At 34.6% G+C, this 72,089-nt stretch overlaps 4 protein-coding genes across 4 annotated transcripts; 2 read left to right on the top strand and 2 right to left on the bottom strand.

Annotated features, from left to right (window-relative positions):
* Positions 1–27,965: 27,965 nt before the first annotated feature.
* Positions 27,966–30,594, top strand: LOC109791255 (uncharacterized protein At4g22758). The gene is made up of 2 exons (XM_020350526.3): positions 27,966–28,567; positions 30,203–30,594. The coding sequence occupies exons 1-2, from the start codon at positions 28,342–28,344 to the stop codon at positions 30,388–30,390; spliced, it is 414 nt and encodes a 137-aa protein (XP_020206115.1). The 5' UTR covers positions 27,966–28,341; the 3' UTR covers positions 30,391–30,594.
* A 10,255-nt stretch (positions 30,595–40,849) lies between these two features.
* Positions 40,850–49,994, top strand: LOC109791256 (DNA glycosylase/AP lyase ROS1). The gene is made up of 20 exons (XM_083067292.1): positions 40,850–40,967; positions 43,929–44,183; positions 44,853–44,954; positions 45,139–45,753; positions 46,276–46,366; positions 46,440–46,899; positions 47,006–47,085; positions 47,206–47,290; positions 47,539–47,630; positions 47,722–47,790; positions 47,896–47,932; positions 48,014–48,096; positions 48,368–48,757; positions 48,917–48,953; positions 49,043–49,100; positions 49,204–49,286; positions 49,374–49,439; positions 49,538–49,652; positions 49,736–49,774; positions 49,854–49,994. Exons 1-20 carry the CDS (start codon positions 40,850–40,852, stop codon positions 49,982–49,984), a joined length of 3,006 nt encoding a protein of 1,001 aa, XP_082923418.1. The 3' UTR covers positions 49,985–49,994.
* A 5,944-nt stretch (positions 49,995–55,938) lies between these two features.
* On the bottom strand, positions 55,939–59,824 carry LOC109794243 (B3 domain-containing transcription factor VRN1). The gene is made up of 7 exons (XM_020353709.3): positions 59,473–59,824; positions 58,357–58,855; positions 58,095–58,243; positions 57,740–57,977; positions 57,031–57,257; positions 56,201–56,452; positions 55,939–56,091 (listed from the first exon to the last, which is right to left on the bottom strand). Exons 1-7 carry the CDS (start codon positions 59,551–59,553, stop codon positions 56,074–56,076), a joined length of 1,464 nt encoding a protein of 487 aa, XP_020209298.1. The 5' UTR covers positions 59,554–59,824; the 3' UTR covers positions 55,939–56,073.
* A 2,966-nt stretch (positions 59,825–62,790) lies between these two features.
* Positions 62,791–64,174, bottom strand: LOC145949215 (heparanase-like protein 2). The gene is made up of 5 exons (XM_083067290.1): positions 64,024–64,174; positions 63,610–63,799; positions 63,388–63,513; positions 63,076–63,175; positions 62,791–62,955 (listed from the first exon to the last, which is right to left on the bottom strand). Exons 1-5 carry the CDS (start codon positions 64,172–64,174, stop codon positions 62,791–62,793), a joined length of 732 nt encoding a protein of 243 aa, XP_082923416.1.
* Between the last annotated feature and the right edge of the window lie 7,915 nt (positions 64,175–72,089).

Raw genomic sequence — 72,089 nt, 5'->3', positions numbered from 1 at the left:
CTCATCCCACACCATGCCAGGGGCACGCCCTCCCTGTAGCATCACTTACCCAGGGGTCGTCTCATCCCTGGTCATTAGTGTGAGGAACTACAATCACATCACAATCCACACAAATCTTAAAATTAACCCTATGTCAAGGCCACGCCACATTTGACATAAGTGGTACGTGTTAATTGCCTCACTCATCCCACACCATGTCATGGGCACGCCCTCCCAGTAGCATCACTTACCCAGGACCGTCTCATCCCTGGTCATTAGTGTGAGGAACCACAATCATATCACACCAACATCTAATTTCATGTCAACATACTCACATCATGTTATCAATTCAACATTAAAACAGTAGATATAATGTATATATTTGTACGAAGGCAGCACACAACATTCCATGTCTAGATCATCAATTTTACCAAATAATGTAACAATAATATTAATAAGTTAATATAAAACCAGATTGAATCATCAATTTAGTAGAATCTTAACTTAAACAGTTAAACCCCCAATTTTTTCAAAACCTAACTCATAGGCACTTTTCTACAATTTGGTTCTTTCTCCCAAATCATCATTCTTACAAATTAAATATATATTTCTAATCCTCAATACATGTAAAATCTAGTGGGATCATCAATTCCTCAAACAAAAATAATTATAAAATTACTCATAATCTTAAGGGACTCTTCCTCTACCCAATTCCCTCGTGTAACTCTACATACAAATAATCCCATTTTTCCCCGTACCTTGATAAGTAGTAGCTGAAACTAAAACAGAGATCTCCTTGGTCTCCTCCTCTGAGTGCCCCTCGGTCTTCAGAGAGTGTAGAAGGAAAAGAAGAAAATGTAGAAGAAAGAAGTCAGAACTGAAAGGTTTGCTTTTTGGGAGTGCTAGAGCGCTCTATTTATAGGCATTAGGCGTCGCCAGAACGGTCCGTTTCAAATCCGGAATGGCCCGTTCCAATTTGGGAATTCCCCGTTCCCATCTAAGATTTGTAGGCAATTTTAGTATTTTGGAACGACCCGTTCCAGTTTGAGAATGACCCGTTCTAGACTACTAAATCACCCTCGTTTTAGTAGTTTGGAACGGCCCATTCCAATTTGGGAATGGCCCGTTATGGGCTACTAAATCACCCCTATTAGGCTTTGGGCCATCGTACATCTGTGAAAATTGGGCTACTACAGTCAGGGGCATTTAATTTTCTCGAAGAGTACAAACGTTCTAGGGTCTCATCAGAGAAAGAAAATTGGAGCATTGGAAAACATTATTTCTCGACTACCTCGAAACAAATGTTTTCCAGGGGGCATTTGTTAGTACCAAAAAAGAATTCAGAGATATTCGAAATACAGGGGTGCTCGAAATCTTAGGTGATCGGAAAATGACAAAGAAAGTCTTTGAAGAGGATACATACGAAGACTGAGGAGAATCAAGAGATACGCGAAGCCATTTGTCGTGAAACTCTCAAAATCCTTGAACCTTGAAGTTGCTGCTCATGAAAAGGCCTCACAGCTTCGCAACCTCTCAAAAGTACAAGAAGAATCAGGAAACACTCAGGTATACTTTTCGTAGGTCACTCGAAATCCCAGGAATCCAGACATACACGAGCATACTTCGCAACCTCTCAGAATGAAGAACTTAAAGAAGACACGATGAAGAGCGGTCGAAGTGAATTGAGGGATAAGTGGCAAGATTGCAGAACGGTTTGGGGAAGTTACAAGCGGTTCTAGGAGTTATCAAAAGACGTGCCCAAAAATGAGCCATGATGTGGAGGTTTAGAGTGGTTACGCATTTTGGGGCACGTCAGAAAAAATTATCTTTCCCAAATCTCTATAAATTGACGAGCCATGCTCGTAGCAAAGGGTCAAAAATCACACACCCACAACACCTTACAAGCACTCCTCACCTGCGCATAAGGCTGACGTGTATACGAGATAGCTGGGTACGATTTCTCGACCACCTTTCTTTTTCCTTTTTAGCGTTGCATAGCATAGTGTAGTGTAGCATAGTCTAGTGTAGCGTAGTCTTTTGAATCTATTTCGTTATCCTTACGAATTTAATTTGTTATCATCTAATGAAGGATATGATTTCTGCAGTCAATATACATGTCATTTGTTCGATTCACGTTAACACTTACGTGCATGAGATTGATTGTATGATTAGCATAGATATTTTGTTATGCTAAAACAACACCCTAATCAACTAACTCTATTTGTTGCTTGTACGATTTTATCACTAAAAGTCTTTGAATCTGTCATGTCACAAACACACCTAAATTGAAATCGTGCTAGTTAGAATAAAAAGAACCTACAAACGAAATCCTCCACAAACAGGCTTATCACTAACTAAACATATTTTAACTATTTTAGGAAATCATGATTCCTAGGATTTTTAATTTTTAGAAATCATGATTCTTAAGTACGAAAATTATTTTCCTTATTAGACACCCCCTAAATGTCATATTACTAATTGTCACATCCCTTAAGTATGAATAAGTATTAAAATTTAATGATTAATAGATGTTAATTTGATGAGAAAACTAAAAATTCGTATTTTTTAAATTAGAGGACTAAAATTATTGATTGACAAAAATAAAATAACCAAAAATACAATTTATTCTAGTTCTCTTGTGAGATTATTATTTAATAATATCAATATAGTTTATAATATTATTATTTTATTAGTTATCTATACTCATGTACTAGTTACCATATGATTCATGTTGAGACGCACACTACATCTCCTCTAAGCATCTAATTTTGTCATTTTTTGGCTAGTTTCAGAGTTCATGTTCACTTTGTCTTAGTCTAGCCATTGAATTATCTTAACATTTATTTTCGCTTAATATATTATTTGCATATTGATTCAAGTTGGAAAAAAATATATAAAGGCTACTTGAATAATAATTGTAATTTAGATAATTTAGTTATGTTTGAATGACTAAAATAATTTTAAATGATGAAATACTTTAATTTCAAATGTTAGGTTATGTTTAAATACTTTAATTTCATATTTTCTATACTTTTTCATTACATTTGAATTTTTTTATACTATTTTAATAATATATTTTTATTTAAATTTTTAGATAAAATAATTTTTATTTTTATTTTTAAAAAATAAACATCTACCTATTTGTTTAAAGAAAACTAATTATATCGAGTCAAATCAACCCATTATTGATTGGTTTGATTTTGTTCGGATCATAAAATATCTTTAGATAAATCCAATCAAAATTGATTTATTCAAATATTAGTTTATCCCAAATAACTAAATCATAACACTCCTATTAAAATTAATTTATAATTATTATAACTTCATTATGTAGTATAAATCCAAATTTAAAATTAATATTTAATGAAGGGCACTCCAAGTAATAAAAAATATAAATAAATCATTATAAATTATTATTTATATAATTTTAAAGTAATTATTATTGTACCTGTTTGAAGGGCACACTAGTAATCTTCTCGTACTCTGAGGGCCGAACAAGAGCTCCAAACGAATATTCTGGTGAAAGAGAGGGTACCTGCAAAAGGCACTCCAATACTCAAGTCGGGACAAGCACAGATATCTATGATAATTAATGAACAGTGATGTTACCTCGTGACAAGAGCTATTTATACTGACATTAATGGGCCTTGACTTCCATGGGCCCTGCAACAAGATTACCGCATTAGGTAATACGTTCCTAATCGGCTTATCATTGTGATTAACCCTAAATTTTTTATTAGGGATAATTCTTGAGTCCATGGTGTACTGGGCTTGGGGCTTCGGCTTCTCGGTAGCCAAATGGGTGTCGGCTACTAGGTTCAGCTGCTCGGTGGCTGATCGGGTATCGGCCATCCGGTGGCCGAGTGCTCGTACCCGTACACTTGCCCCCAGCCTTGGAGAGGGGAGACTCTTCAAGGGTATAAAGTTGAAACTACGATCCACGGGTAAGTCGAAAGGTTTGCGCAATCTAAACCGTTGGATCTGGAAGATCTGACGGTTACGCTTTTCAAATTTTTGAATTTTCCCGCCCTTTTTCCTAGCTATAAATAGCAATGAGTGGTAGGGCCTCTCACGCGTATCACTTTCAGCCGAGGTATATTGTCCGAACGACCGTGAAGCCGAACCGAGTGTGCCGAGTGATTACATTTGCGTTTCAAACTTTGGTAAGTGTTTACTATCATGGCCGACACTCTCGAAAGCTCTTCGGCCAATAGCTCTCGGCCACCATCATCCGAGGGGTCGTCGTCCAGTGATTCCAGTCGTCCAAGCGTAGAAGTGTTGTCCCCAGTTCATGCCGAAAGACCTAATGGGAGCGCAACCTCTTCAGGGGAAACCTCTACTAGCGGAAGTCCTGAGGTTCGGCCCAAGTCAAGGTGCGTTTCGAATCGGCAGCGATATGGGCCATCCGAGGTACCTGATTATGAGTGGGTGAATGGGGAGGTGACATCTTATTACTCTCGCTACCGAGACACGACCATGATCACCAACCTTCTGGAGTACACCAACTGCCTAACCTTTGATTCCAAGGAGGAGCCTTATCCTATCGGCGTTCGGTCTTGCCGAAATAATGCCTTCCCGAACCCCTATATGGTTTTCCTGGACAACATTCGGCTAAAATGGAGTCGTTCTACATATATGACTGTCTTATTCGGGATCTTAAGGTAAAATTTTCGTTTGACGAGTTCACAATGGGTGTGTTGAGAGTTTTGAATGTTGCCCCGACTCAACTACATCCGAACAGCTGGGCTCAAATACAAGGCTTCAAACACTTATGTCGATGCCTTTGCATTAGGCCTTCGCCTCTTCTCTTTCTCTATTTCTACTCGTCTTGGCCATCCACCTTGGCGAAATTGTTGTCTTTAAGCCGAGTGGGGGATCGGCAACTACTGGATAGTTTTTCCTCGTCTTATAAGAACTTCAAGGCTAGATTTTTTCGAGTGACCATTCGACTGAACGGACGATGATTTTTCTTTGGCGAGGACGATAAGAGCTTATTTCCATTATACTGGACGCGCGCCCCTCGACCTTACGATGTTGTGCCGAAGAAGATGCTTTTGGACGAAGAGCGGAAAGATTTAAAATTTCTACTTCGTCTTCCTCGGCGTTTGCCGACCAGATCTTTGATCAACTTGGTTGAGTCCCCTCAGTGGGAGAACGACCTGATAGGTATTTTATCTGTCCAATTTTTATCGTGCACTAAATTCCTATTGATGTTCACTTGTTGTATTTTGCAGGAATCATGGTGTCAAGTGGTGCCGACGAATTCAACATCCGAAACTTGCTTATCGATCGGGTGAAGCAAGCCAAACAATCCGGAGCTGTTGGCAGCTCGACCATTGCTCGCACTCCCCGCCAAGTCCAAGACGACCGAGTGCCCCCCTCTCCGGAATGCAAGAACCGAAGGGGGAAGAAGGGGAAATGGGCCGATCAAGATGGCCAAAAAAGAAAGGGCAAGGAAGCACGCCCAGAACAAGCGAAAAAGTTGAAGCAGCCTGCCGAGCCATCGCCGACCCGGACTGTCATCGTGGTCCCCCCCACGCTGATGTCTCGTGCCTTTTTAGGCGATGATGTGTCCGCCAATACGTTGATTCGGCCGGATGCAATGTCGGACCACAGGAGGGAATTCCTGGACCGTTTGGATACCATGACCAAATGGAAGTACTTATGTGAGGTGCAAGCGCGCTCCTTGGCACTCGCACATCACTTGGCGATGGAGCCGATTGGCGAATTGATGCACCTGAAGCAAAGGGTTGAAGAGCCCGACAAGGCCACTACCGAAGCCCTCTCAACAACGCAGGACGTCACAGCCAAGAACTGAGAGCTTGCTGCCGAAATGGACGTCCTGTGGCGCGAAAATGACACTCTTTGATTGGATCTTCAAAAGGCGTCCAATGAGGAGCGTCGTTGGATGGAGGAGGCTAAAGCCGAGTTGAATCGGTTAAAGAGCAAGCAAAAGAGCGCATTGTCGCTCAACATGAAGCTGGATTCCGACATGTCGTTCGGCAAGCCAAGTATTTCGGCTAGTTCTGGGAGGACTTCGAATTTTACATGACCCAAGATTTTTATCAAGGGTCCTTCATGCCGTTCGGGGAGATGCCCGAGGGAGCGCACCCTGATAGCAATGAGCCGAGTGATGCCCCCCAGCCGGAGGAAGAGACCCAACTTGCATCCGAAGACGAGGCCAAAGACGACCAGGAGGAGCAAAATCCTGAGCAGGAGGTGAATGATGATGCTGAGGTTCACGAGGACCCTGTCGGGAATCCCGAGGATTAGGTTTCCGTTTGAAGGAATTTTAGTGTAGGTTAAAATAGTTTATTTTTCAATGGTTGCCAATAGGCTTTTTGTAATAGGGGCCGATAGAGCCGTTTCTTTCCGAAATAAAATATGACTTTTGTTGATCGGACTATTTTTGTTAAAATAAACTTGCCTATTTTGGTTGAATAATGTGTGATTGTCTTCATTGTTGAATAAGTAAAAGATCCGAGTGAAGCCTTGGCCGAAAGGGGTCAATCGGTACGGTGTACTTTTTGGATAAAAACCGAATGTATTCACTCGATAATGCGTCCTTTCTGAGTAATTGTCGAGTGGATTCGCTCGGTAATGTATGCTTTTTGTGTGATTGCCGAGTAGATTCACTTGGTAATACGTTCTTTTTAGTAGTTGCCGAGTGGATCCTCTCGGTTATGCATCCTTTTTGTGTAGTTACCGAGTGGATTCACTCGGTAATTCGTCCTTTTTGTGTAGTTACCGAGTGGATTCACTCAGTAATTCATCCTTTTTGTGTAATTACCGAGTGGATGCACTCGATAATGCATGTTTTTTGTGTGATTGCCAAGTGGGTAATACGTCCTTTTTAGTGGTTGCCGAGTGGATCCACTCGGTTATGCGTCCTTTTTGAGTAATTGCCACTGTTAAGGGAATATTGTTTGCACATCCTTGGTCAAGTGGGGTCACTCGGGAGGGAAGCCTTTTTGTACGATTTTTCGAAGGCACATCCTTGGCCAAGTGGGGTCACTCAGGAGGGAAGCCTTTTTGTACGATTTCCGAAGGCACATCCTTGGCTGAGTGGGGTCACTCGGGAGGGAAGCATTTTTGTACGATTTTAGAAGGCATGTCCTTAGCCGAGTGGGGTCACTCAAGAGGCAAGCCTTTTTGTACGAATTTTGAAGGCACATCCTTGGCCGAGTGGGGTCACTCGGGAGGGAAAACTTTTTGTACAACTTCTGAAAGTACATCCTTGGCCGAGTGGAATCACTCGGGAGGGAAAACTTTTTGTACAACTTCCGAAGGTACATCCTTGGTCGAGTAGGCTCACTCGAGAGGGAAACCTTTTTGTACGAATTCCAAAGGTACATCCTTGGCCGAGTGGACTCACTCGGGAGGGAAACCTTTTGTACGAATTCCGAAGGTACATCCTTGGCCAAGTGGACTCACTCGGGAGGGAAACCTTTTAGAGTTATAGTTCAAGTAAGAGTAAGAATGAACAGAGGGAATTGAACTGAATTTCATTGATGGGTGCCTCGTTAAAAGCCTTATCGGCCAAAACTCCTTTTCACTTTTTTATAAGGGGAAAAAAGACCGATCAAGGAAAAGAGTGCACCGTGCATGTACATTGATGATTACTTTGTCATTACAAAAATTTCTAACTAAAATAAGTCTTCAAGTGAGTCCAGTTCCAAGTTCGTGGAATAATTTTGCCTGAAAGCTCTGAGTCATTCTTTGCCTACATGCTTTTGCGATTACCTGAGCCTTATTGCGCACTTCTTCCACCGTATCAATTTCGGCTCGGATAGAGTATCATTTGCGTTCTCATCGAAATGAGTGCGCCAAAATGAAGGTTCTCCAACTTCTACGGGGATCATGGCATCGGTATCATATGTTAACCGGAAGGGCGTTTCTCTTGTGGTCGATTGGGACGTGCACCTGTAGGCCCACAATACTTCCAACAACTCTTCGGCCCAAGCTCCCTTCACATCACCCAAACATTTTTTCAATTCCGTGAGAATGACCTTATTAGCCGCATCGGCTTGTCCGTTGGATTGTGGGTGCTCAACAGATGTGAACCGGTGCCGAATCCCCATATCGGTCATGAACTTGTTGAGTTTTTGGTCCGTAAATTGGAGTCCATTATCAGTGATGATAGCATATGGTATTCTGAAGCCTATTATAATGTTCTTCCAGAGGAATTTCTAAACATTACCCGCTATGATGGTGGCAAGCGGCTCGGCTTCTATCCATTTCGTGAAGTAGTCCCCCGCTACCAACAAGAACTTGCATTGGCCTTTGGCGAGAGGGAATGGGTCGAGCAAGTCCATACCCCATAAGGCGAGAGGCCATGGTGAACTGATGTTGTGTAGCTCCTCTGCCGAGGCATGGATTAGGTTGCCATGCTTTTGACATTGAACACACCGCTTGACGAACTGTGCACAATCACTCTTAAGGGTCGGCCAATAATACCCTGCTCTTAATACCTTTGCTGCTAGAGTTCTGCCACCCGAATGTGAACCGCAAATGCCTTGGTGTATTTCTCTCAACACGTAATCGGCTTGGACCGCGTCTAAGCATTTGAGCAACGGGGTTGAGAAGCCCCTCCTGTATAACTCTCCGTCGACGACCGAGTATCTGGCAGCTTGAGTTCAAAGTTTTTTTGCAGACAAAGGTTCGGCGGGTTCCTTTCCCCATAAGATGAAATCGAGTAGTTCTGTTATCCAAGTTGCATTGGGTGCTACCGAATGTGTCTCTTCCACCGTCATGCTTTCGGCTGAGGTTATGCTCAGAGTGGATAACTCAAGGTGCAAGGTAGTTCTGAGCTGGCCTGGTTTGCGACCACTGCTTGCCAATCGGGCCAACTGATCGGCTCTTTCGTTATTCTCCCTCGGTGTATGCTTTATTTGGACTTCATTGAAGTTCGAACACATGTTATGGAACAAGTGATAGTAACGCAGTAGGTTTGGATCTTTGACTTGGAAATGATTATTAACCTGTTCTGATACGATCTTTGAGTCCGTCCAGCAAATCAACCTTCGGACCCCGACTTTGCTTGCTAATCGCAGTCCTGCTAACAGTGCCTCGTACTCGGCCTGATTGTTTGAGGCTCGAAATGCGAAGTGCATGGATTGTTCGAGGGTTACCCCCATGGGCTCTTCAAGAATGATGCCTGCCCCGCTACCCATGTTGTTGGAGGAACCATCAACATGCATTGCCCATTGATCACTCTCGAATTGACCCTTCGACTGTAACTCGTTGATGAACTCGACCAAGTATTGTGACTTAATCAGCCCTCTAGGCTCAAATGATATGTCAAATTTTGACAGTTCAATAGACCATGACATTATTCGTCCTGCCAATTCGGGCTTTCGCAAGACCTTAGCGATTGGGCAGTCTGTGCGTACTACGATCTTATGTCCCTAAAAGTATTGCTGAGGCCTACGAGCCGTGTGAACAAGTCCAAGTGCCACCTTTTCTAGTAGTTGATACCTACTTTCCAATTCTTGTAACATTCGGCTGATAAAGTAAATAGGCATTTGAGTTTCTTTCTCCTGTATCAAGACCGCGCTGATGGCCTCATGTGAAACACACATGTAAACAATGATGTCCGACTGAGGATCGGGCTTTGAAAGGATTGGAGGTGTTCCGAGCCGCTGTTTTAATGTTTGAAAAGCCGTTTCACAATCTTCCGGCCATGTAAACTTGTTTACTTTTTTTAGTAGACTCAAGATTGGTTTGGCTACTTCTGTAAGACATGGAAGAAATCTCGACAAGGCTGTGAGTCGGCCGGCCAGCCATTGTACCTCTTTCACATTTTGTGGGCTTCTCATTTCGACCGCTACTCGACACTTATCGGGGTTGGCTTCGATACCCCTGGCTGAAAGCATGAAGCCGAGAAACTTTCCGCCAACAATTCCAAATGTGCACTTTTTGGGATTGAGTCGCATGTCATAATGTCGAAGCTGCCGAAATACTTCAACCAAGTCCGTGATATGGTTCTGAAGGTCATTTGATTTGACGACCATGTTGTCCACATAGACTTCCATATTCTTGCCGATTTGATACTTGAATATCTTATTCATGAGTCGTTGATATGTAGCGCCGACATTCTTCAAACCAAACGGCATCACCCGATAACAATAGTTAGCCGAATCAGTGATGAAAGCAGTCTTCTCCTCATCCTGCGGATGCATTTGAATCTGATTATACCCTGAATAGGCGTCTAGAAAAGTTAACATATTGTGCCCGGAGGCACCATCTACTAGACGATCGATATTGGGCAATGGGTAGGCATCTTTTGGGCAAGCTTTGTTTAGGTTGGTGTAATCAGTGCACATCCGCCACTGTCGCCACCGGCCCGAACGGGCTTTCGGCATTCGCGAAGGATGGTTGGACTCGTTTATTTGTTAAAAATATGGATTGCTAGAATGACGTATTCTCAAACTGAGACCTTGTCAAACGAGCAATTTTATTAAATGATTCACCAATCCATATTAATCCCAAGCGGGACCCTCCATGGATTAGTGGTTTTCGCAAAAAGGAGGGGTTCGTGGAGTCGCCACCAATGTTTTACTCAAAACATTGGAAAAAGGGATAAGGCAATTGATTTTTTCAAATCAACTTTGGCCATTACAACCAGAGTTGGGTAAGGGAGTCGGTTACGCGTGGGGAAGGTGTTAGCACCCCACAGCGCCCCTTTCGGGTTCCCTATGACAGATTATTTTCTAAAATAACAGCGTAAAATTACTAAATTACCCCTATTTATTCTAAGCAATTATAAATTAACTATCTACATGATGACAGTTTAAATATGCACACAGAAAGCAGTAAAAGGAAGGATTTAAGAAGAAACCTCTTGAAGCGTGCTTTTATATATTGAATGAAACTGGGAAGCTTTTTGGCGTTCCCTCGCTCTACAAGTTTGCTCGTTCCTTCCTAAAAAAAAACTTTTAACTATGGAAATCCGGAGGATTTCCCTTCGACTAGGTTCGATCCTCAAGCAAAATGGCTCGGGGATCAAGAACTTTGTCGGATCAACTCTCCAAGTGATTTCTAGGGCAGAACACTGCTCAAAAACCCCAGAATACTCAAGGAGAGGGTTAAAACTATCTGAAAAAGTGTGGAATGACGTCCAATTGACGTCATATTTATAGGGAATAGGCGCAATACGGCCTACAGAAGCAATACGGCCGTATTGAAATTTTTGAACTTCAATACGGCCGTATTGAGTTCAATACGGCCGTATTGAAATTCAGAAATTTCAATACGGCCGTATTAAGTTCAATACGGCTGTATTGAAGCTTCAATACGGCCGTATTGATTTCAGTACGGCCGTATTGAAGTTTCAGAAACTTCAATACGCCGTATTGAGTTCACTGCGGCCGTATTGAAGCTTCAATACGGCCGTATTAAGTTCAGTACGGCCGTATTGGGCTTCATTCCCTCCACTTCCTTATTTTGAGCTATTCTAAGACCTCTAGACCTACAGAGAACCCTCCTAGGGCCTTCCAGGAGTCCTTCTGGCTGATCTTCCTTCAGTCTTCGAGAGTCTTCAAGCTTTATTTCCGACCCGGACAATTTTAGGGGTCTACAGCTGCCCCCCCTTTACTTGGTCGGACGGCCTTTTGGTGTACCGGCTGACAAGTAAAGGAGTTGACCCAATTGTCCGGGTGATGTGCCGACCTTCTGACTTGTAATGTCTTCCGGTGGAAAATTGTTGAGTAGCCTCTCCAGGTGGGTGCATACCTCGGCGCTTCTGACATCCTCGGTAGCTGAGTTTAACACCAACGTGCCTCTGACGACGCTGATGGCTGAGTATTGTCTCTCCAGACCTTGAGTATTGTCTCTCCAGACCTTGAGTACTGTCTCTCCAGACCTTGAGTACCGTCTCTCCAGACTTTGAGTACCGTCTCTCCAGACTCTGAGTATCGTCTCTCCAGACTTTGTTTGAGTACCGTCTCTCCAGACCTTGTTTGAGTATCGTCTCTCCAGACCTTGTTTGAGTACCGTCTCTCCAGACCTTGTTTGAGTACCGTCTCTCCAGACCTTGTTTGAGTACCGTCTCTCCAGACCTTGTTTGAGTATCGTCTCTCCAGACCTTGTTTGAGTACCGTCTCTCCAGACCTTGTTTGAGTACCGTCTCTCCAGACTTGTGCATACCTCGGTGCTCTCGACAACTGGGTAGCTGAGTATTGCCTTTTAGGCTTTGAGATGATTTTGTCTCCACAGTCCACGATGCTGCTTCGACGGTTTTTTCTGATTTTGTGCCACTGAGGGCTGGATAACGCAGGGATCCGTCTAGGGGATGTGCAGTCATTCATAGGTTCCTGTGCCTCAACTTGCATTGCATTGTTGGTACCCATGGGGAATTTCTGACTCCTTGGGGTGTAGACACAGATGCTCTTTCTCTCTGAGTTGAGCGATGCCTTATGTTTGGCTGACGTCCTTTGACGTTGGTGGAGTATCCCGGTTTATCCTTATTCGGGTATCTCTTTTTGATTTTCTGATTTTTGCTACCTCTGTGTAGGCTATTATCCGCTGGGGGATTTTGTCATTCATCTTGATTAGCCTCTTCTGTTAGGCGTATCATCTTGACGCTTGATGTTTGGCTAAGAGCCGGATTCCACTTGGGGAATTATTATTGATCTTTTTGATTTTCTCTTCTTGAAGAAGTGCCTCTAAGTAGGCGAATTATCTTGATGTTCAGTGTTTGGCTGAGTGCCGCATTCCGCTTGGGGAATATTTATTGAAATTTTTGATCTTTTCTTTTTGTAGGAATGCCTCTTGAGTAGGCGACTGGGGATTTGGGGATCTTACGTATCCCAGAGTATTTTTTAGGAAGCCTCTACAGGCTTAGCCTCGCTCAGCGCTTTGAGTCGGAGAGCTATCTTCCACTGAGGAAGTGTTAAGTCCTTTGACTTGTATATACTGTTTGGATGATCGCACTTCCATTGGGGATTGTGTCGATTTTGCTTTGATAGCTCTCGCTGGGGATTTTTCCGTGAGCTTGAGCTGAGGTTCCCTCTGGGGAGTATTATTTCTGCGAGCCTCTCCAGGCTCAATTATTCTTTGATGTGGAGTATTATTTTGGCGAGCCTCTCCAGGCTCAGTTATTCTGAATGAGTATTGTTTCGGCAAGCCTCTCCAGGCTCAGTTATTTCTGAGAGAGTATTATTCCAGTAAGCCTCTCCAGGCTCAGTTATTCTGATGAGAGTATTATTTCAGCAAGCCTCTCCAGGCTCTAGTTATGATGAAAGAGTATTATTTCGGCGAGCCTCTCCAGGCTCAATTATTCTGAAGGAGTATTATTTCGGCAAGCCCCTCCAGGCTCAATTATTCTGCGGGAGTATTATTTAGGCAAGCCTCTCCAGGCTCAATTATTTTGCGGGAGTATTATTTCGGCAAGCCTCTCCAGGCTCAATTATTTTGAGAGAGTATTATTTCGGCAAGCCTCTCCAGGCTCAGTTATTTTGAGAGAGTATTATTTCGGCGAGCCTCTCCAGGCTCAATTATTCTGAATGATTTGTTGGATTTTCTGTATTTTGCCCTTTTTTCGATTTTGGCTTTTTCTGTGTTTTTGCCTTTTTTGTTGATTTTGGCTTTTTCTGTATTTTTGTTGATTTTGCCTTTTTTGTTGGTTTTGGCTTTTTCTGTACAGAAATGTCTCAGTTATTCTGAGAGAGTATTATTTCGGCGAGCCTCTCCAGGCTCAATTATTCTGAGAGAGTATTATTTCGGCGAGCCTCTCCAGGCTCAGTTATTTTGAGAGTATTCTTTCGGCAAGCCTCTCCAGGCTCAATTATTCTGTATGATGCTGTTGATTTTCTGAATCTTTGTATTTTGCTTGCTGCTGTCATACACAAGCAATTTTCTATTTTTCTATTTTATGCAGTTGCCTCATGATAAGGTCTTTGAATGTGCAACTAATGTGTGTGTGATGCACAAATGCAATACAATTTTTTATTTTTGTTCATTTATTTAGAAAAGTGAGTGGCTCTCCCTATCCTCTTCTTCTTGGAGGACTTTCTGTCATTGACGCGAGGGAGTATTTTTGTGAGCCTTTATGCAGGAGATTATGGATTTTACAGGAACCCCTCCAATTTTCTTTTATTGACCGATTATTAATGGAATTTCGTACAATTTTTATGAAAAACCAATTCAGAGGCATAATCACATGGTCAAGAAAGAAAAGAAACAAATGGATATTTTTATTGATATTCACAAGTGTTTTTACAGAAAGATATACAGAAGGAAATTTCTGAAGAATGGCTGGCCAGGGTAGGCTATATACATTGGGCTTAACAATTATATCTGTAATTGTTGCTCTTTACGTTCCCCTAATTGCTTCGGCCTGAGCCAGGAGTGTAGATGCTGCAAGACGCTTGCTTCTAGAAGATAATCGCTTGAATCGCCTTTCGGTTTTCGATTCAAACGATCGTTGCTTGCTTTGCTTTTACATCTTATTCTTTTGCCCCTAACTTTTGCCTAGGACGTATCCTAGCGGGGATAATTTTGCCGTTGTTTTGCCTAGTACCCTTGTACTGGCGGGCTTTTTATTTTGCCCTAACTTTTGCCTAGGACGCCTTTTTTGGGTTTTCATCCTAGCAGGCCTATGCAAGCAACGTCTTCAAGCATAGTACTTCTTTACCACGTCAATGTTGACTGGGTATCGAAGTTCTTCTCCGTCCATGTTTGTGAGAATCAATGCTTCTCCTGAGAAGGCTCGTTTTACCACGTATGGTCCTCCGTGATTTGGGGCACACTTTCCGATTTTGCCCTTTTTGAGTTGGTAGTAATTTCTTCATTACCAACTCTCCCTCATGGTAGACTCGAGGGTGGACTTCCTTGTCAAAAGCCTTTTTGATCTTCCTCTGATAGGCTTGACCATGGCATATGGCGTTCAGCCGTTTCTTTTTGATAGGGTTCAACTGGTCATATTGGCTTTGAACCCATTCTGCCTCGGAAAGTTTTATTTCCATGATTACCCTTAAATAGAGTATCTCGACTTCGATGGGTAGAACTGCCTCCACCCCATAAACGAGTGAGAATGGAGTAGCTCCTGTAAATGGACGTACTGAAGTCCTATAGTCATGAGGAGCGAAGGGTAACATCTCGTGTCAGTCTTTAAATGAGACAACCATCTTTTGCACTATTTTTTGATGTTCTTATTGGTTGCCTCGACTGCCCCATTCATCTTTGGCCGATATGGGGAAGAGTTGTGGTGTTGGATCTTGAATTCTTGGCACAGTTCTTCCACCATTTTGTTGTTCAGATTAGATCCATTATCAGTGATGATTTATTTCTCCATGCTTCCGCTAGATTATTCTAAAATCTTTTGGGACAAGAGAGAAAAGAAGGGAAAGATATTTTTGTTTTGAAGTTTGTGTTTTAGAAGGGATTATTTATTTTTTGAAAAATGGATTTTGTAAGAATGTTTGGCCAAGGTAGGCTTATGTGTTTAGGCTTGCTTGATTAAACACTTATGAAGTTAAGAAAATCTTTGTTTATTGACGTTGTGATTTTGACAACTTGGATAGCTGCTCTTGAACCTTTCTTTTTGAATTCGGTTCATGGTACCATCATGGATTTCTTTTGTTTTTTGATTGTCCTTATTTTTGCCTAAAACACCCTTTTGTGGCGTTTTAGCGGACTTTTGTTTTTGTTCATTTTTGCAACCCTAACTTTTGCCTAGGTCACCCTTTTGTGGGATTCCTAGCGGGTCTTTTGCTCTTATTTTTGCGCAGACCCCTTTTTGGGTTTCCTGCCGAGCTTCTTTTATTTTGAAGGATTTATTTTTATCCATGATGGCACTTGTCAAGGCCAAGGGAAGGTGCTCCAAGTTGTCACACACTTCCACATAAAAATGATGTGGGTTTATTATTATTAAGATGATTTTAACCTCATTCATGTTTATTCAAACAGGGTTAAAGATAATGTGGTTTAGAATTTTATTATAAGCAAGAAAAGAAGCAATGAAGAATGATTTTATTATAATCATAGCGGAAGCATGTGTCCTTATTTCATCACTGATATGGGTCCCAATATTGACCTCTTTTATCTCTCGGCCATGCCCCAAATTTATAGTCTCGAGCTTCTTGATCTAGCAATCTTTGCAGATCCGGAGAAATGGTTTCCTCATCACTGTCCAACTCAACCCATTCATCCTCAACTTTTGGATCCCGGTCAGAGCGAACAATTACAGACATAATTATTTTATTGGTTCTGTTTAGGTTTAGAATTATTAATGTTAATGAGGAAAGAGAGAAAAGAACAAAAGAGAGAATAATGTGTGAAATGCCTCTTTATTGATATGTATTAAAACTGTACAAAAACCCTTATTTACATGAAAAGGTTCTCATGATCTCGGGTACTGATCATGAGTCCCTAAAAGAGAAATATGAAGGGGCCCTATCGTGGCTTGTTCTTCTCTCTACTCCTGCTTTGGCAGAGGATTCTTGCTCACGTCGGGCGCTGTCGAATCGAAGGTGACCCACCCGGCATCAATAAGGTCTTGGACCCTGTATTTGAGAGCAAGGCATTTCTCTGTTGAATGCCCTGGTGCCCCCGAATGGTATAAACATTTGTCTTGTGGCTTGTACCAATCGGGGTAAGGTGGGTCGATCTTCCTTGGTGGAACATGAGCTAGAAGTTTGGCTTCTACTAGCTTCGGCAGGAGATCGCTATAAGTGGTCGGAAGTTTATCAAACTTCTTCACAGGGGTGAATTGCGATCTTCCCGACTTCGAAGTGGAAGTAGCCGAGGGTATGGTTATAGCATTGACTTCTCCCTCTTTCTTCTTCCCGAAGACCTTCTTAGCTTCATATGATTGGGAAGGCTTAGCCAGCTTCCCACTTTTAAGTCCTTGTTCCACTCTCTCCCCAATGGTGATGATGTCCGAGAAGAGTGTCGTTGTGTTCCCTATCATTTTATCGTAATAGGGACCAGTCAACGAGTTGATGAATAAGGACACCATCTCCTTATCTGACAGCGGGGGCTCTATCTGTGCCGCCAACTCCCTCCATCGTTGGGCGTACGCCTTGAAAGATTCATCATTTTTCTTACTCAAGGCTTGAAGATCTGACCTATCAGGTGTTAGGTCGATGTTGTATTTGTAGCGCTTGAGAAAGGCGTCGGCCAACTGCCTCCATGTACATACTTGATTTCCATCTAGCTGCATATACCAGTTGAGCGCGGTATCAGCCAAGCTCTCTTGGAAGCAGTGGATCAAGAGCTTTTCGTTTGTGGCATATGCAGCCATCTTTCGGCAGTACATGGTGAGATGACTCTTGGGGCAAGTCGATCCCACGTATCTCAGGAAATCTGGCACTTTAAATTTGGGAGGGAATTGAATATCCCTCACTAAACACATGTCGGCGGCATCTTTAATATCGAAGTCATGCCCCTCCATAGCCCTCAACCGATCCTCTAGGGCGTGGAATTGTTCTTTTGAAACCTCGGGCTCTTTGATCATAATTCCAGCCCCAAGAGGTATGGCATGTGGAGGATCTTCTTCATGCTCCTCCTCCTCTCCCTCATGATGGGACCCATGGTCACTGTGATGAGATCCATGAATGTTATGGTGACGCATGAGTTCCAACATTTGCGCCATCTGCTCTTTGAGCTGTGAAAGCTCGGTCGTGAGCTTCTTGTTTTGTTCCTCTAGCGCTTCCATTTTCTTGATTTTCTTTGCGCGTGTGAGGACAGAGAGATGACCAGCCACTTTCTAAAATGAATGTTTATTCTAATTAGCTTATTTATGATATGAATACACTCTTGATGTGAGCTTGATAATCTTTCATCTTTGAGGCGCTGCCTTTTTAAGATGAAAGTTTATCACCCTCCCTAGGCTATTATCTCTCCACAACGGAGAATCTCAATAGTCACGGGTCTCTTTTATTCACATCGAGAGGGTATTAGTGAACCTATAAATGATGATGAGGATGCATGAGGTTTTATTGATAATGATGCCTATGCTCCTTACTTTTATTATATTTTCACACATTGGTTTTTCCTCTCATGTCATGACATTTTCATGCATGGGGATTATTCTTAGACCTTATCACGAGGTTATTTATTAATGCACAAACAATTGCACATAAGCATTTACACAAACAATTCACTCATCCACGAACAGTCACGAGCGAATCACGAGGTAGGGGTCTCCTGCAGAAAAGTGCATATTCAAGGAGGATCTAACTGTTCTCACTTGGTCAAAGGCCCCCAAGGTGCCCCCATTATAGGGACCCAATTCCTCTCGTCGTAAGTCGATGGAAAGTTCCAACGCACTGTCGGACTCGAGTTCATGGTTATCACCTTGAGTGATGTTTTTCCGACAACGGTCTCGTAGGCTCCTATAGACCCATTCAACCGGCCGTACTAACATCCACTCCCTATGGATTACCACTCATGCCCCCGGGTATAGAGGGAACTGTTGTGTGCAAAGGTTTGTGTGCAATTTATTTCAAACAATTGCGGAAATTTAAACAAACAACAGTTATTTAAAGCCAAATATATAAAGCATGTTATCATACAAGCAAGGGGTAATGAAGTAATTTTAACTATTATTTGTTAAAAATAATCTGTCACTAAATGGGACTGACTCTCGAAGCGTCCCCAGTGGAGTCGCCATCTGTCGCCACCCGGCCCGAACGGGCTTTCGGCATTCGCGAAGGATGGTTGGACTCGTTTATTTGTTAAAAATATGGATTGCTAGAATGACGTATTCTCAAACTGAGACCTTGTCAAACGAGCAATTTTATTAAATGATTCACCAATCCATATTAATCCCAAGCGGGACCCTCCATGGATTAGTGGTTTTCGCAAAAAGGAGGGGTTCGTGGAGTCGCCACCAATGTTTTACTCAAAACATTGGAAAAAGGGATAAGGCAATTGATTTTTTCAAATCAACTTTGGCCATTACAACCAGAGTTGGGTAAGGGAGTCGGTTACGCGTGGGGAAGGTGTTAGCACCCCACAGCGCCCCTTTCGGGTTCCCTATGACAGATTATTTTCTAAAATAACAGCGTAAAATTACTAAATTACCCCTATTTATTCTAAGCAATTATAAATTAACTATCTACATGATGACAGTTTAAATATGCACACAGAAAGCAGTAAAAGGAAGGATTTAAGAAGAAACCTCTTGAAGCGTGCTTTTATATATTGAATGAAACTGGGAAGCTTTTTGGCGTTCCCTCGCTCTACAAGTTTGCTCGTTCCTTCCTAAAAAAAAACTTTTAACTATGGAAATCCGGAGGATTTCCCTTCGACTAGGTTCGATCCTCAAGCAAAATGGCTCGGGGGTCAAGAACTTTGTCGGATCAACTCTCCAAGTGATTTCTAGGGCAGAACACTGCTCAAAAACCCCAGAATACTCAAGGAGAGGGTTAAAACTATCTGAAAAAGTGTGGAATGACGTCCAATTGACGTCATATTTATAGGGAATAGGCGCAATACGGCCTACAGAAGCAATACGGCCGTATTGAAATTTTTGAACTTCAATACGGCCGTATTGAGTTCAATACGGCCGTATTGAAATTCAGAAATTTCAATACGGCCGTATTAAGTTCAATACGGCTGTATTGAAGCTTCAATACGGCCGTATTGATTTCAGTACGGCCGTATTGAAGTTTCAGAAACTTCAATACGCCGTATTGAGTTCACTGCGGCCGTATTGAAGCTTCAATACGGCCGTATTAAGTTCAGTACGGCCGTATTGGGCTTCATTCCCTCCACTTCCTTATTTTGAGCTATTCTAAGACCTCTAGACCTACAGAGAACCCTCCTAGGGCCTTCCAGGAGTCCTTCTGGCTGATCTTCCTTCAGTCTTCGAGAGTCTTCAAGCTTTATTTCCGACCCGGACAATTTTAGGGGTCTACAGCCACTTCCCGTTTGCTTTCTTGACCATAACCACGTTTGCGAGCCATGTTGTGTATTGTATTTCCCGAATGAATCTTGCCTCCAGCAACTTGGCAACTTCTTTCTCCACGGCCAGTTTTCTTTCGGTTCCCATCTTCCTCTTTCGTTGAGCTACTGGTCTAGCCTCTCGGCATACTGACAACTTGTGACACATAACGTTGGGATCTATGCATGGCATATCCGAAGGTACCCATGCAAAAAGGTCCTTGTTCTTCTCAATGACTTTGCCTAGTACTTGGCGATCCGATTCCGACAATCCAATCCCCATGTATGTAACTTGACACGCTTTCGAGCCGATTTGGAATGCAACTTTCTCCTCTATTGACTCCATTCGTTCATCCTCATTCATTCTTGGATCCAAGTCCCATGCTAAAGCCGGTTCAGAGGAGGGAGGGGTTATTGCATGAATTCTTCTCGACTTTGCTTTTTTCTCCTCAATAGGTGGTATCCGCAAACTTGCGAAATAACATTCTCGGGCTGCCTTTTGGTCGGCATGAATTGTGAGGATGTTTCCTCTATCGGATGGGAATTTCATGGCGAGATGTGGTTTTGAGACGATGGCCCCTAAGGCGTTCAGCGAGGGCCGACCAAGTAGAATATTGTATGACGTGTTGGCTTGCACTACAATGTATTTTACTTGGATATCCCGATATTCTTTTTCATCGAAGCAAAATCGAGTGAACAATTTAATGAAACCCTTGGTATTGACCATTTCCCCGACAAAGCCGACCAGTGGTTTGTTGTAAGGAATCAGTTCTTCCTTCGAAATGCCAATTTGCTTGAATATGTTCCAATATAGGATATCAGCCGAACTACCTTGATCCACCAATGTTTTTTTCACAATGCAATTATGTATCTCCACACTGATGACCATGGGGTCGTCTTGGATTGGGTCTATGCCTTGAAAATCTTCGTCGGTGAATGTGATGGTAGGCAACCGCCAAATTGATCGCTTCTCAATAGCATTGACCGACCTAACAACCCGTAGATGTCTATTCTGAGTCGAGGAAGTTGATCCTCCCACTGCAAAGCCTCCGACAAATGTATTAATAACACGTCTATGTGACGTTTGAGACTAGTACGTGGGCCGATGCCGAGACGAGTTTGGCCGATCAATGAATTTTTGGAGTTGTCCTTGCTTGATGAGGTCTTCGATCCGATCCCTTAGGGCCGCGCACTCCTCAGTGGAATGTCCCCGATTGTGATGATACCTACAAGATTTGTTTGTATCAGCTCGGGGGGAGTTGACGCTCTTTTGGGAACCGCTAACACCTCCGATGCCAGAGCTTGTTCAAGTACAGCGGCTCGGCTTGCATTGAGGGGAGTGTAGTGAGAATATTTTGGTCCCGTGTGGGTCGCTCTCGAAGAGTTAACTCCTTGTTTCGTCCTCTGAATGGTTGTTTTGCTGACTTTTCGCCCTTGCTTACTGGTTCGGCTCGGGCTTGATTGCGGTAATGGGTCAGTTCTTCCATTTGCATATATTTGTCGGCCCTTCTCCTTAAATCATCCATGTCAATAGGGGTTTTTTTTGCAAATACTGTTAACAAAAGGGCCTGGCTTCAAAGCTATGGTAAGGTGGTGAAGTGCCACTACTGGGTTGAGATTCCTTATTTCAAGGGTTGCCTTGTTGAACCGTTCCATAAAGGCACGGAGTGACTCCTTCTTATCTTGCCAAATGCTGACCAGTGACAATGAAGTTAATTGGTGTTGCCGACTGGTAGCGAACTGGATAGTGAACAGTGATGACAAAGTGCTAAAGGAGTCAATCGAATTGGGTGAAAGCTGAGTGAACCAGCTTAAAACTCGTCCTTTCAGGGATGTCGGAAAAATTCGACATAAGGCAGCATCATCCGTGGTACTTAATGTCACCTGAGTAAGGAAGACATCAATATGTTCATCGGGGTCCGTAGTGCCGTCGTACTTGTCTATTGGAAGAGATTTCCAATGGTCTAACAAAGGTGACTGCATGATAGATGAGGTAAAGGGATGCCAATGAACGCTGATCGGTTGGACGCTTGTCGATCGTCCAACAGTCAGGATTTTTTATGGGGCAACGGGCGAAGCACGAGGCGCCGAAGTGTGGATCTCCAAGGATTGAGACGATTCTTGGGTTTGTTCGTGGGTCTGCTGAGTGGGTTTCCACGATGGGTCTTGACTTTTCAGGGCGGCATTTTCCGCTTTCAATGCCAAAAGTTCTCTAGCATCTTTTTCTCTTTGTTGCCTCATGGCGGCCATCTCCTCTTTCAGCTGACGAATGGTTTCCGAAAGGTTGGCTTCCTCCACCCCTTCCACATGCTCCTCTTCTCCATTAGATTTGTTTCTTTTGTGGGCCCCAAATGTACCTGTCTGAAGGGCACACTAGTAATCTTCTCGTACTTTGAGGGCCGAACGAGAGCTCCGAACAAATATTCTGGTGAAAGCGAGGGTACCTGCAAAAGGTACTCCAACGCTCAAGTTAGGACAAGCAAAAATATCTATGATAATTAATGAACAATGACGTTATCTCGTGACAAAAGCTATTTATACTGACATTAATGGGCCCTGACTTCCATGGGCCCTGCAACAAGATTACCGCATTAGGTAATACGTTCCTAATTGACTTATCGTTGTGATTAACCCTTAATTGTTGATTAGGAATAATTCTTGAGTCCATGGTGTACTGGGCTTGGGGCTTCAGCTTCTCGGTAGCCGAATGGGTGTCGACTACTAGGTTCGGCTGCTCGGTGGCCGATCGGGTATGGGCCATCCGATGGCCGAGTGCTCATACCAATCATCATCGTAATGATATTTTTCTTTTAAAAATATTTATCTACTAATAAATTTAATTATCTAAAAAGAAACATCTTTCTAATGTAAAATACTACTTTATTTTAATCTAGGATAATCCATTTTTGTTTGATTTGTTTTCTTTTTAAAAAATTACAATAACAATAATAAATTCAACATTTAAACTTTATATATATATATATATATATATATATATATATATAAACTAAACGCTTAAAGTTAAAATTTTGTATTTATTTTTTTACCGATCCTAGAAATTACAAATTAAACATTTAAACACATATAAAAAAAAATAAAATCAAACAGTTAAAAGCTAAAATCTTGTACACATTATTTTCATCTATTTTTGGCCGATTCTAATTTCACAATATAAAAATTAAAAAAATAAAATTCATAGTAAAACAAAAAAAGTAAAATAATTGTTAAGTTACAAAAGGGAAAGGATAACAGTAACAAATTCAAGAGAGGGAGAGAAATTACAATTTTATATTGAGAGGGTTCTTTCCCCAACTAAGTCATTTTTATCTCATTCTACTCACAGAAACTCTAACTCAACTTCATTTTTTATATACATACATACATATATATATATATATATATATATATATATATATTACTTTTGTTCTAATAAATCTAAATTGATTACAAGGTCTTAAAGATCTACAGTTGATTATAGAGATCATGATATCAATTTTAGCTTTCACCTTTCCCTTTTCTTGACACGTTTTTTAAAAAATTACTACAATTGAAATTTCAAGTATTTTTTGTGTTATATAACCGAGGAACAATCTCAACTAAATATAGCAAAATAGAGCAAGTCAATTAAAGAGAATGAAGAGAAAAATAGAAAGCAAGTCAATGACACTATCATTTACGTAGAAAAGAGAAAAATATAGCAATAGTGTAGTATTATTAGCATGAGAAAAAAAATGGAAAAGACATGAACATAGAAAAAAAAAAAAAGAGATAAAAAACTCACTTGAAAATTCTTGAAACACTTAAAAAGTCACTTCAAACAATTCTCCAAAATCTGATGTATTTGGGTGTGATTGTTTTATGAATTTGGTATTCATAAATACTACTAAAAAATCCTTCAAAATCCCTCTAATACAACAATCCTTTAAAATCCCTATATTTTTGAATACTAATGGATTGTTTTAAGTTGTAAGAAGTTTCAAATGAATACCAATGTATTTTAATGGACTCTTTAAAAAATCTTGAAAATTCATATTGAATACTACTGGATTGTTTTTAAGTGACATAAACTCCTGATTGAATACTAACAAACTTTTTTACTAAAAAAAGATATCTTTAAAAATTCTATGAAATCCTAAACCAATACACTCCCATTAATGATTAATAGATGTTAATTTGATAAAAAAATAATAATAATAAATTTACATTTTTTAAATTAGGGGGACTAAAATTATTAATTGACAAAAATAAAATGACCAAAAATACAATCTAGTCCAGTTCTTTTATGAGATTATTATTTAATAATATTAATATATTTTATAATATTATTATTTTATTAGTTCTTTATATTCACATACTAGTTACCATATGATTCATATTGAGACGCACGTTACATGTCCTCCGACCATTTGATTTTGTCACTTTTTAGCTAGTTTGTTGTTCACTTTGTCTTAGTCTAGTCATTGAATTAACATTATAAAATTCTAACATTTATTTTCACTTAATATATTATTTGCATATTGATATTCAAGTTGAAAAAAAATACATGAAGACTACTAGGATAATAATTGTAATTTTAAATGTTCAAATAATTTAATTTCAAACATTAGGCTATGTTTAAATACTTTAATTTCATATTTCCTATACTTTTTTCATTACACTTGAATATTTTTTTATATTATTTTAACAATAAATTTTTATTTAAATTTTGAAATAAAATAATATATTTTTGTTTTTTTAAAAATAGACATCAACCTATTTATTTTAAAGAAAACTAATTAAATTGAGCCAAACCAATCGATTAGTTTAATTTTGTTCAGATCATAAAATATCTTTTGATGAATCCAATCAAAATTTATTGATTTAGATTTTAGTTTATCCCAAATTTAAACTAAATAATGAATACTCCTAATTCTTAATGCTTAAAATTAATCTCTAGATATTATAACTTTATTTATTTATTATAAATTTAAATATAATTTATACATTTAAAAATAATATTTAATGATCATGTATTGTTGTTGTATTAGAAAATATAAATAAATTATTATAAATTATTATTTGTATAATTTTAAAGTAATTATTATTATATATGTCAACAAATTCGAATCACCGTAATGATATTTTTCTCTTAAAAATATTTATAATACTACTTTATTTTAATCTAGGATAATCCATTTTTGTTAGATTTGTTTTTTTATATATATATAAAATTACAATAACAATAATAAATTCAACATTTAAACTTTTATATATATATAAACTAAACGCTTAAAATTAAAATTTTGTATTTATTTTTTTACCGATCCTAGAAATTACAAATTAAACATTTAAACGCATATAAAAAAAAATAAAATCAAACAGTTAAAAGCTAAAATCTCGTGCACATTATTCCCATCAATTTCTGGCCGATCCAAGATTTTTTTTCTTTTGTGTGTGATTTGATGAATGAATAGAAGTAATTAATTATTTGGAAAGGAAAGAATTGATTTGATGGGACACTGTATCCGTACGTACGATTGCAATTGGCATTGGGAATGGGAAGCTCCATATCCGTTTCATGATATTTGTTTCCGTCATCGTATTTATACTTGTGGGATGTATTATTTTCGTTCACATTTTTGTCCTCCTAGTGTATTAAGTATATTGTATCCGTATTTATTAAAATATATTGTTTTTTTATAAAAATAATGTATAATATTTTGAAATTATTGTTTTATTATATTATAATTATAATTAGATTATTTTTTTATTTTATATTTTAATTAAATTTTTTTAATAATTAAATTTATATTAATATATAAAAAGAATATATTTTTTAGTAATCACTTTAATCTTTATTTTTTTTTTACTATTATACCTTTTTATTTTAAAAAATTAAAAAAAAAATTTAATCAAGTTTAAGAATTTGAAACTAATAAATTTATACTAATCTATAAAAGAGACACTTTTTTTAATAATTACTTTTAATTTTCATTTTTAGATGGACCATGTTATCTTTTATTTATTTTTTAATAATTATTTTTTTTATAAATAACTTTTTATTTTTTTTATTTTTATTTATTTATTTTCTTTTAATACAATGAAAGTACAAATTATCTTTGTTTTTTTAATAATTATAAATATTTTATATTATAATCACATATAATAAAATATTAAATTTTTTTAACATAATTAAATTGACTTTTTTTTTAATATATCAATTTTTTTTATTTTTTTAAATAATATCACTCCCATTTTATTTATCAAAATGACCCACTTATTATTTAAGGTGAGAAATCGGTTGGGGGGACCGATTTCTCACCCTCTTTTCTTATAAAATATATAGAGGCATTATGAGAAATCGGTTGTTAAGAAATTGATTTTTCAATAGCCTTTTTTTTTTTGTTTTTGTTTTTGTTTTTTAATTTTTGATTTTGTTTATTCAGATTTCTAATTTTTTTATTTTTGTATTTTAATTTTAAATATTCAATTTTTTAAATTTTTTTAAATTTTTTAAATAAAATAATTTAGTTAAGTTTTTAGAATAAAAATAAATAATGAAATAATTATTACTTAAATAAATAATGAAACAAATATTAATTAAATTTTTTTTTAAAAGATAAAATATTTATATAAAATAATAGAAAACAAAATACAATATTTAGAAGGTTTGATGACATTTTAAGCTTCGTGACGTGAACTCCCTTGACGGTAAGGACATTTCTTCTTTGAGTGACCTACATTTCTATAGAGAGAACATCTTTTTGGTTGTCCTGGTTCAACCATATCCATTTCAGTGTGTATTCTTGATGACTTTGGACGACCTTTTTTATTTCTAATCTTTTCCGAACTTGGTATGATTTGCGGTTCTTCACAATCTGGCCAATAAGATTCATTGGGCAGTTCACCAAATAATTCATTATACACATTTGAAACATATTGTAATGTGTATACCGGATCTATGTAAGATTTATAATCGTGGTGAACATGCTTACATGCAGCAACAACATGGGAGCATGGCATGTGTAGCTTCTGGAATTTCCCACAGTCACACCACTTGTCATGTAGTCTAACCGTGAAAGTTCCGGTAGGTGGTGTTTCCCTTGCGTTAATGGTCTCTTGCACCAGGAAACGTGTACTGTGACGATCAAATTCGAGGACATGATGACTATTAGCCTTTGATTCTGCATCTCTCATGGCCCTATTCATTATTTCCGTAAAAACTTGGCCAGCCCTAAGTTTAGAATCAACTTCCTTCCCCCTTTGGATGAATAAGGCATTACATTTCTTATAAGTCGACATGATGATTGCAGAAATTGGCAAATTTCTTATTTTTTTAAGAATGGAGTTAATTGCCTCAGCCAAGTTGGTAGTCATGTGTCCCCATCGTCGGCCACCATCCCATGCAAGAGTCCATTGTTCTTTTGGTATGGTGTTGAGCCATTCAATTACACCTTCGGTTTCTAGTTCGCTCCTTAGCGTGTTGTAGTAGTAATTGAATCTTGGCTCAGTCATCCCATAAACCGTGAAATCAGATTAGGAAAAAATGAACAATTTAGTTATGTTGAAATATGGTGAAACAAATTAAAGTAATTAATGATGCTAAGTACATACCCATATTGATGATTAATTTTTTCCGTTCTGTATTCTTGAAATGCCTCATGAAGTTTTGAGCTATATGGCGAATACAGAATACATGCACTGAATTCTCGGGTGTCCAACCACTCACTGCCTTGTCTAGCGTAGGCAGTTTTGATAGACTCGTGCCTGTCCGAAATTAAGCAAAGGCCATCTTGAGGGCAAACATGTCTTTTGAGATAATGTAGAAAGAAAAATCATGCCTCTGCTGTTTCACCCTCAACAATTGCAAAGACAATTGGAAAGATTTTGTTGTTACCGTCTTGAGCCACGGCAACAAGGAGAGTTCCTTTGTATTTACCATACAAGAATGTGCCATCAACTTGAACAATAGGTTTACAATATTTAAACTCATCGATATAAGGTTTAAATGTCCAAAATACTCTATAAAATTGAACATAATAATGAACCATCTCACCTTTTCATTTTTATTTCTTATCAAAATAGTCGTATTCATGCTTCATCAAACAAGATATTTGTTTATCAAAATATCGGAATATTTGAGTTTGGCATCTAAGTTCCAACCCTACGGCGGCAACCTCACCTAACCCAAACCAAAACCCAAATTTGAATAGCCCATCATCCTTTGCACCATAAATACCCGTCTCCTCTTGGAAGCCCTACCAGATCCGTCTTGTTGATTCCTCTGGGCGTCGTGAATGGTAGAAGCCTCCTCGTCCCTCGGTTTCATGCGCTCCCTTTTGCCACCAAGGGCGCGCGCTCCTTCCTCCCTCTTCGCTTTCGCCTCCTGCAAGCAAGGCTGGTACTACCGCTGCCTCGGCCTCGACCCGTGAACGCCGCCATCCCCACCCCTTTCTTTCTCTCTTTTCCAGATCCCTTTTTTCCTTTCCTACCATGTTGATCACCAAGCACAAGAAGAGCGCCGCCGTCAGGAGGTTCCTCGTCAGCATCACCGTGCTCGGGAGCGCCGGCCCCATCCGCTTCGTCGTCAACGAGGACGACGTCGTCGCCGCCGTCATCCAGACCGCCCTCAAGTGCTACGCCCGCGAGGGCCGCCTTCCTCTCCTCGGCACCCACGACGCCGGATTCTCCCTCTACTGCCCCCATCTTGGACCTGATGGTACTTTTTCTCTCTCACGCCCTTTTCCAATCCCCAATATTCCCTTTTTGCTTTCGGATCTTGCTTGCGTTTCGTGTGAATCTTGAATTTGAAGGAAAAAAAATTGGACATTTTTTTTATTTTTTATTTTTCATGGATATTATTCACTTTGACAATTAAGGATTAATCTGTATTTGTTGACCAAGTATTATTATTTTAACGTATTCGATAATTGATTCTGTGAGTACCAGGTTGGATATCTGTATCTCAGAACGGGTCTTGCAATCACTGGGATTGGGTTGAGATTTGTAGACTTGTGTGAGATGTGGTTTTTCATATCTACATTGAAGCTACATACTAGCAACACTTTTTCTAACACTATTTTTTTTTTTACTAAAATTTGTTGGAAACCATAAATTATGTGGTCTAGTGGTGAGACCTACAAATTTTCTTGATTTTCAACTAATAGTAGGGAAAATAGGTAAAGAAGTGTTAGAGTGAATGTTTGGCATTTCTCATAACCTATTAGATGTGATTTATTGCATGAGCAACGCGTTTCTAAACACAGGTCAGGTTTGTGATTGGTTTCAGGGTGGAAAAGTATCATAATTGTCAAACGTGCTTTTAGTAAAGATCCGAACATGAAATATTTTACTTTAAAATCAATATTGTAAATATATGTGCAAACATTTGCAGAATTATGTGGTTTGGGGAATGGGGACTTTGACATGGGTTTTGGATTTGATTACTTGGAGTAGAATTCTATGATTTGATGATTTATTACAGATGTGATATATTTTATGTTGGGCTTAATTTGGATCTGCCTCTTGTATAGTAATCAACACACTTTGTAAGATTAAGTGACCTAAGTTGTTGAGATATCAACTATCATTACTATGTGCATAACTTAACCTTCAATGTATTGAAATGTTAATCTGTGATGATTTTCTGACTGACAACTAAGATTAATTTTTACCCTTGAAATTGAGGCCCTCGCTTAAGAGTTGAATTTACGTACTGACTGCACTCCTTAATGTCAGTTCCTTACTGAATTAGCCATTGAAATTGTGTACTGTACTTTACATTTCTTTGGAAGGGCACCACTCAATCATGTGGTTTGCGGGTAAAATAATTGGGGCTTTTTTTTTTATATGAATTTTAGATTTGGTTCTTTTATAATGGATCCTACGCCACAGAGGTCAAGTAATTTTAAAAGTAATGATTGTATAGCACGAGTCAATGATTTTTAAATCAAAAACTGGCTTTATAGTTTACATTATGTAGTGATAATTTAGAAGAGCTACATTGTCGAGTGTTTTGGGGAATCCTCAAAGATATTACTAAACTATAGCACTCTGACCTGAAATTATGCAATCTCTTTTTTCCTAGTTGAATACCTATGACTATTGGTGCTAAAACATTATTAATCAATCAAAAATCTTGGTAGGTATTATTTATCAGAAAGCATGGTTAGAATGACTTTGAGGATTACATTATAAAATCAGCAGACTTATCTTATATAACAAGTTGTAATTAGATGACAATGTAATATCAGTGCATAGATTATTTAATCTTTTGTATATATATGGAACGCTTTGCATTTGGATGAACCCCAATGTGGGTTAAGATTTAAAATGTGTTTTGGTGATGTTGCAGCTTTGAGTCCGTGGGACACAATTGGATCACATGGAGTTCGGAATTTCATGCTATGCAAGAAGCCAGAGGCTGAAAATGAGGCAGCTGATGATGGAAGTGGAACAGCTGCACTTCCACGCAGGGGAGGAAGTGGTACTTGGAAGTCTTGGTTCAACAAGTCCCTGAGCCTCAAGATTTATTCCCATTGATCAATCAAATTCAATTTGTCGAGAAATTTTGCAATGTTTTATTCATTATTATTATCATGTCTTTGGTCAATTTGATGTGATATTTCACCTTGGTTATGTTTTCTTTGCTGGTGTCTCTGCGATAGCCAGAGGCAAGTTTGAACTCTTGCAAGAATAAAGTATTTGTCTTTGATGAAAGGAAATACAAAGATTGATGTTCTACTCTTTGCCAACTTTTTTTTGGCTTGTTTGAAGCCTCGTTGTCTGTGAGCTGAGATGAAATGTTGAATGCATTGAATGGAGGACGATTCACTTCTTGGTGTGGAAACTATTTTTTCGACCCGTGAAGAATAATGTTTAGTAAACAACACGTGGGATAGGAATCTAAATTCATGAGTTGTACTTTGACAATCTTAATTTTGTAAATTAGTGTGAAATGTATGTATACATAAAATATTAGCTTTGACCAACCAACTAATGATTTTAATATACTTATAAGGAGTTTTCAAATAATATATATATATATATTAATCTGTGACTGGTGAGCCAAAATTGGGAAAACGCCTATATGTGATCTCAACTTTGTTCTTTGCTTCGTAGTTGAGCAGGGAATTTAGCTTACAACATTGCGCAAATAGATTCAATCATAGAAAGGCAGGGTTTAAGAGTGTGTTTGATTTAGTTATTTTGGAGAGACAAAAATAGAATTTTTCACTAAAATAGATTTTTTTTTTTAAAAAAATTTACTAAAAAAGCACCTGTACTAATTTGTTTACCCAAGTAGCACCTTTCACTGTTCACGTTTAGAATTCGATTCCTAGGTTCCCGGGGAATCGAATTTTGAGCTGTTAATTTTTATTTTTTTTTGTGTTTTAAATTTGAGCATGGTGTAAAATTGGATCCAGAACGATCCGTTCTCCTTTTAGATCGGCCCGTTTTGATCGTTCTCCTTTTAGAACGGGTCATTCTCCTTGCATAATGTTTCGTTCTCCTTTTAGAACGGGCCGTTCCGAATGCAAAAATATACACATGACGAATGAATCAAAACAGGTCGTTCTGCTTGGACGTTCCAGTTTCAAAATTAACAGACTAAGCAGCAGAACGGCCCGTTCTGCTTGGAGAACGGGCCGTTCTAGTTGTAACATTAACACAAAACCTAAACTACAAACAGAAAAGAAAAAAAATTTAAACACTACTCAGAATTCGGTTCCTCGGAAACCGAATTCTGAGCAAAAGAAAAAAACAAAAAAAAAATTAAAGTTCAAAATTCGGTTCCTCGAGTGTGAACAGTAAAAGGTGCCTTTTACTACTTCCGTAAATAAATTGGAACAGGTGTTGTTTTGATAAATTTAAAAAAAAAATATTTTAGTAAAAAATTCGACAAAAATATATTTGGCTCAGCTTATTGAGAGTTGTGTTATCAAAATCGCATTGGTTATTGATTTGAGTAAAATGAAATATATATATATATATATATATATATATATATATATATATATATATATATATATATATATCACTATTATGTAAATTTTATATGCAAGGTATTTGATAAATATTAAATTTGTAATATATATTTTAGTTATCTACAATCTAGTGGTCAATTTAATTTTAGCAACTTAGAGGGTTGGGTCTAGTTGAATCATCTACTTATATCATAGTTGATTCAGGTTAAGTGCATAACTAGTTCAAGTTTAATAACATTGCTTGAATATGTAGTACAATGATTTATTTAAAAAATAATAATAAAATAATGAAATCCAAATTTACAAAAACTTGAAGGTAGGAGATTATTATTATCTTAATTGTGTGTTATTTTGGTCTAGAAAATGTTTAGAGATAATCTAGTCACTTAATCGAAAACAGAACATTCAAGAGTGTATCTTATCTATATTTGTCCTAAGGTTAAGATTTTATACTTGATTATAATGACTTTATGGACTATAAGAATTTTGGGATTTTATAGGATCTTTACTCATTATGTCTGTGAGGGTATACTTGTTACTCGACGTTATTGGGAGAAACAGAAGTCTCACATCAATTAGAAATAAGACAATTAAAAAGTATAGAAGTGTAGAATAACCCTCACTTTATAAATCGATTTTGTAGGATTGAGTTAGGTTCATACCCGTTACTTAAAATGATATCAGAACTATTTAGACCACTCTAAATGAGTCACCTACCATCAGTACACACACTAAGCCCAAGAATACTAGGCATGAAGGGGTGTATTGGGAAAACTCAAGTCTTGTCTATCCTAGATCATTAAAATGAAAGGGTCACCCACTATTTATCCACGTATTAAGTCCAATAATGTTGGACATGAAGGAGTGTATTGAAAAAAATTCAAGTCTCATATCAATTAGAAATAAGACAATTAGAAAGTATATAAGTGGGGGATAACCCTCATCTTCCTAGCCAATTTTGTAGGATTGAGTTAGGCTTAAACCCACTATCTAAGAGACGTGAGCCTATTAGCAAATATTGGGTGAGTACACTTGTTCACAAGCCTTGAGCTTGAAAGGCGTGAAGTGAATGTTAGGTAACAAGAAAGGTGAGGTTGAATTATTATGTTTCTTAAACATCTATTCTTTAAGAAAAAATGTTCCTTAATAGATCATTCTTTTGAGTTTTCTAAAACTTAGTTTATTTCAAAACCTTCTTCTAAGTAGTTTTAGAGAAAATCTATTCTTCAGAAAATGAGTCTTCTAAGTATCTAAAACACAATTTTTTTTAATAAAAACTCCCTCAATGTAGTTTTTAAAAAAACACAAATTATGAAATTTATATATAGAATGTAAAGAAACAACTATAACAAGTAAAAGAGAGAGTAAAGGAGATTGCAAATCGTAATTTATACTAGTTCACTCCTAATCTTGGGCTACATCCAGTCTTGTGATATTTTCTACTATTTTAGCAACTCTTGTTTAGTTTACACCACCATCCCTATGTTGGGACAAGTGCCACACTACACAGCCACCTGATGTTAGTATTCCAAAGTTAACTACTTGCTAAGATTTCTTCCTCAACTACCTATTGAGATTCCAACACTCACAATTACCTATTATGAGTTTACACAACCAACTAGTTGAAGCTTTTTACTCCTTCCTACACCCTTGAACACTAGATCTGGGTAGGGAAGGTTTTTTTTTTTTAATTTTTTTTTACAGAAAAAAAAATTTGTGTATCCTAGCTCAATAAACTATGGTTACAACAGATTCTCCTAACCAAGAGCTTCCATTAGGGAAGTTTCACACTTCATTTTTATATTACAAGAGTGTTTACAGTATGTAGAAATGGAGATCTTTGAAAATAGAATATGAATCAAGAATTACAACTATAGAAGCTTATATTTTGATTATTGTCTTTGATCTTGCCTACTTCAAAACTATAGCCTTGATCTTCCTTTTATAGCCTTTGGAATATGATCGTTATGTGTAACTTAGTTTTTAAGCAATGTTGACATCAACTTGTACTTTCATCAGTGTTGTCAGCAAATTCAGCAAAAACACTTATCTTTTGAAGCTTCCTTCTAAACATTCTTTTGTGCAACCTTTTAAACAGAGTCTTTAGTACTAGCTAGTCTTTTAAGAAGTTGAGTTTGAACTAAAGCTTCCTGATGAAAGGTTCAAAGAATTGGACCTTTGAACTAAGTCTTCAAGGCATCTTACTTGAGAGAAAATGTCCAACTTGAACTCCTTTGACCAGTAGTCTTTTAAGCTTCTAAGTACTAATCAAAGTAAATCTGAATACTTGAACAGATCTATTAGTACTCCACATAAATACTCTTCATGGTTAAAACTTGAAACTAAGAGTTTGTCATTATTAAAACATATGTTAAGATAAGATTCAACAATCTCCCCTTTTTGATAATGACAAAACTTAGTTACAAATTTTAGAAAGAGTTTATACCTTTTTCATTTTTCAGTTTATTTTGAGTTTCTTAAATTCATTCCATATATTTTGAACTACTCAAATTAGACATGTTATATAGATTCATTATTATGAGTCTAGGAAGTAGACACAATTTTTACTTTACTTGTATTTTAGATTGATTATCATATTCATTATTTTCCACTTAGATTCATTTACATACAATGCTTTTCAATCTATCATTTCCATGCTTTACTTATCAATTAGATTTCATGCTCCCCTTTAATCTAGCAATTTGTGTATTGATATGCTCTTCCTCAATATGTGCATTTTTCAATTTCATAACATAATCATGCAATAATTTATATAGATAAATTAGTTAGCACAAATATAAGAGCAACCAAATACCAGATATGGGAATAACCATAGGCATCATATATTCAACAACATATGATAGAATTCATTATGCATCGATAGCAAAAATTGAATACATAGTGCAATTAAATAGTTGTCAATATTATACTTATCCCAAATAACTATAATTGAAAAAAAAATATTTTCTAATTTTGTTAAATTAAACATTTTGAATGTTTTCAATCACTACAAAATAAGTATATATTGCCAAAAGCTTTTTTAAAAGCAATAAAAGATTAGCAAATATAACTTTGGTCAAACATAAAAATATCTCTTCCAGGCAGACAAATACTAAAAAAGAAAGAAAAAAAAAAGAATTTATGGCCAATAACATAATTCTTGTTACATAACACCCCGAAATATATTATATTAACACACATCAATGACTTACCAATTTAAGCTTAGAAAATAAAAGCTCCAATATGTCTAAAATGATCTAAGCTTATGAGAAAAAGTATCTAAAATAAATTTATAAGCAGGACACATATAAATGAAATATATTATTTTACTCTTTAGGGGAATACAGATTCAATATTTTCTTCCCTTATTTTTTATTAAAGTCGATGGTGGATCCTCAACGGACAGTGTGAATTTATTAGTTCTATCATTTTCACTAATAAAAAGAGTACATGGAAGAATACATTTAAGAAAAAAAATGCATTTTGGTTTTGTCAAAATAGACATTTTCCAGTGGTTGGGAAAACAAAAATGCATTTTCTAGTTTTGTTAAATTAAACATTTTGAATATTTTCAACTGCCACAAAATCAACTCGTGGGAGATCATTTTTAATTGCTTTTATTATATGAGAGAATTTTTAGAAATTTTTTTAACTTGTTATATAATCTTGTTTTTATTTATTATATTTTTTAAAATTAAATATTAATATTTTAAAATAAATTATTTATGAATAAAAATAATAATGTGTTTCAATATAATTTATTTACCATAAATTTAAAATACGATTTATATTTTTAAAAATATATATATTTATACAAAATTTAAATATAATTTATATATTTAAAACATATTACTTATTTATATAATTTATTATAAATTTTAATTATATATTATATAATAAATATTTAATTTCTACAATACAATAAAACTATTTTCAAAAAAATAAAAGATTAGCAATTATAACTTTGGTCAAGCATAAAATATCTCTTCCACACAATCAAAGACTCAACAAAAAAATAAAAAATAATGGCCAATACATAATTTCAGTTACAGAACATGGAAAAATATATTATATTAACACATCCCATGTTCATAATTACACAATAAACAAAAATAATTAAAATCTTTCATAAATAAAATCAGAATATCAAATATCTTACGTAGATGATTCACATTCATAAACTCATAAACAATATCTCGGAAATTACAAAAGAAAGAAATTGAGGTTTTCAAAACAGTTCAATGGAAACAACATCCTAAACTAAACTAGTCCTAACTATGCTCCCATATCACATATTCTATTAGAGCACGTCCAACTGAAGTCTAAGCTTCATCACCAACATCCTCATGTTGATGATCATTTACAACACAATAGAAGATACACATAGAATAAACAAGGGAGTGAAAAACATCTCACTCAAGTTAAGGTGTAAAAATAACGGTAAGGCAACACACACATAAATCATAACAAAGCACAACACAAAACACACATTAATCAAGCACAACTCAAGTCATACATACATGAGTAGCACATACACAGTCACTCATTATGCAATAATGTCATTGACTCAACTCACAAATGTATGCATGTGGCGTCAGTCTCCTTGTTCTTCAGAGCGTAAGAGAAAATGAGGGTCAGAAGAGAATGAACGTAAGTGAATACGTGAAAATAACTTGTAACTTCTGATATTTTCCTTAACCCATTTTTTCTCAATTAGTAAAATAAATAATAATAATAGTAATAATAATAATAATAATTAATTATTTACTTACACGTCCTTCCTTCCTTTTCTCATAAAATAATTAATAATATATATATATATATATATATATATATATAAAATTAAACATATTTCTTTCTTTAATCAAATAACATGAACATAATAATAAAATACACTTTATAAAATAACTCTTACTTCACTAATTAAAATAATAATTATAAATTAAACATTATAATAAGATAGAACTTATATAAATAATTAAATAATATCAAAATTCTTTAATAAATATATTTAAAATATTAAAAAAATTATATAACATAATATTAATATAATTTTATGAAAATCGGAATGTTACAATAAACATTCAACTTAAGCTTAGAGAACAAAAAGTCCACCAATATGTTCAACATAATCTAAGCCTATATAAAAAGTGTCTAAAATAAATTTAATAAAATGTATATAAATGAAGTTAAAATTGTCATTTTAATTTTAATTCTTAAACTAATTTTTTTCTTAATAATTATATTATTGATATGAAGTATTTATTAATTTTGTAATTACTAATTTATATTAAAGAATTTTATTATCCATCTTTAATAGAATCTTCTTTTTCACCTTATTTAAGAAGATTAAATTTATTATCCTCTAACTAAGTTATTAATTAATATACATAGGACGATTTAGTAAATTGAATTCCTATAACATCCATTTTAATTTTATGATTTATTAACTTTTATATTAGTATTCTAATTTCATAAGAATCAAAATATATGTATATAACCATCACATTTTAAGATACAAGTTTATTTCAAAGTCAAAACTACCTATTTATTATATATAAACAAATGATGAAAAAAAAATGTCTTTACTCCTTTAAGATTTACACCAAAAGCCCTCTCTTCTAGAAATTCGAACACTTCCTTGTATATTTGCTTCAGCTCATCTAACTACACTAATAAATTTATTCATGTATGTAGCAATAAGGTCGTCATGACACGACAAAAATAGATTAAAACGAGGAGCCGTTACCAGTATTTTTTTAAGGAAAAATATTAGAAAAATTATAAAATAAAAAAATAGATTTTTAATTGGAAAATTAGTTACGAATAGGAAATGTACTAGGATCCTATATCGTTCATCGTAAAAATGTAACTTCTAATTAATTAAGTAAATTACTTACAATTTTTTAAAATATTTATCTCATTCTATATTAATTAAAATTTATTATAATAATCAAATATATTTTATTTAACGAGTGTGTTTACTTTATTTTAATAAATATTAAAATTATTTATTTATTTATTGTTATTCTTATGAAAAAATAAGATAATATTTGTATTTGTTTTGACTTCATAAAAATGATTTTCTATTTATATATATTTTCATGTTAACATAGAATCATAATCACATAATTTTTTTAGAAAATATTTGAGTGTTAATATTTTTAATTAAATTATATTTTTATTAAAAATATGATTTCTAAACTGTCATAACTTATACATCTTAAAGTACAAATTGACAAACGTGTACATCAAAAGTTAATTTATTAAAATATTTAATTTTGATTATAATTATTGTTTGTATAAAAAATTTAATCTTTTTTCTAATAATTTTTGTTACAATGGTTTTAAATATTTAGCAAAACATTATATTGATATTTTTAATATTTTATGATATGAATTATATATTTAGAGAAAAGGTTTAAAATAACAAGTTATCGCAACTTGTACATTAATTAATTTTAAATAATTCATTTTATTGATTAACTATTAAAATTAATTTTAATTAAAACGTTTATTTTAAAATATTTCAAGATTATCAAGTTATCACAATCTGTATTTTATGAAATTTTGAGAAAATGTGACATTTAATCAGCCCCTTTTATATTCTAAAAATTTTATCTTTATTTTAATTATATTAAAAAAAAACTTGAATAGTTCAACTTAGTGTTTATAATCATAACTAATTTTTTATTTTCTTATACTTATTAAAAATACGTTATTGTATGAACCATAGAATTATCAAGCTGCCACAAATCATGTCCCCTAAAATTTAAAAATCAAGAACGTCATGTCTAAATGCTATTTTTTGGAATATGTGTTATTATTTATGTGTTTATCATAATAAAATACATAGAACTTATATTTATTTATTTTAGGGAAAAACTGGAATGGTGTTACATATCTTGAATCAAGTTTTAATTAATTCTTTAAGTTAATCACTTATATATTATTAATATAAAGTTTTTTTTATTGATAACTAATTATATCTTTTAATTGTGTCATGTTATTATAAATATATTTACTTTTAATAATAACATAACATAATTAAAAGATATAATTAGTTTCGGTATAAAAAATTTTTAAATTAATAATATATAAATAATTCATTCTAATTCTTTTGATGGCCTTAGTATGTAAAAAAACATGATAACAAAGATATAAACAATTTAACTGATAGTAAAAGGAACAGGCGCAGACACTGCAATCATGATTTTTGATACATTAAGAATTCCGAATTTTTTACTAAAATAAATTTTTTAAAAAAATTTACTAAAACAGTACCTGTTCTAATTTATTTACACAAGTAACACTTTTTACTGTTCACACTCAGAATTCGGTTCATGGAGAACCAAATTCTGAACTTCAATTTTTTTTCTGTTTGTTTTTTTGCTCAGAATTTGGTTTCCAAGGAACCAAATTCTGAGTAGTATTTACATTTTTTTTTCTTTTTTGATTGTAATTCAGGTTGTGTGTTAATGTTGCAACTGGAACGGCACGGGTTCTCCAAGCAAAACGACCCATTTTGATCCATTCGTCATGTGTGTAATTTTACATCCGGAACGGCCCGTTCTGAAAAGAGAACGGACAATTCTGCAAGTGCTGCAAGGAGAACGAGCCGTTCTGAAAGGAGAACGGACCATTTTGGATCCGGTTTTACACCATACTCAAATCCAAAACGCAAGAAAAAAAATAAAATTTAACAGCTCAGAATTCGGTTTCCTGGAAACCGAATTCTAAACGTGAACAGTAAAAGGTGCTACTTGGGTAGATAAATTAGTACATGTGCTTTTTTGGTAAATTTTTTTTTTAACATTCTATTTTAGTGAAAAATTCAAGAATTCCTAAAGCCAATAAAAGCTTTGTTATTAATTATTATAATAGGACAAAAGTGAACTAAAAAAGAAAACAATAAAAAGAAAAGATGGTGCAGGGAAAAAAAACTTGATAATGTGACCCTCCACGTTCAAAGTAACAACGTGTGTGAATATATCAAACAAAACAATGACCAATATTTAAACTCCATAATAGGAACAAAATATAAAGATTAATGACAAGGATCAACTGTAGTTCACATGTGTGAAAATGTGGGTTTTTTTTTTAAGATAACGTGCATAAGTTGTTTGTTTCTAAAGAGAAAGATTGATTTGTTAAACTTTGGATTAAAAAGTTTGCACTACAAAGGCTTCGGTAGCTACAATTACTATTATTGGCTGAAAAGTTACTACAATATAAGTTAAATATTAGTCACAATAAAGATAAATTTTATTGCATTAAATTAACTTTAAACATCTATACATTAATTAGATACATTTACGAGGAAATAATTTGAATTACATAAATTCATTATATTAAACGCTAAGGTAAGGAAAAAAAAAAAAAAACTTGAACGAGGAGATTAAGTTTAAGGTCATCAGAGAATCCTTCTTTAACCACTGTTGCATATGGTTTCTCTTTTAGTTCTATTTATATTGATAATACCAATTAACATCAGACAATATTAACTGGAAGCCAAACGAATTGAAAACTATTATCACTCGTCTCCAAACAAATTAAAATATATATATATATATATATATATATATATATATATATATATATATATATATATATATATTACATCATGTAATCAAATCAAATTGAGATAACTGAAAAACAAAATAATAATTATTAACTATTTGTTCACCACATCATATATTTACAAATCAATTTCTAAATATTTCAACTAATTTAAAAATATATAATTCAAACAGTTATTATCTAACTTTTATTAATAATTATTGAAAATAATTAATAACCGTTATATTATCTGACTTTTATTAATAATTAATATTAATAAATACATATACAAATTTAAAAATTATCAGTCTAACTAACCCTCTAATTTGGTTTCCTAATCAGATAAAAAAAATTTAAAAACCAAACTGTAATTTGAAACACTTGTGTGGAGGGTTTCTACAACCCTGGCTTAGCTCTTGTATTAGCAAGAGTCTCTACTCTCTATTCACTTTGTCATGTCCGGGCCAAATGTCTATCAAAGGAGAGCAAAACCTAACAATGAGAAGAATAATGAGGTTGAGGAACAAGATTCATGGGAACCAAATACTCCTACAAAGCCTATTCTCATTCAAGGTAATTAATTCTTCTCTTAAACTGTTTTAAGATGAATTAAACAAAAAAGATTAAACTTTGATGGGTGATTCATATGATGTTCCACAATTAAATTTAATCCTTTCCTATTTTACTTTTACTAGGATTTTTTTTTTCCTCAAGGAGGAGAAAGGGGTAGGGGGAGTTGGTTTCTTAAATGGTGAAGCTGACTTAATTGTGATCCTAATTTTTATCATGATCCTGATTCTTCAACTTTCAAGATTTAATTAGTTAATCTAGAAATTGCTTGATGTCTTCTAAGGATAGAGGGAGAGAAATTTATGCCTATATTTGAACTTGAAAATGCTATGAGGGGAATGTTGTTGACGACTGATTTAAATTAATCCTTCCATCCATTTAATTAAATTTACACTTTTAGGAACCAATAATTGGGTGTCGATAATTATTTTGATAGGGAATAATTAGGTACACAATTAACATTTTTAGAGAATAATCATATCCTAAAAATCAAGGGAAAATGGCTAAAGTACTAGATTGAGCCACGTTTTTAATCAGGAACTATTTGGTGATGTGTTTCTTCTAGGACTAAATTAGGCCAAATGATTTATTTCAAGGACTGAATTGGATATTTAATCTAACTTAAAATTCTGTTGATTAAGAACTATTCTGAATGACACTTTTAAAGTTACGATCAATGATATATTGTAGAGTTTGTGTTGAGATAGAGAGTGATTTTATACACACACTTGCAGCAGTTAGAATGCAGTCTCTAATCGCTAAACTAATCACTCTGTAACACACTCAACCTAGGTAGTGTTTGGCCAAACTTTTATTTAAGGTAAAAGCACTTAAAAAGTGAACAAATAATAAAAAGGAGCTTTTATAAAAGCTAATCCAGTCACGTTGATTCCCATAGTTCATAATTTTATTTTCACTATAATAAATGTTACATATAGTGACATATAAAAAATGTTACTATAAGTATAATATATGTAACTATGTATCTATTTGGCATATAGTTACACATATTTTTAATATTGATTTTGAATGAGATTTAACAACATATTTTGTGTGTCACTATAATTTATACCCACATTTTTTTAACAATATACTAACATATATATATATATATTATATTTATTATATAGGTAAAAATAATTTTTAGTGACACATATTATATGTCACTATAAAATGTGTGTCACTATACGACAATTTCTTCTTTGTAGTGTTTATTTTATTTTACTTTATCTTTTTTTCTTTATTATACATATAGGAATGCATCAGTGGAAGGATGGTGCAATGTTATCTAAATGAATAAGAAGCTGAATCAATATTGTTGTATTTAAACGAGAATAGTTGATAGAACAACTTTAAAGATCATTATTTTCTATTTTTGAAAACTAAATAGAAGTTTCAAAACCTTTATATCTTGTAGTTAATTATTTTTTCAATTAATATTATATAATAATATATATTTAAATCATCATTAAAATATTTATTTATTAATGAAATTAATTTTTAAACTGTTAAAAAATTGTAAATTATTAGTTAATTTTAATATTTTATCACTAAAATAATAGTAAATAAATAAAAAAATTTCACAATTTAATTTTATAAATATACTTTATTGATGAACTTCTTCTACCAAGGGATGACCAAGACGTTCAAGAAATGGTCTCACATGAAGCTCCATGGATGGTCCTCCATCATTTATTGTTATATAACTTTTTTATAAATATATTTTCACCAAACAAGTTTTTATTTTTAAAGGAACTTTTATTTTAAGATTTCACCACATGTGTGTATGGACTTAGACAATGACAACATTTTTCATTTAAAGTGTGTTTGGATGAAGAATTTTAGAAATTTTAAATCTTAAAGTTTAAATTACTTTAATTTTAATTTTCATCATTCTTTAAATTTTTTTCTTGGGTAAATTTAAATTTCTTAAATTTTAAATTCTTAGTTTCAATACAATAATTTGATTTCTACCATGGGTAAAATTGATTTTAATTATATATATATATATATATATATTTATTGAGATTTTAAAATTAAATATTAACCAATTTTCAAATATTTAATAGTTTTAAAAGTTAATATTAGATAATATTTAATAATTTAAAAAATATTTTTCAGAGAAAGGAGAGAGAGTGAGATATATAAAAGATATATAGGTGAGATAAGAAAAAGAATACGAAAAATTTCAAATTCTTACTTTTTTAGAGAACTTTAAATTCTATTATTTTAAAAAATTTCACAAATATTTAAATTTCATATATTTTTTTATAAATTCTTTATCTAAACAAAAAATTTCATTCCAAAAAATTTAAAATTCTTTTAAAAAAATGAATTACTTTATTTAAATTTTTCATCTAAATATATTATTAAAAAATGTGAGCGATATAAATCTAAGTAATACCATCATAACTAATCATAGTTGAAATTAAAAGTTCATTAGTATTCACATAACCACTTAATAGAGTCATTTGCATTTACCTCTTAATCTTGTGTGCATCTATGTGTGTATAGGATAATGTTCAACAAAGTTCGTTTTGAATTAAATTGATTTTGGTCAAATTTGATTTTAAATTCTATATCCTCTACGTCCTTTTCTCTCTAGGTGATGTCGTGGGTACCTTGTTTCAAATGTTATAATTATGTTCTCGGTCCTTTATTTTCATATTAATAAAAAAAAATATATATCTTTACTTAAAAGTTGAGATAATAATTTTTTTGGGAAGTAGAAATGTTTATCGAGTTAATCACCTATACACTGCCAGTGTAAAGTTTTTTTACACTAGCAACCAATTATATCTTTTAATTGTGTCATGTCATTATTAAAAGTAAATGTGTTTATAGTGACATGATACAATTAAAATATATAATTGATTGCCGGTATAAAAAAACTTTACACTGACAGTGTATAGGTGATTAATTATGTATTTGTATACATTATGTGAGGATCTCATTATATTTCAGGGTCTTCATTGGATTCACTAGTAGGAAGGAGAGTGCAGACAAGATGGCCTGAAGACAATAAGTTTTATGAAGCAATTATTACCAGCTATAATCCACATGATGGTCAACATGGTTTGGTCTATGATATGGGGACTGCAAATGAAACTTGGGAATCAGTAAATCTGTCAGATATCTCACCCGAAGATATTCAGTGGCTAGGTGAGGATCCTGAAACAGGAAAGAAGACTAAAGATGATATACAAATACATCACACAGGTTGTTTATTGTGTTATTTGGGTCAATCACATATGAATGCAAATAATCCATGTTCATGTGGATATGTTAAAAAGTTCAATTTTATTTCGATTATTATTGTTTTGTACAAGTGATGGAAGTAGAGTTGGGATTAGATTCACTTTGTTGGTTTGTTTGATGAGGGATATATTTTTATGAAGAGAGGGTTATATTTTTTTTGTTTTATGAGTTATTTAAGAATATTTGTACACAACTATATTAATATTGATATTGTTGTTCACTTTGGTTTTTCATTCTCATAATTTTTATTTTTGATCATCATTCAAATAATTTATAATCAATGAAGTATCTATGTATTTTATAGACTTTTATTTTTTCTCTTATTTTTAATGATGTAAGTTTTGTTTGTAATCCAACAGTTTGAGAATTCCAAGACTCTTAATAAGTAGTCTTTCTTGTTTATGCTTTCTTATTTTTTCAAGTAATCTACATTTTGCAAAAAGTTGTTCTTATATGTTTTGGGGCATTTTTTTTATTAGTGAATTTGTATGTAGTTGTATCATGTATGGATCTTTGAGTGGGTACAACTAGTTCTTCAATCATGTCTTTTTGTGCATCAATAAAAGAAATTGTCAAACAAGAAAAAATATTGTATATAAATTTTAAATATATTTTTTTTTGTTCATGCAGCTGATGAAGTTAAATTCAGTTCATCTTCAAAGAAAAGGAAGAACAAGGGAGAGATTGATGACCATTTACTCAAAGGAACTCCAAAAAAAATTAATGGGTTCGGTGGGTCTCTAAGTGAGCTTATGTTTTTATGATTAATCTTAATATGTAATTGTATCCATTTGATAGTAATAAACTATCTTTCCTTCTTTTAAAAAAATAAAAAATAAAAAATAAAAAATCTTGCACGTTGTATTAAATTTTAAATATTTATTTTAATGTTCTAATCTTTCTTTAACCAATGCAGATGATAGAGTTAATTTGGGTGCACCATCTTCTTTGAGGAAAAGAAAGAACATGGGAGAAACTGATGATGAGTTACCTAAAGGAACTCCAAAAAAGATATATCGGCCTAGACTGGTCTCTCAAAGATCTAAATCTGCTAAGAGTAATGCTCCAAAACCTTCAACTCCTAAAAAGAGGCAAAGTTATGTGAGAAGGGGTTCTCGCAAACAAAAAAGTTCTTCCAATACTAGCAATGAATTAGGCATGGGGTATAATTCAATACAAAATTATGAAAAAGTGTTGACTAGTTTATGTCTAGTAGAGCATAAACGAATTGGACAACTGTGTCCATTGGTGTTCAAGAAAAAAAGGAAATATCGTTTTTTGAAGAAAAAAATAGGCAAAATGACTAAGAAACTTGTTGTCTATAAAAAAACAAGACAATTGGTTCCTTACAAAAGATCATCTCTAGTTGATGTTTTACTTGACGAAGAGACATCAAGAGTGTGGGATTTGCTCAAGGATGAAAAAAGACACGAAGAACATGATGAGACGAAGCGAAAATATTGGGAGGACATTAGAGAAATGTATCGGATGAAGGTTAATTCATTCATAAATCTTATGCATCTCATACAAGGTACCTTTTGCTTTTGCTTATGTTAGATTAATTTCATATTTCTTTGTAATGATTTTTAAAACTAAGAAATCTAAGACTAATTTCAATCTTTGATAGATATCAATGGATGAGGGTTTTGTTTCCATAAAAAAAAGAAAAAAATGAAAGGTTAAACTATGTCAAATTAGTTTTCTATATAATCAATGGATGAAAAAATGATTTTGCTTTTGTTTAAAATTTTAATTTTGGTTAGAAATTAACTCTTCTGAAGATTATATATAAAAAGTTACAATGATATATCCATTTTAATTTTATTAGGTCATGTTTTAAGTAAGCCTAAGTTAACTATATAATATCACTTTGGTGACTGTCATTTTCCTAATTGCTTGAAGTAACAATTATAGTCAATCTGAGATGTAAAATTAATTCATATTTACATTATACATCTTTTCTTCTCTTTTCCTTTATTTTATATTCTAATTGTTTGATGGTTGTTGATAAAAAGAAAAAATGTGTTTAAAATTGGACTAATAATTTTTTCAGGTGATAGACGCTTTTTACTATGGAAAGGTTCAGTTTTGGATTCTGTGGTTGGCGTTTTCTTAACTCAAAATGTGTCTGACTTTTTGTCAAGGTAAAATTGAAAAATAAATAAATTGTTAATTTTCAGAGTATTATCATGTTAATGGTTATCTTGGTTCCTATAGTTCGACATTCATGACACTTGCTGCAAGGTTTCCAGTGGAAAAACAAGAACCAATTAGGAACCATATTGTCTTTACTAATCCTAAGTTTGATAAAGAAATGGAAGAACACAAACATGAAGAAATGGAAGCTCAAAAGGCCAATGACTCTTCCAAAGTTGATGATAATAAGGGAACCAAAAATAATACTTCAAGGTCTGAAAAGACAGACCCTCTTGGCATGCATTTTGGTGAGAAAAAATCAACTGAGAAGAAAAATAAGAATAAAGAGGAAAAAGAGAAGTTAATGGAAGAAAAACAACAATATTGGGATACACTAAGAAAAATATACACTAAAAGCCCAAGAGATAGTGATCACATGGATTCTGTTGATTGGGAAGCAGTAAGATGTGCACAAGCTAGTGAAGTTGCTAAAGCTATTGCATCTCGTGGCCAACACAACATTATTGGAGGAAGAATACAGGTAAAAAAAAAACAAAATTAAAAAAAAAATTGGTTTGTCTATATTAATAATGGCTTTTAACATGTTAATATTATTATAGTAATTTTGTTACCATATGTATTTGTAGAGTTTACTAAATAACTTGATGAACTCAACTGGAACTATGGATTTAGAATGGCTAAGAGACGCTCCACAAAAGGAAGTAAAGTAAGTATAAACATTTATTTCATTTTACAAAATATTTCTTTTTTTTTTTGTATGATTATGTCTTTCTTAGTCACAAAAATAGTTAAGGTGTTTTGATCATGCAAATTGTTCATGTCATAGGGAATATCTCTTGACGATATATGGATTAGGATTGAAAAGTGTGGAGTGTATACGACTTTTAGCACTACGTCATGATGCTTTTCCGGTAAGAGTATAAGGTTTAGGATTTAAGGTTTATGTTAGATGTTATGTATTTATATTTAGTATAGGTCTCATTAATATATATTATTAAAATAAAATTTTAATTCTAATTAGAAAACAATATTAATTGCATATAAAAAATTACATTTAAATTTTGTTCATAAAAATACATAAATTATTATTTTTTAATTCCTGAAACTATTGTTGTTAGAAAAGTGTATTTTTATTTATTTATTTCCTCACTTTTGTAAGGTGGACATAAATGTTGCAAGAATTGTTGTACGTTTGGGATGGGTACCCCTCCAACCATTACCTGAATATATTCAACTACATAATTTAGAAATGTAAGTCTTTAAGCAATTTCTACCTTGAAATTTTGCACTGTTATATCAATATTAATTAATTACACTAATTTTGTTTTAAAAAATTGTTCAGGTTTCCAGATTCCAATAAAATTCAACAATATCTCTGGCCACGATTATGCACTCTTGATCGGGATACATTGTAATTTTTGAGCATATATATATATATATTTTTTTTATCTATATCTTTTTTTTTTTTTGTTAACTTAAAATAACTCACAAATTAATGATATATGGTCTTCTATAGGTATGAATTGCATTATCAGCTGATAACTTTTGGAAAGGTACATATGAACATTATTCTAAATGTTTCTTATATACTTGTTCAAGAAGAAAAAATTTAAACCATCTTGAAACATTTTCAGGTTTTTTGCACAAAGAAAAAACCAAATTGCAATGCTTGTCCTTTAAGGGGTGACTGTAAACATTTTGCAAGTGCTTCCGAAAGGTATGTACATGTTACATTAAATTATCATATTTGAAAATTAAATACTTAGTAGTTTGATGCTAGCTATAGGGAGAATGAAAACTTTGGACAACCCACATGTATCATTTTTTGAAGGGCAAAAGAAGTAAAGTAGAAATGTAAATTACTCTATCTTGGTAAATTTTGGTATTTTGACATTTGAGCATGCATGCATGGTTCATGCACCAAATTACAAAGATCACACTTCATGTGTTATATATATTTACATTTTATATGTTAAATAAAAATGCAGTGAAAAACTTGCCTTACCTGAATCAACATCAAATCAACCAATATCAGTGACACGAAAGCTTGCCTTTCCTGAAGTGAAAATTTCCTTAACCACAGAAGCGAAAATATGTGAGCCTATCATTGAGTTTCCAGCATCACCAGAACCTGAAACCACAAAATATGATGAATCTGAAGCAGAGAATGATGGAGAGTTTCTCAACGATGATTATGAAGACATTGAGGATATTCCAACAATCAAACTCAGTAGTGAAGAAACACATAATTGTTCTCTAGAAGAGTCTGAGCATGACATTAATAAATCAACATCTTTAGTTGCGTTACATGCAGATGCTGCAAACATTCCCATACCAAAGATGAAAAATGCTAGTCGCTTGAAGACTGAGCGTTTAGTGTAAGTTTCTCACTTCCCTCTTTACATTTCGTGTTATTTAAGTCACAAATCTCTTTAGTCTTTGTCTATATTTTTATTTTATTTTTTAAGAAAATATTCTTAATTAGTGTGATACACTTTATGTGGTAACCAAGTCTTTGCTTTTCATGTTTTTTGTAGTTATGTGCTTCCGGATGAACACCCTCTTCTAGTAGAGGTAGGTAGTGGATTGTTTCTCCCCTCAACATTCACAAAATTAAGTAAGCTTTTTCACACATAGCCAGACTTCTAATTCTTTGTTTACAGTGTACTCCACGAGAAAAAGATGATCCTTCGCGCTACCTTCTAGTTGTATGGACTACAGGTATAAACAAAAATGAAATATTTTATGATGTGAAAGCACTCTTTTTGGTTAAAAAAAAAGTATTTGGTAAAAAAACAAACACCTCCTTTTGTGTATTAATAAGGTGAATTAGAAAGTTCATGTGAACCAACCAAGAACAACTTGTCCCAGGAAGAAACTAGTCTAATGGTGCCTGGAACTCTTTTGGTAAGTGAAGTTATTAAAGTACTGTTCTTTAATCTTTGACCAATATTTACAAACAAAAGAAACTATATTCATGATGTTATGAAACAGATACCATGTCGAACTGCAATGAGAGGGCGTTTTCCACTTAACGGAACATACTTTCAGGTTAATGAGGTGAGTAATAAAAGCCATTATATGTTTTGTCAAATATAATAATTGTTTCGTGTCTATTTGTATGATCAAATTTTGGTAATACATTCTTTATGCTTAAGGTTTTTGTTGATTACGCTTCAATGATACATCCAATCAACGTTCCAAGAAAATGGTTATGGAACTTAGAGAAACGAATAGTATATTTTGGGACTGGGATATCATCAATAATGAAAGGTAAATGAACATGATAATTGACTTGACTATAGTAGTGTATAAAAATTTAATCATTATTATTATTTTTTAAAATATCATTTCAGGTATGTCTATGCAGCAAATTCGATATTGTTTCTGGAAAGGTAAGTAAACAACATTATTAATAGTATTATTTGTTGAAACTATATATAATGCTTATGCTCATTTATATTTTACATATAGGTTTTATTTGTGTGAGAGCATTTGATGCCAAGACACGAGCTCCCAGACCTATATCATCTATATTGCATCGCAGCACAACTGCTAAAGTTGGAAAGAATAACAAAAAAGTCCCTATGGATGATGATGAATAGAGTAATAGACAACTCTAATTATATGTTAGATATAGTTGGATTTGATTCTTCTATTTTGAAATCTTTAGTGACATTGATATATCAGTTCCAAAGTTTTGATTCGACAACTATTAAGCTTGCTTTGTGATTTATCTATGCTTATCTTGAATTGGTATATACTATGTGACTCATTTTGCTATTAAACAAAAAGCTTCAACTTACTATGGTATACCTTTATGGGATGGTGGCTTGATAATATTCTATTCTCTCTTTTCATGATATTTTGTTTATTCTTTTAATGTTCTATTGATGTGAAGCTATGCTCATCCACTTTCAATAAAAGCTCTTTCCATTTTTTTCCTACTTGTTTAATGGCTATTGACTTTTCTGATTCTTCTTGTTTCAGATTTTTCTAAACCTTTTAAATTTAAGTACATTTTGGATACAGCTTATCAACATATTTGGTTAGTTTCTTTTAGTTAGCTCGTTCAGCATCTCCTATAAATATTAGGATCCTTTCTGTATTTTCAGTTTTTATTAAATCTAGATATTGTTTTCCTTTTTATTCTCTAATATTATCAAGAGTTTAAGTCTAATTAACTACAACTCCTTCAACTGATTCTATATCTTCACTTTGTAATGTGTAGATAAAATGGAATAATGGATTTCCATGTGAAATGGGGCAACTTGTTTCCTCTGCATCTTGAAAGATTGAAACTTTGAAACAAGACCCTGGATCTTCTAGATCAACTCAAACACACAAACATCCCAAAATTCAAATTATTTTCTGCAAATTTCTGTCATTCCTAGTTAATTCTAGGAACAGAATAAATAACAGGCCAAGTTAAGAGCTACTACTTCTAGTTTGAACATGCTGATGCAATGTTACCTCATTGGAGCTTCAATAAACAAGGTTGAAGAGATGACACTGGATTTCATAGTCTTTCATTGAACAAGGGAATAAAAATGAAAAAAGGAAAGCAAGTACTAAACTAAAATCTAAAATTTTATAGGACCAAAAACATAATCTTAGTTTAGTAGAATAATTTATGGTGCTAAACACAAACATGTTTTCCATCTGCAAGACTTATTCTGGGTCTGACGATAATCTAAAAGAAATGGATTGCAGTGGCTAATGAATGTCTATTGCGTGGGGATGTCATATTTTTTAGATGGGTTTAGGTTTAAGGGTTCAGAGAATAAAAAGGGATTTCTGACTCAACAATTGTAAACAGAGCATAGATTTTAAAATGAGTGTAAGTGTGAAAGTATATTATCAGTATTTTTCACTCTTGTCCAAACAAAGCATAAGTCCTTAGTGCTATGAACAATTAATATGAATATATAGTATTGTTCACTAAAGATCGATTATTGATAATAGCAAGAAGATTTGAACCACTATTAGAATTGCATTAAAAACAATGTTAGAATTTAATTGAGGCATCTCCATAGTGTTCTGTAGAAAAAAATAAGAGAGACGAGGTAATACTAATGTTGTGGGTGAACGTAGCAACTCACTGTGTTTTTTTATTGAATAAGAGATGGCCTTTAAATAGCCATTTTACAATGTACTGAACTAACAAGAAGATAATAAAATATCTTATCAAATCAAAACTTATCAAGAAACTATCTTATCTAATCTGAAACAAAATAACTCAAGATAAATCAAATAATTCCAGATAACTTAAATCGGATATCTCGGATATCTCGGATATCTCGGAATCTCTAGAAATTTAAGATTTTCCAACAAAACTCCCCCATAATCTTAAATTTCTCCTTCTTCTTTCATTTCGAGTAACTTTCTTAACTTCTGAAATGTTGTTGTCGGCACTGATTTTGTAAAGATATCGGTTACCTGCTCTCTACTTCCTACGTGTTCGAGCTCCACGCTTCCTTCTTTCACCTTTTCCCTGATGAAATGAAATCGGACGTCGATGTGCTTGCTTCTTTCGTGATTGATTGGATTCTTGGCTAGCTCGATTGCCGACCTGTTGTCTACTCGGATCAACACTTTCTCAGCTTTCATAATTTCCAGTTTGCTTAACAAGTTTCTAAGCCAAACTGCATGTTGGACACTCCAAGATGCTGCTACATACTCGGCTTCACACGTTGATAGAGCTACGATTGGTTGTTTCTTTGATAGCCAAGTGAAAGCCGAGTTTCCCATGAAGAATACGTACCCAGCTGTGCTTTTCCGATCATCCACATCTCCACACCAATCACTGTCCGAGTACCCAATAAGTCGGTAGTTGTCCGACTTAGTGAAACACAGTCCAAGTGACATCGTCCCCTTCACATACCTTAGTATCCTCTTTAATGCTTTCCAATGAGAATACCTCGGATCCTCCATAAAGCGGCTTGCAATTCCCACACTTAGCATCAGATCGGGTCTTGTACTTGTCAGATACCTTAGACTTCCGATTAGGCTTCGGTACCTGCTTGCATCAACTCTTTCAGCCTCTCCATTTTTAGATAACTTCGTTCCAGGTTCCATGGGAGTAGAAACTGGATTGCAATTCAGCATCTTTGCCTTGCTCAAAATCTCCTCGGCATACCTCTTTTGGGACACAAAAATACCTGTTGCTCTTTGGTCCACCTCTAAACCCAGAAAGTACTTCATGATGCCCAAATCGGTCATCTCAAATTCCCTCTTCATCACTTCTTTAAACTCCTCAACTAGCTCAGCTTTGCTTCCCATGAATATCAAGTCATCCACGTATAGAGCAACGAACAATATATCTCCTTTGCACTTCTTTAAATAGAGAGCATGTTCATACGGACATTGTTCATAACCATTTCTCTTGAAGTAGGTGTCTATTCTCTCATTCCATGCTCGAGGAGCTTGCTTCAAACCGTACAAAGCCTTTTTGAGCTTCAGCACTTTCTTCTCTTCACCTCTCCTCATGTACCCTAGAGGTTGCTCCACGTAGACTTCTTCCTCCAACACCCCATTCAAGAATGCTGACTTCACGTCCATTTGTTGTATCTTTCATCCATGCTGAGCTGCTAAGGACAGTAGTAATCGAATCGTTTCCATCCTTGTCACGGGTGCAAAAACTTCATCATAATCAATGCCTTTCTGCTATTTATAACCCCTCGCCACAAGACGAGTTTTGTAGCGCTCCACTTCGCCATTTGCATTTGTCTTCCTTTTGTATACCCACTTCAAACCAATTGGCCGAGCTCCTGTGGGTAAATCTGTCAGCTTCCACGTCTCACTCTTCTCAATTGATCCGATCTCCTCATCCATTGCTTTCTTCCATCTCTCATCAAGTACCGCCTCTTCAAACTTTATATCTTCTGTTCCTGTCAATAGACACACTACATGTAACTCGTCAGTGGAGTTGTAGATGTCTTGCTCCTTTGCTTTGTACTCGGACAAGCTCGGAAAACTTGTTCTTGAATGCTTTCCGAGTACACACGCTTCACAAAACTTCTTGTTAAACTCATCACCACGCAGTCCGTGCACCAACTCCTTCCTTGATAGCTCGACCAAACCTCCAAAGTTTAAATGCCCAAGACGAGAATGCCTCATTATTGCTTCATCCTTCACGTCCAGCTTTAAACACTTATTTTGAATAATGTTCAGCTTCAGTTTATACATCCGATTCTTTTTCATCTCTACTCGGGCTATTAAACGATCAAGCTTGTCCTTCAAATAAAGCACTCGATCCTTCATCAGAACCGAGTTGCCTTTCTCCATCATCTGCCCCATGCTTAAGATGTTGCTCTTAAGTTCGGGAACGTAGTAGACATTTCTTATTTCTCCAACTCGTCCATCCTTCTGCATAAACTTGATGGTTCCATGCCCTTTTACCGCAACCTTGGAATCATCTCCAAATGACACGAATCCAGCCTTCACCTTGATGAGTTCGTTGAAGAAACTCTCTTCTCCACACATATGATTGCTCGCCCCAGTGTCCAAATACCAGACCGAGTTGTTTAAGCAACTCGAATCAAGCTCGGCTTCTGACTTCTCATCTGAGCTTGGAAGCTTAACTATTGATCTCTCCACGCAACTCAAGTTTAGCTCATCCTCGGAGGCACAACTCGGACGTAGCTTGGTCTCCGAGCTCTGCGTCATCATCAAAATTCCTGCTTCCTCGTCCTCTTCTTCTGTGAGAAGATTCTTCTCTTTCTCTTCACTTCGGCTTTTAGCTCGGCAATACTTTGCTATGTGACCGTATTTGCCACAGTTGTAACAATTTGCCGATCTGCATTCTTTTGCGTAGTGGCCGAGTTTGCCACACTTATAACATTCCACCTCGGACCTCGGCTGACTTCCTTGGCTACGATCACCTCGTCCTTGTCCACCTCCATGATCACCTCGTCCTCTACCTCGTCCTTGATCACCTCCATGATCACCTCGTCCTTTGCCTCGTCCTCCATGATCACCTCGTCCTTTGCCTCCAAATGTTCGGCCCTGGGTGTTCCGAGTTTCATTCAAATTAAGTTGCGCCTGTAATGCTTGATCAAGTGTATTCTTCATCTTCCTCCTCCTTTGTTCGTGGGCTTCGAGTGACCCAGCGAGCTCTTCCACTAAGAGGACTGACAAGTCCTTTGACTCCTCAATTACGCATGCGATACTCTCGAAATCATCTGTTAATGATCTCAAGATTTTCTCCACAATTCTACTTGCTGGCATTGACTCCCCATTCCTTCCGAGTTGGTTAGCCACCTTCTCCACCCGAGTTATGTACTCGGATACTTGTTCCTTATCCTCCATCTTCAAACACTCAAACTCTCATCGGAGAGTTTGAAGTCGGATCTGTCTGACACGGTGATTACCTCTGTGCGCAACCTCCAAGATCTTTCATGCTTCCTTTGAAGATGCAGCGTTTGCAATCTTCTCGAAGCCTGACTCATCCACGGCATTGTACAAAAAATACAAAGCCGATTTGTCCTTCACTCGTGTCTTTTCCAATGTGGCAATCTGAGCCACAGATTGGTCTTCGTCCTCCTCGGGTTCTTGAAACCCCTTCTCCACTATATCCCATAGACTTTGGGAACCCAACAGGGTCTTCATCTGTAAACACCAATTATCATAATTGATTTTCTTTGACAGTTGTGGTACGGTCATTCCATTAACAACCTTCGCCATTACTCTCTCTTTCTTCTTTCCTCCCCTTCACAGGCGCACACTATTTTCCTCTCACACTCGGCACTCAGAGCATAAAGCTCTGATACCAATTTGTAGAAAAAAAATAAGAGAGACGAGGTAATACTAATGTTGTGGGTGAACGTAGCAACTCACTGTGTTTTTTTATTGAATAAGAGATGGCCTTTAAATAGCTATTTTACAACGTACTGAACTAACAAGAAGATAATAAAATATCTTATCAAATCAAAACTTATCAAGAAACTATCTTATCTAATCTGAAACAAAATAACTCAAAAGATAAATCAAATAATTCCAGATAACTTAAATCGGATATCTCGGATATCTCGGATATCTCGGAATCTCTAGAAATTTAAGATTTTCCAACATGTTCTACTATGAAAAAAATTTAATTTATAAACATTTTTCTCATTTAAATTACCCAGATGTAATTTCAAGGACAAACCAGTGCAGACCTAACCATGTTGGTCTAACTAATCATTAACTAACTACTATGAAAACAAGAATTTAACCAACCCAAGTTAAGTTCTATGTTTGTTGCAAGTTCTATTGCTTATAGGATCAGCTGGAAACTATTTTGGATAAAGATGTTACATAGGCATGGGTGAGCAGATATATATGCCAAAGTAATGATGGGTTGTGATAATATTACATAACACATTTTCACATAAAAGACAAGGGAATTTATGAGTATAATTACACAATACAGGAAAGAGTTTCTTTGATATTGATCAAGATTTGCTATTATATGCAATTACAAGGATTAACAATTTATTTTATTAAACCATTACCATAGAATTTTCACAAATCTTAATAAATATATAATTTGATGCAGTGTCAACTCAAAAAGGTGCCATGAATGCAAGTTCCCACTGGCCATATCAATTCCATGTTTTCTTCCTCTTCTATGACCACTCACTCTAACATTTCTAAGTTCTAACATCCCCATTTGCAGAGCTTGGATTTAACGTAACATGGGCATATTCACCATTCACCTCTTGGTTGAGAACTGAGATAATAGAGTATTAATTACAACAAAATCATTCCACTGAAGAGTCGCCGGTAGAGATACATATACTATACTTATAAAAAAAAAGCCAAAGCCCCTAATGCATTACCTCACACTGATCTCTGAAAACATGAAGATCAAGTATTCCATCTTCTCCATTGACGAGCTCAAAGATACAAACGTCTCCAATTTGCAGTTCATTTTCTCTTGCAAATGAGTGCCAACCAACAGAAAACATGCCTGAAACACCGGATGAATGAAATGCAAACTTTACAGGCCACAAATTCTTTCTAAACTGTATCATCATCACACCACGCTTCTTCTTTGTAAAATACTTTCTCACGAAATTAGTCGGCACATACTGCATCAAGTCATATATAAATAAATATGTTCATCAGTGTGAGAACAAAATCGAGCAATTCATGAAAATGTAATAATACTTGTTCATGAGTGAACAAAATCAAACAATTTGTGTCGTTGTAATTTTCTGTTATCTGTAGTTAGTTCCTACCGTTGGTGTTGGTGTTGCTTAACCAACCTTGCAACTTGTCTAGTATGAATCTGTTTGCACAAACTTCTCCGAAAACACTTCAAGGATAACAAAATAGAAACAAAAATAAAGAAACAAGCTACTCTATAAGCTAAAATTAACTTACTCACAAGCTATTTTGTAGAAACTCTCCTATTAACTTCTCCAATTTTTATTTTTTTTAATTTCATACATAAACTAGTTTTAACTTATCGAGAAACTTCTTATGATTTTTCTTCTTATTTCTCTCTTAGAAGTACTTTTGAAGAATGTTATCCAAAGAGGCTTTTAATACCTAACTTCGTGATTTAATAAGAAATTTGATTTCACTTCACATATTCTGAATCATTAGATAAAAAAAATCCCACACTCATCAACATATTTAGGTGCATAGCTTAACTAAACCTTACCGGGCATCTGGGTATCTTTATTGCCTTCCATTCTAGAGTTAAAGTGGCCATGAAAAAGGGATTTTTTGATGTGAATTTGCTAGCTTCTTTGAGAGCTCCGGTTGTTAAGATCTCCGACTTGACGTGACTTTGCAACAGAGAAGATCTTTTACTTGAACTTCCACCTGTCCAGTTAGTTGAAGAACCCTCTATGCTGCATTTTGGAAGATCTATTTTTGCATTTTTCACTGAATTCAGTTTTAGCTTTTCATTGAGAATAATAAAAGAACCCCTATGATCGACCCAATCATGGGGTTTGGAGTAACATGCATAAAGTGATAGGTTCATTGTACACCAATTTTTTTTTAGAGTAATAAAAACTACCTAAGAAGATACGAATTACACATGTTGGATATACAGAGGTCTAACATGTACCAATTATCTACAAAAATTTAGAAATAGATTTACAGTCAACATCAAAGATGCTCTTTTCAACTAAGATTTGACTCATCTAAATCCAAGAGCTATAGCCAACTGTTAAGATTGTGATTAAATGCTTACATAAGCATAGTAAATTGTTTCATTGTTTAAATTTTAGGTGTTAATTTTTCAACAAGTTATTCTCTTCACTTTATTCTCAAAAGTGAACTCGTCACAGAGTTAAGTAACTACATCTCCTTGAACTGACACTAAATCCTCATTGTGCAGATGAAATGAAATAATGGATTACCTTGTGAAATCGCTGGAAAAATGAAAACCTTGAAAGTCAGGCCTTGGATCTTCTGAATCAGCTCAAAAACACAAACATCCCCCACCTTCAAATTATTTTCTGATGCAAATTTCTGCCATCCCCCATTAATTCTAGGAGCAGAATAAATAACAGGCCAACTTCTTCCATCCAAGACCTCAAGGATCACAACTGCATGTGTTCTCTTCAAATATTGTTTTGAAAACTCGCGTGGTATATCCTGGGAATTTTTTATTTACAATGTAAAAATGTAAGCAGTAAGAATTATATTTTTGCTGCAACATCCTTATAAAAGAAGTTAACTCATGGCAATGTATATATTTACTCAAATGCTCACCAGGTAATATCCAATAATATATGTTGGCTTCATGACAAGCGTGAAAAAGGGTTGTTCAGATCTGAAAGCTGTGGCTTTGGTTAAAGCAGTAGAAGTTAACTGCTCCACTTTTGTGCATTCAGTGTTAAAAACGCCTTTACTCTCATCTTCTGAAAAATTGAACAAGGCATGATTAAACTAGAAAAAAATGGACTCCAAAAGAAAATTGGTTCAGCAAAATGATATGAATCTGATCATGACATTTGTTATTTGACATACATACCATCTAATTCTTGCTTTATAAATTTTGTCTTTTGAGAGCTAGTACTTCTGGTTTGGATACGCCGATGCAAGTTTACCCCATTGGTGCTTCTTTCAACATTTGTAGTTATGCTATTTTTCATTTTCTTACAAGGTGGAGGAGATGATAGTGTTGATTTCACTATAGTCATATGATCATCCAAAATTTCATCAGAATCATCACTAATCTGCACAACTTTGTCCTTTCCATCGTGAGTAGCGTGGGAAGGATAGTCTATTTCAAGGGCACTATTGTCAAATATGTGCAAATCAAAATGTGAAGTTTCCTTATATTCAAACAACAGCAAATGCCCATGATCTAGGGAATAGAATGTGGCAAACTCCTTCCAACCCTTTTGAAACCAAGTCTCCCCATCATGCTTGGTCCAATATATTTTCCATTCAGTGCCATCAGGAGGCTTCAGAAACACCGGGTTTGATATTCCATCTCCATATTTTCTAGTGAAATTTTTTGGGAGTTTCTGCAAAGTTCCTTTTGTTAGCAATAGCATGATAATAAGCTCACTAACATAACAAACACCAAATGACTGTCATGCATTCAAATATGAAATGCAGAAGTCTGTGTATATCCAGGATCAAACACGAAGAGATAGGGTTAGTTAAGTACTTAAGTTGGTTAAGAGCAATTTGGACAAGTTTATAAGTTGTTTTGAAAAAACTTTTACTCTAAAATATTCTTTATTTTTAGTAGAGAAACTCTAGAAAACTCTTCTAACTAGTATTCAACCGGACTTTAAAAATGTTATTTGTTGGCAGTAAAATTTCAGATTTTTTGTCTTAGCTTCTATTAATATTAACCCCATTTTTATCCTCTCAGTTTTTAATTTACATCATCCATACCAACTAAATATGGACCAAAAAAATTAACTCTGATAGACTGATAAACATGATGAAAAACAAACAGAAGACCAAAAATGATGCTAAATTGTTTTATAAGAACTGAAATTAGAAATATAAAATTTATATGAATAAAAAAAAAACCTAGCTGAGTAGAGTCATTTGAAAAGCCAACTATGGTGCCAAACAAGAACATCAAGTTCACTCAAACAAGAAGTATAATATAAAGTAAGATGCTTACAAGTTTTCCATGTGTTGTGAGGATAATCTTAAAGAAATGGATTGCAGCGGACAAAGGATGCTTATCATGTAGTGAAGTCATGGTTGTTGAGATGAGATTTGAGGGTCCAAATGAGATTTCTGACTCAACAATTGCAAATAAGAAGTAAGAATTACTCTCAAAGAAATGTCACGTGTTCAAAATTTAAGAGAATACCCTCAAATTTTGTTCTACACATTTACACTCAGACTCGGCTATTGCATTGAATCTATGACATGTATTCCCTAGGTACCAAAAATAAAGTGTTCTCTAGGCATTTCTTCTGACACAACTTCACTTTAGTCCTAATGAAATGAGTACCCTGTGCCTGGGGCTGGGGTGATGGTGCATTTATTGTACTATATTTTATTGATTTGTTAGCTTCAGAGTTTAGAACTACCGGACAATTTTAATACCTGAAAATTTATAATATTTTATTAATATTCTGGTCCAAAAATTCAAATAATTTTATATAATATATTTTTTTTATTTAATTCATTAACTTAAAAATAGTTAAAATTTAATATTTAAATAAATTTATAATTTTTATTTTAATGAAAAACTACAAATTTGTCTCAATCTAAACAGACAAAGAAATAAAAAGGATGGTCTAAAATTTTTGTATATTTAAGAAAATACTTTTAAAAAAATCTTTATATATATACTCAAATATATATATATATAAAAGGAGGAGTCTATATATTTAATGAATAATTTTATTTAGAATTATAACTTTAATAATTCATGTTTTATATTAAATTTTAATGATCTAATCATTAAATTTAAAATTAAAAAATTAAATGAGATATAACTATTTAAATTTGCTCATCAAATAAATAAATTCTTCTTTATATATATATATATATTATTTTCTTTTTATGTTAAGAGTACTTATTATGATAAATAAATAAAAAGTCAAATAATTATCACTCCTTAAAGTTAAAACCTAAAATAAGTAAACATTGGTTCAGAAGTTGGGTGACAAAAGAGATGAAAAGACAGCAGAAAATGGGAAAGTGTAAAGGGTGTAAAGGTTGCATGAATTGGCTGAAGAAAGCTTTGGAAAACGAAGCTGAAAAAAAAAAAACAAAACGTTTCGAAAGCTAGGTACATTGTTATTAGGATAAAAAATACCGTCTTCATGTATTTTTAAAATATAAAACAAAAATAATTTATTAGAAATATAAAAATAAAAATTAAATAAAATTAAGTTGTTAACGATATGCACAATTTTTAAGTTATTGTAATTATATGAGTAGTTTTTGAGAAGTTTTGAAAAGAAAAAATAAATAAATAAACAAATAAAAACTAAATAAAAATTATGGAAAAAAAAGAGTAATTAAGCTAGCTAATGAGACAAAATTGTCTAAATAATGTGAATCCGAAATAAGATAATCCCATTATTATTAATATAGATAATATTACAAGAATAGTATAAAATACATATATATCTTAATACATTATAATTAAAATTAATACTCCTACTACTACTATTATTATAATAATATTTATCTAACTAAAATATTATTATATAGATTCAAAAAAATTAAGACAATATTAATTATAACAGTGTGAAATATTTAATATTAATAAAATATTTTTCATAATATTTTTAGATTATTTTACCCTTAGATTTTTAAAGAATAAAAAATAATATTAAAAATTAATTAAAACTAAGCCTTGAAGTTCAAAGATTAAGCACAATATCAGTTGATTCAAAAAATATTAATAATTTTAAAATATATTTAAATAAATATAAAGATATAGAGTGTCTCAACCCCATTAGTAATAATAAAATGATTATTGTACATGATAACTATATCGGATAGGTCATTTGACTACTGGAAATTGCAAGTTCAAGCCCATTTCGGTGTTCTCGATGATCGAAGAACTCATGTGAATGTGATTACTCCTTTTGACATTATTGGTAGTCGAAGGGATCACACAAATAAGACCTTAACCATTCCTTTCGACACCATTGGTAGCCAAAGGAATCACTCAAGCAAGTTTAGCCCCCATAGCACCCTCAAAAGTCACAAGGACTGTGCAAACAAGTTTAACCCCCTCGACATTGTCAGTAGCCGAAAGGTTTGCACAAAAAAAGTTCAACCCCTTTGACACCCTTAGTAGCTGAAGGATTCGCACAAATAGGTTTAACCCCTATCGATGATCGATAAACGAGATATGGAGGCCCATAGTTTGAATTATGATGACAAAGGTGATTATGGCTCAATCATTGATATAAAATCAATTATTGACATATTACCTCGCTTCCCATTGGGATCTAGGTCCATTACAATTAGTATAAATAGTTCATATCTTAAGGTAGTCATTGTTCATTAATCACATTTAATACATCAAGAAAGTAACTTCAGCGTCAAAGTGTCTTTTACAAGTGTACCCCCTTAACGTGGACAAGCAATTGGATCAGGAGTGCCTTTTTTATTTTATTTAATAAATATTTTAAGTATGTTACTAACCCAATTAATTTAATTAATTACGTTAGAAACTATAATTATTTTATCAAGCAATATTTTATTTGTTTTGTGAAAAATGGGATTTTACTTTTAGCAGTCATTTCAACATTATTTTTTAATTAAATTTAAACAAAAAACTAATTTATTTTTTTCTATAATATTCTAAATCTTTAATAAAACCTCTCAAATAATATAACACAACAGTTATATAAATTGCATAATCATTCTAATAAATCAACTACGGATTGGTCAATAAAATTTGTCGATTAGCTACTAATTAGAATACAAATTAGTTACCCACATTGTTGATTAATATTATGTGGACGTGATGAAATAGTAAAGTTCTAAATATGTACAAATTGTTGTCTTGTATGTTGCTAATTAACATTTTGTGCTTATTATCCACATGTTGGTGCATTGAAGTTCTTGGTATATACAAATATAAATGCGTAATCATTCTAATAAATCAACTACGAATTTTTCATTAAAATTTTATTAATGTTCTAGTAATTAGAATTAGAAATAGTTTCCCACACTAACATTTTAATATTTTACTGTCATATTGCAGATTGATATCATGTGTATGTGTTGGAACAATGAAACTCTACATATGTATAAATTCTTGTCTTGTAAGTTTCTAATTAACAGTTTGTACTTGCTATCAACATGTTGGTGCATTGAAGCTCTTGGTATAGACAAATATAATTGAGTCAGGCTCTACTTTGATTGGAGAAGAAGCATCAACCAACTGTGGTTTCATTTCTGGTATGTCTAGTGAATTTGTCAATTGTAGTGGAGTTCCATTCAATAATACCACATCACTTCAAATGTTTCCATCTTTGGGTGTCAGATGGTATTCTTCCCTAGTAGTTGTTGGTACTTTTCCTGGTATCGTCTCCAAGACGGGATCCAAATTCATGTCATCAACGAGGGATACATTGAAAGTAGTGGAATTGGACATGTTTATGAGTAGCACAGTGATTCCAGGCTGAGAGTAAGGAAAGCAACTAGAAGTGATTAATTAGAAAGAGAAATAAGATTAAGAACAAATGGCACACATTGTCTTTAGACGTTATAGAAACTTGTTGGGAAACCGAAATTGTCTTACCCCTTTCTTTGAGCAATGAGCGTATGCACGCAAAAATGGTGATCCTTCGTGGGAAACCAAAAGCACTTTGCTTCCCATAAGTCGATGCCATAAAAGGGCTCTGATTGATCAAAATACGTTTTGATTAGAATGACACGTGAATCCATAACTAAGTCTTGATCACTTAGGTTGTTTGATAAATTTTTGTAGAATATTAACTTGAGAAATATAACAGATGAAGCATGTTGGTTGTGCATGCTAGGGTAAGTTTTAAATGAATTAGACATTCATTAGTAGCGAGTGCCTCTCCCACAAAAATGAAACACGACTTACCCATAATAATCCGGGTTAGGAATGAAGCTTGTTGTGTTTAGCAAATCATAGTTTCCTCCAACTAGAGTTTGTCTACAATAAACCTTGTGGTTTAAGGTTGATGTCATGCCCACCTGGTCCAAGTACCTATTTATATTAAGTTAAGAGATCTTAACATGTATAGTTGCGGAATTTTGAAAAAGAAACAAAAAAGAACTCAATTCATTGGCATATTAGACCGACCAAAACCCATTAACAAAAGTGTGAGACACATCTTTGCTACCACTGTTATAGGCTCCACCAGCTTCCCCAACCCATGGTGCTGCCCACGGTGTGAATTCCTTGACTGCTTGAGTAACATTTTTGAAAGTTTCAGCAACTTGACTCAAGAAATATGGGTCTTGAATCTTGTTGATAACATCCTTGTCAACACCTTAATTCATTTGGAATAAATATTGTTAGAAGCAAAACAATCACTAAGAGCTAAGTAGTAAAGTGCATGCTATTGCTATTGACAAAAAAAGAAAAAAATATAAATATATATACATACAGTCACACACACATACATATCGACACCAAGGTTGTAAACGTGGTGGGTCACTCCATCAACCACGCCAGGCCCAACATTTAGTAAGAAGCTTTGAAACCATTCCTTACCATAGAAACCACTGGGGCCTAAAACTTTAGGCCTTCTAGAAGCATCAGGGTATAGTAGATTAACTATACGTCTGAGCATAGTGATGTCTTTAGCATATTGAACACTGTCTACTCTGGCTCCTATCCCCTCAGCACATAGCTCATTTCCCATTAAGCATCATAAATCATAATGCACATGGGATCAATCAGAGAAAATAAAAAAAATAACATACGTAGAGATATATATGCATGTAATTCAAATATCGAAGGTTGAAGCAAAATTAATTGAAGATTTAATTTAGCTACCCAATTCATATGAATCTATTTTGTATCCTTTTGATACTGTGTACTTCATGAGACTTATGGCATTTTTTGGATTCCAGTTTCCAACCCAATTCAACTTGTCTTGTATGGAATTTTTCTTTCCAGTGAGAGCATTCAACCCAAAAATTAATTTCACTATGCAAAATACGCAAATAAAGAAAACAAAAAAAATGCATGTCAGAATTGAATGTAGCACGCTACTAACATATATCATGGTACCTCGTGCTGAAAAAAGAATGGTAAAAACTAAACAAGTACCCAATTTTGTTAAAAAACTCATGTACTTCATCCCATCGCATTTTGGGAAGGCATGTTGTGCTGAAACCAAAAAGACCACCTTCTCTCTTCTTGAAATGAGGGCATTTCTTTTGCTTCCCAAATTGGTAAACAATCTGATCTTCCACTGAACCTCATAATCTGATCCTCAGGGGATTAAATGCTGCAAAAGTTTGGAATGATAGGTAATGTGAAATTCATAGACTAATATTGTCTACACATGATCATATGATATATTCTATAGACATTTGACAATTAAAATGTCACATCTTGCCTCCACTGAACTAAAGAACGAGGATGACAAAAAATGATTGATACAAAAGAAAACAACCTTTAAGGGCCAACAATACTTTTTCTTGTAAGTTTTTTTTCTTTTTAAAATGATCATAGGATTAGACCTGAGAAAAATAGAACCTACCCTTGATTGCATTTGATAGAACTTTGTTACTGAAGTCCTGCAAAAGTTGCAACAAGAAACACATGGGAAACTAGTTATATTCCTTTTTATTGAAATTATGTACGATGAAAATATACATGGTGCATTGGTGCCTAATGGTAAATACCAAATTCAGAATGCCCATTTGTCCCCAGGGACAATCGTTGTAGTTGCACTTATTAGCAGGCCACCAGTCCTAAGTTGCACAAAAAAAAATTATTATCCGTCGTAGCAATGGATGTGACCCCATTCACTATGAGTTTCACATATTCTGCTGAAGATAAGGAAAATAATAAAAGAGTAGCATAACATAGAGTTATTTTCACATACATTATGAAAAGTGATTGAAAAGAAACTATGGGAAACCACCCCAAGTCTTCAAGATTTATGCAAATTTTATATTCTTGCTACTTGCCAATATTAGTCGACCTAATCACTTCTTTTAAGCAAGTTATTAGCTGTTTTTTGCTTGTGTTCAATACTTTTAGCATAAAAACTCTTAATTATGGCCTTATTACATTTTAATTAAATTTGTTGTTCTCTCTTACAACACGTTTCTCTCAAAGAAATTAATTTCTATGTTGATGATGTAAATATTAGTTTTTACACTGTGACCCTACCCGCATTAGAATCATATGTGGTATGTTGATTGACATTTATAATAATCAACCTAAAAGTCATATTTAATTTATCATCAATTCTAATTGTTTGGCATTGTAATTTTCTTTTTGGATCAATTTGTTTCATACATTAAATAAAACAAATACTAACAAATGCTTTTGATATTGCAAAATGAAATAATTAAGAGCAAACACAAAATTCTTTAGGGGTGTTCATGGATCGTTTTTTCAAAAAACCGATCCAAACCGAACCGAACCGTTTTATAAAAGTGGATCGGTTAACCGATCCATTTTTTATAAAGTGGATCGGTTTGGTTTTTTTAAAATATGGATCAGTTTTTTTGAAATTGGATCGGTTTGGTGCGGTGCAGTTATCCACCTTTTTACTCATATATGGATCGGTTTTTTTAAAAAACCAAACCGAACCAAACCGATCCACTTTGTAAAAATGGATCGGATAACTGAACCGGTTTTATAAAGTGGTTCGGTTCGGATTTTTTTTCGAAATGGATCGGATTTTTCAATATGGATCGCATCGGTTATGGATCGGTTCAGATCAATTTGGATTTTTTGCACACCCCTAAAATTCTTGTGAGATGGGAATAAAATCATTGAAACCAATTATAAATAATTTTAGATATCTTTTGAAATTTTCACATTAGAACTACAATATAAACATTTTTCATATTAGGATATATTTTAATGATGAAATTTGAATGTTTAGAAAAGAAGTTTAGAAAATTGTCATTTATATATTACTTTATTTTCAAATTATAATTAGTGTGCAAATGATTTTTAAATTAGAATTGATTATGAGCTTTGATCTATAATAATTATATAAAAAAAACATTTATTGTTCCCCCAAAGTGTATCGTCTTTCCATTTCATTTTTTATTTATGGGTTGTCTCTCTATATTTTCAAATTCTATACATATTTGCTGTGTTTTTAAATTGTACAACTATTTTTGTCACATTCCATTTCTTCTTTCTTATTAACCCATGTGTGGTAAACCATCTCTATTTTTATGTTGTTATCCTTATGATATATATAAACATGTGTTAGTATATAGGTGATTATAAAGATCCAGCCTTTACAATTTCTTATTCATTGTCTTGTGTTATATTTAGATTGATCTTTTACACTTTTTGAATGCTGAAGAATTTTTGCTTTTGCACTCTTGACATTCTTTAGGATTATATTTCAACTTTAGAGTTTCCTTTGAAGCCTTCTCCTAGATAGAGAGATTTGAGAATAAATAAAAGAATTTTCCTCAAAATAAAAATGCTGAAGTCGGATAAATGAATTAAATAAATAAGATTAAACAAATAAAAAAAATTAATATCTAGTTCCTATTAGAAAAATACAATCACCGAGTGATGGAAACTTTCTTGGAGAATCCGGATTGATGTGAATCCTCTTCAAGTTTCTCCCCTAGATCTTCGGCTCCTTGATCCTTCCTAAACTTGGCTAAGGTCTCCAATGGAGGAGGAGATCTTAGAACCACCAAGGTTTGGTGGAGAGCTCTCCCAAGAGGCGCCACTCCTTGATGAAGAGATAAGCCTCTTCAATTCTCACCACACTCTTCTATGAAGGGATAAGAGAATTAGATGAATATCAAAGAGGTTTAGGGACTTTTAGAAGAGAGTAATCTGAACAATATTTTCAGAAATCAAATCTCAATACATCCAAAAGTGTTTTACAATGAAGGAAAAATGAAAATATAGGAGTAGGAAGCTTGGAGAGCAAGCTAGCCTTAACCATGGTTCACTAGGAACCATGGTAAGGTCTAGCTAACCATCCATGGTCTAGAGGCTTGGAGAGCAAGCTACTCACTTAGTTTGCTTGGTAAGCAAGCTAAGGAGAAGCTTGTGCTTCAAGCTTCTAAGCTTGAGTGTGAACAAGCAATGTGAACACAAATCAAGGTGGGCGGCTCATGGACTTTATTTTACTCCAACCGGTTTTAAAAAAATGTTGATTTGGTTTAGTTAGGTTCATCCAATGTGAATTAAACCTAGCTAAATCAAATCTATGAAAAATTAGGAGTAAAATGAGTCTAATATGTAAAATTTTGCCTAGGCCCATCTCTAGGCCCAATTGCTAGTAACACTCTCTAGCTTGCTAGTTACACTCTCTAGCTTGCTAATGCCACTCCCAATCCTACTACTAGAAAAATAAGGAAAAAGTGTATTTCTAGATTAGGTTAAATGGAGTCAAAGTGCCCAAGTAACCTACCCTAGAAACAATATACAATAGCTACTAAAAGGAAATAAAGTGCCTCTCAAATACAAAGGCAAAAATACACCTATACAAGTATCTACTATATACAAGATACAAGAAAACAAACTATACAATGTATGTACAATGGAAACTCAAGAGACTAATAAGAGGAATCATACTCAATACTCATATTGAGCATAGGTCTAAGAAGCACCTCCTCTGTAGAAGTCTCCTCTAGCCTCCTAACCATGGACCTAGTTAAAGACCCAATGGTCTTCAAGTGTGAGCCTCCTTGGATCAACCTTCACCCTTCTTGGTCTTACCTCTTCCAAAGGGATCCTTGGGGATTAGATTTCCATCATACCCTCCCCCTTCGAAAGGATTTGTCCTCAAATCCCGTGGTCCTTCCACAAGGATAACATCACCTACAAAAATAAGAAACAAAGTTTTAGTAATGATATATGCATATAATACATGTGGAAAGTGCACCCTATGAGGAATCCCTTCTACAGTCCTAACAAGGGTTCTTATTCTAGGAAGGATGGGTTCTCTAAGTATAAGAATAGGATCCTCACTATAGTGTACCCTAAGTGATCGAAGCCGTATCCGGTCAAATAAATACAAGTAAATGTAGTACTAGGAAGTGACTCCTAGGTCGTCTCCCAAGGACCGTTTTTTACTGTTAAAGGCTTAAACACACAAAATGGGGGGTTTGGTTCAGAAATTCAGTTTGTAACACAATAAATGCAGATAACACAGTAAGTAAAATGGATTGGCTCCTTGTTCGGATTATAACTCTCTTATCCCTGGTTTCTCAAAAGATTACTCTATTAACCACTTAATCCTTGTTCCATCTGAGTTAACCAACTAAGCGAAGATTAACTCAAGATTTCCCTACACGAATTAAGCAAACGTATACAACATCAACCTCCTCTTCATAGATGAAGCAACTGTGGCATTTATACAGAGGTTGACTGGAGAAGAACAAGCAGAACAGAGATGAACACACATACCCAACCTCAAACAAAGATTACAATCCATAACAAGAAGCCAACCCAGTGGTTTTTAGCCTTCCATTAAATCAAAACGTAGCACAGAAACGAAAATGCAAGGAGAAGAAGGAAAACGAAATTACAAGGCAGAGAAGAGAAACGAAAATGCAATGTATTCTTCAAATGTAAATATTCAAGTTCCACAACCAGAGAAGACAAAAGCAAAACGAAAAATGGTAGCTGAGCAAAACGTAAATTAACAAAGAAGGAAGCCAAAACGTGAAGAAACAGCTCCAGAAAACAAAACGTAAAACCAAACACAAATGGAGGCTACTGTTCACGTAGTCACATCAGCCTTCCTTGTTAGTAGCTGCCAAGTCAACCCTAACCTAGACCTAAACCTAAAACGAAATTGGGCCCCTCCACCATACAAGTCTGACCCAATAATATAATAAAATAAAATACAGATTGAAATTAAATGCTGAGGTGGAAAAATGGTGCAGTAGTGTCATGGCAGATGACGTGGCAGATGACGTGGAAGCTCCACTTGAAGTCCAGAGGAACTAGAGGAGCAATGGGGAATAAGTCAAGAATACGCACAAGAAACAAACCTAGAAACCTCTAATGACCTCTATGATGATCAATCCTCTTTCTCTTGCCTCAAACAACTTTTGTTTTTTCATTTTTTTTTAATATATTTTTTTTTGAATGAACAGTACGTAGTGAACAGTACACACAAATTTTTTTAAATGAGATAAGATAACATGCAGAGAAGTAAAGTTTACAGCATAAGAAATCAACTAGCCAATATACATCATCCAATGAAACATACACACACCCCCACACTTATTCAAGAACTTATTCCCAAAAAAATTCCAAAGCTCCAAAACTCCCTAAGGTTAAGGTAATCATGGTTTTTCGCTTAAGGCTTGTAATGAGCTTCAAACCAAAAAGGGAAACAGGCTCAGCAGGGGTTATCAGAAGAGTTAATTCAAGGTAGGCTTATTTGGCCAGAGGCTTATCAGAACAAAAATGCCTTAATCATATCCAAACATGCATGTGAATCAAGAAGTATCAAATAAAGTCAAGACAAGGCAACTGTGCAAGCAATCAAGAGGCATAACACACAAGAAAGAACAGAGAGTGGCTCAAATCCTCACACAGGGTATATCTGTTACAATTAAAACAACCTCTCAAACCTCAAAATCATCTTTCCAAGAAGAGAAAAAACAGGGATTTCAAACCATATAATATCAAGAAACTCCTATCCAAGAATGAAGTAAGTGTCTACAAACAATCAAAACCCAGAAATCACAGAGAAACATGCAAAGCTGTATAGAACACCTAAACACAAAACCTAAAATAACAAATAAACCCTAAAAGCATGTAACCAAAACAGTCCCCCCCCACACTTAAATCACACATTGTCCCAATGTGGCCCAAACAGAAGATCAGAGCAATCAGAACAATCAATAAATCTGGACAAGTGCAATAAAAGTAAAGAAGGAGAGGGGGAAAGAAAACTCCCTAAGTCATGGTGGAAGAGTAGCGGGGTCGAGCAGAGACATCTCCTCTTCAACTGCATTCAACAAGGATGGATTGCTGAGGAAAGGCTTCAGACGGTGCCCATTAACTTTGAAGCTCTTGTCTGTGGATTCACTTTTGACCTCAACTGTACCATAAGGAAAAAACATTAGTAACAACAAAAGGTCCAATCCACTTAGAACGTAACTTACCACCCATGAGTCCGAGCCGAGAATTGTACAAGAGAACTTTCTGGCCAACCACGAAGTCCTTCCTAGCTATCAAGCTGTCATGGAACTTCTTGGTTTTCTCCTTGTAGAACTTAGAGTTCTCATAGGCTTCAAGGCGGGTCTCATCAAGCTCACTCAGTTGCAACTTCCTTTCCTCTCCAGCCTGATCAATAGAGAAGTTGCAAGTCTTCACAGCCCAGTAGGCTCGGTGCTCTATCTCCACAGGTAAATGACATGCCTTACCAAAGACAACCCGATAAGGAGACATCCCTATGGGTGCTTTGTAAGCAGTCCTATGTGCCCAGAGAGCATCCTCTAGCCTATTGCTCCAATCTTTCCTATTGAGCTGGACAATCTTCTCTAAGATTCTCTTGATCTCCCTGTTTGAAATTTGTGCTTGCCCATTAGTCTGGGGATGGTAGGGTGTAGAAATTCTGTGCACTACCCGATACTTCTTGAGCAAAGCCTGCATAGATCTGTTACAAAAATGGGTGCCCTGATCACTAACAATAGCTCTGGGTACTCCAAACCTGCAAAATATGTTAGATCTGACAAAATCCACAACAACCCGAGCATCATTAGTTCTAGTGGCTTTGGCTTCCACCCATTTTGAAACATAATCAACAGCTAGGAGAATGTAGGAAAAACCAAAAGAAACAGGAAAGGGACCCATGAAATCAATACCCCAGACATCAAACACCTCACAGAATAGCATGGGCTGTTGAGGCATCTACTGTCTCCATGTAAGGGATCCTCCTGCTCTCTGACATTGCTCACAAGTGCTGAAAATCTTCCACGCATCCTTGAAGATGGTGGGCCAGTAAAAACCACAGTCAAGCACCTTGCGAGCTGTCCTCTGAATGCCAAGATGACTACCAGATGCAAAAGAATGACAGAACTGCAGGACAGAGTCAATCTCATGGTCCGGCAAGCATCTCCTGATTTCCTGATCACTGCAAAACTTCCACAAATAGGGGTCATCCCAAACATAATGTTTAGCATCACTCTTGAGTTTATCAATCTGAGCTCTAGATGCTAAAGGAGGAAAAACAGAAGCAACTAAATAATTAACAATGTTCGCAAACCAAGGGGTGGGGGAAGGAACAGAAACAGAAGAAACAATCAACAAATTTTCATCAGGAAAGTTATCCTGGATGGGCAAGACATCAGCACTATTCTCAGCTCTCTCAATCCTGCTGAGATGGTCTGCCACTAAGTTTTGTGCTTCGCTCCTATCACGGATGTCCAAGTCAAACTCTTGAAGCCAGAGCATCTATCTGATCAGCCTAGGCTTTGAGTCAGCCTTCTTCAACAGGTACTTTAGAGCTGCATGATCTGTAAAAACAACGACACGAGAACCAAGCAAATATGATCAAAATTTATCAAGTGCAAAAACAATAGCTAAAAGTTCCTTTTCTGTGGTCGTGTAATTTGCTTGAGCAGCATCCAGTGTCTTGGAAGCATAGT

This window comes from Cajanus cajan, chromosome 11 (assembly GCF_000230855.2).
Source record: "Cajanus cajan strain Asha chromosome 11, NIPB_CcT2T_4, whole genome shotgun sequence".
NCBI lineage: Eukaryota > Viridiplantae > Streptophyta > Magnoliopsida > Fabales > Fabaceae > Cajanus > Cajanus cajan.
Note: the sequence above shows the minus strand (reverse complement) of the source record. Positions and strands in the feature narration are given on the sequence as shown.

Coding starts and splice junctions, on each gene's coding strand:
- LOC109791255 (XM_020350526.3), top strand. CDS start 28,342: ATGTTGATCACCAAGCACAAGAAGAGCGCCGCCGTCAGGAGGTTCCTC. Junction 28,568..30,202: donor CCCCCATCTTGGACCTGATG/GTACTTTTTCTC, acceptor GTGATGTTGCAG/CTTTGAGTCCGTGGGACACA.
- LOC109791256 (XM_083067292.1), top strand. CDS start 40,850: ATGTCCGGGCCAAATGTCTATCAAAGGAGAGCAAAACCTAACAATGAG. Junction 44,184..44,852: donor TATACAAATACATCACACAG/GTTGTTTATTGT, acceptor TTGTTCATGCAG/CTGATGAAGTTAAATTCAGT. Junction 47,933..48,013: donor AGCTGATAACTTTTGGAAAG/GTACATATGAAC, acceptor AAACATTTTCAG/GTTTTTTGCACAAAGAAAAA.
- LOC109794243 (XM_020353709.3), bottom strand. CDS start 59,553: ATGACTTCACTACATGATAAGCATCCTTTGTCCGCTGCAATCCATTTC. Junction 58,244..58,356: donor TATAAAGCAAGAATTAGATG/GTATGTATGTCA, acceptor TCAATTTTTCAG/AAGATGAGAGTAAAGGCGTT. Junction 57,258..57,739: donor TTTTCCAGCGATTTCACAAG/GTAATCCATTAT, acceptor AACTGAATTCAG/TGAAAAATGCAAAAATAGAT.
- LOC145949215 (XM_083067290.1), bottom strand. CDS start 64,174: ATGGGAAATGAGCTATGTGCTGAGGGGATAGGAGCCAGAGTAGACAGT. Junction 63,176..63,387: donor CCTAACCCGGATTATTATGG/GTAAGTCGTGTT, acceptor TTGATCAATCAG/AGCCCTTTTATGGCATCGAC. Junction 62,956..63,075: donor CTCATTGCTCAAAGAAAGGG/GTAAGACAATTT, acceptor CCTTACTCTCAG/CCTGGAATCACTGTGCTACT.